Source organism: Arachis hypogaea, chromosome 6 (assembly GCF_003086295.3).
Source record: "Arachis hypogaea cultivar Tifrunner chromosome 6, arahy.Tifrunner.gnm2.J5K5, whole genome shotgun sequence".
Lineage (NCBI taxonomy): Eukaryota > Viridiplantae > Streptophyta > Magnoliopsida > Fabales > Fabaceae > Arachis > Arachis hypogaea.
The window spans coordinates 111,531,535-111,602,563 of NC_092041.1; the positions used below are offsets into that span (position 1 = coordinate 111,531,535).

The 71,029-nt window shown below is 32.8% G+C and overlaps 8 protein-coding genes across 10 annotated transcripts in view; 6 read left to right on the forward strand and 2 right to left on the reverse strand.

Moving 5' to 3' along the window:
- Positions 1-13,705: 13,705 nt before the first annotated feature.
- LOC112755712 (pentatricopeptide repeat-containing protein At5g16860-like) lies at positions 13,706-16,575 on the forward strand. The gene has a single exon (XM_025803976.3). It carries the CDS (start codon positions 13,929-13,931, stop codon positions 16,455-16,457), a length of 2,529 nt encoding a protein of 842 aa, XP_025659761.1. The 5' UTR covers positions 13,706-13,928; the 3' UTR covers positions 16,458-16,575.
- Positions 16,576-22,236: 5,661 nt separating this feature from the next.
- Positions 22,237-26,760, forward strand: LOC112755713 (uncharacterized). Its single transcript, XM_025803977.3, has 4 exons — positions 22,237-22,829; positions 23,498-23,665; positions 24,467-24,826; positions 25,784-26,760. The coding sequence occupies exons 1-4, from the start codon at positions 22,452-22,454 to the stop codon at positions 26,591-26,593; spliced, it is 1,716 nt and encodes a 571-aa protein (XP_025659762.1). The 5' UTR covers positions 22,237-22,451; the 3' UTR covers positions 26,594-26,760.
- A 4,158-nt stretch (positions 26,761-30,918) lies between these two features.
- On the forward strand, positions 30,919-36,795 carry LOC112755714 (UDP-N-acetylglucosamine transporter UGNT1). Its single transcript, XM_025803978.3, has 10 exons — positions 30,919-31,449; positions 32,701-32,777; positions 33,393-33,551; positions 33,665-33,798; positions 34,153-34,283; positions 34,382-34,426; positions 34,520-34,617; positions 35,592-35,699; positions 36,020-36,076; positions 36,393-36,795. The coding sequence occupies exons 1-10, from the start codon at positions 31,296-31,298 to the stop codon at positions 36,465-36,467; spliced, it is 1,038 nt and encodes a 345-aa protein (XP_025659763.1). The 5' UTR covers positions 30,919-31,295; the 3' UTR covers positions 36,468-36,795.
- An 874-nt stretch (positions 36,796-37,669) lies between these two features.
- Positions 37,670-41,124, forward strand: LOC112755715 (uncharacterized). The gene is made up of 5 exons (XM_025803979.3): positions 37,670-38,121; positions 38,752-38,851; positions 39,210-39,309; positions 39,729-39,820; positions 40,582-41,124. Exons 1-5 carry the CDS (start codon positions 37,932-37,934, stop codon positions 40,916-40,918), a joined length of 819 nt encoding a protein of 272 aa, XP_025659764.1. The 5' UTR covers positions 37,670-37,931; the 3' UTR covers positions 40,919-41,124.
- A 5,788-nt stretch (positions 41,125-46,912) lies between these two features.
- LOC112755718 (protein KINASE OF THE OUTER CHLOROPLAST MEMBRANE 1) lies at positions 46,913-51,616 on the forward strand. 3 transcript variants are annotated; one of them, XM_025803981.2, is made up of 5 exons: positions 46,913-47,052; positions 48,388-48,752; positions 48,858-48,949; positions 49,424-49,897; positions 50,272-51,616. In XM_025803981.2, exons 2-5 carry the CDS (start codon positions 48,396-48,398, stop codon positions 51,251-51,253), a joined length of 1,905 nt encoding a protein of 634 aa, XP_025659766.1. In that variant the 5' UTR covers positions 46,913-47,052; positions 48,388-48,395; the 3' UTR covers positions 51,254-51,616. The 3 variants fall into 3 exon arrangements, with proteins under 3 accessions (XP_025659766.1, XP_025659767.1, XP_072054499.1); XM_025803982.3 differs by having other exon boundaries at positions 46,946-47,134; XM_072198398.1 differs by lacking the exon at positions 46,913-47,052 and having other exon boundaries at positions 48,367-48,752.
- A 958-nt stretch (positions 51,617-52,574) lies between these two features.
- On the reverse strand, positions 52,575-55,969 carry LOC112755716 (uncharacterized). The gene is made up of 2 exons (XM_025803980.2): positions 55,505-55,969; positions 52,575-54,986 (listed from the first exon to the last, which is right to left on the reverse strand). The coding sequence occupies exons 1-2, from the start codon at positions 55,556-55,558 to the stop codon at positions 52,746-52,748; spliced, it is 2,295 nt and encodes a 764-aa protein (XP_025659765.1). The 5' UTR covers positions 55,559-55,969; the 3' UTR covers positions 52,575-52,745.
- Positions 55,970-62,861: 6,892 nt separating this feature from the next.
- On the reverse strand, positions 62,862-65,120 carry LOC112754184 (mitochondrial metalloendopeptidase OMA1-like). The gene is made up of 3 exons (XM_072197650.1): positions 64,753-65,120; positions 63,643-63,822; positions 62,862-63,301 (listed from the first exon to the last, which is right to left on the reverse strand). The coding sequence occupies exons 1-3, from the start codon at positions 65,111-65,113 to the stop codon at positions 63,264-63,266; spliced, it is 579 nt and encodes a 192-aa protein (XP_072053751.1). The 5' UTR covers positions 65,114-65,120; the 3' UTR covers positions 62,862-63,263.
- A 1,406-nt stretch (positions 65,121-66,526) lies between these two features.
- Positions 66,527-71,029, forward strand: part of LOC112757816 (uncharacterized) — a 4,839-nt gene continuing 336 nt past the window's right edge. Inside the window, exons 1-2 of the mRNA XM_025806370.3 lie at positions 66,527-66,978; positions 68,470-71,029. The exon at positions 68,470-71,029 is cut by the window's right edge and continues 336 nt beyond it. Coding sequence (XP_025662155.1) covers positions 68,732-70,342 — 1,611 coding nt within the window. The 5' untranslated portion in view covers positions 66,527-66,978; positions 68,470-68,731 and the 3' untranslated portion in view covers positions 70,343-71,029. The remainder of the gene's footprint in view (positions 66,979-68,469) is intronic.

The window sequence follows — 71,029 nt, forward strand, 5'->3', positions numbered from 1 at the left end:
GTCCTGTCTTTCAACTACCTTGGTTTGGCCAGGATGTCCTTCTCTGCAATCTGCTGGTAGACTTCTACTATGGGAACGGACAATGGAATGTAATTGGTGAACTTGTCCACCTGGGAAACCGGTTTGTATGGCTTCCCGGATTCCCTTCTCTCGACACTTCTCTTGGCTTTTCGGTGTTGCCGGTCTGGCGAGTCGGCGGGTTAGCTAGCTACTGTTTGTTGGCAGCTACCACTTGGCTGACCTCCTTGTCCTTAATGTACTCTCTTGCCACATTTTGAATCTCCTGCATCGTCAAGACTGGTCTGGTGGTCAGGTGCTTTTTGAAATCCTCATTTACCAGACCGTTAGTGAGGCACAAACTATCCACCCAGCCCGTGAGACCGTCAATTTCCAAGCATTCATCATTAAATTGGTCAAGATATTTTCTCGTCGGTTCGCCGACCCGTTGACTCACTCCTAGCAAGTTAATAGGTGTTTCGCTTTGGCGATTTAGGTGGTGAACTATGCTAGGAACTTCTGTGCGATATCTGCAAAGGTCGTGATGGACCCTTGGAGAAGGGAATTGAACCAACGAATCGCTAATCCCATCAAGGTCACGGGGAACGCACGGCATCTAACGGCATCGCACACACCTTCCAGGTTCATTCTAACCTCAAAGGCCGTTAAATGTTCTTGTGGATTCTTGGTTCCATTATACCTCATGTCCGTTGACTTGTTGAAGTTCTTCGGCAGCTGGACCTTAAAGATGGATGGATGGAAAGGAGTCGCTCCCATTATGATGGGATCTCGACGTTTCCTCTTTCGATTTCCCCTTTGTTCTCCATGGGCTTTCGATCTGCCATGGGTATAGGTGAGGGAGTGAGCGTCAGTTTGATCGCGCCCATCGTCCCTCTTGGTGCTTTGTTGGTGATCTTCCAATTTCCTTGAGGGAGTTCGAGTGCGCGAAAGGCTCAGATGAGCCTCTGAACGTAAGTGAAAGTCCCAGTTATGTTCGGGATGGTAGCGATCTCTCGCCGCCAACTCCCGCTCCAAGTTTTGGACTCTGTACCTGAGTTCCTGCATGATTTGAGAGTTGTCATGATGGTTTTCCAGAAATCGAGCATGGGTGTCGCCTTGGTGAGAGGAGGTCCCTCGACGTTCCTGGGAGGTTCCCGAGCTCACTCTACTCCTAAGGCGGCCCCCTGAATGCCCGGATAGCTCCTCCCGCCTCTCGTACTTCCTCCATACGAGGGATAAGCTCCATGCTCGCGTCAAGTTCCTACAGACGGCGTCAATGTTCGGTGGTTAGCTGGAATGAATGGTCGGTTGGGCAGTTAGGTGTGAGCAACGGTGGGATGTAAGGAATCTGGACCTGTGTGTGAGCTTGGCGAGGGGGAGTGCGGTCACGAGCGTCGGTAGGTCGGTAGGTAGGGCCACCTGAAAGGACACTCCAATGCTGAAGTAAGTGTCTGTATGATAAGGTGGCTAATTAGGGTAAAAGAATGACGTACTTGGGAGAGGGGTAGGTCCCCTTCCCTTTATTTGTACTTGTCGAGTGGACCCTTTTGTTTGGGCTCCTGCGTTTGGAAGCATTCACCAACTGTCCAGGCTACCAGCTGTCCAGACCCTCTCCGGAGGATGGCTCCGCAAAAGGTGAGTTGGCTCGGGCAGGTCTGGGTTGGTTTCGGAAGTAGGTCGGGTGGACCTCCAGCCCTTATTGGACTGGGCCAAAACACCAACATTCTCTAAAATAAAACAAATATTATCCAAAATACATAATTAAACATTGTTCAAGTCTCTAATCAATCAAACATAGTCTAAATTATAACTTAAAGTATAATGAACAAACATTTCAAATACAAGAAAAAAAAATGTTACAAATTCAATTATCATCTTAAAGCTAAAAATCTACTACACAAGCCCGCCTCGCCAACCGAAACTCACTAAAAATCGTGGATTAGGCGGTATGGGTTAGATGGACTTTTTTATTATAGCAGACTCAAATTTTTAACCCATCCGATTTTTTTTTTGGCGAGTTACGTAAGTTGGCTCGACGGATTTTGGCTCGTTCCCCCTACTCTCAGGTCAATCTACTTACTCTATTTTCATTTTTTCATTAGAGGAATTTGTTGTATACTTTATAGATCGATTTTAAAATCAAAATCAATTCTATTCGAAATATATATAATTTATTATGATTTTTGAATCCAACAATGTGCAGTTTTATTTGAACTGATAAATTTTAACATTCTTACAAATCACAAAATAAGGATGATAGTTGATGTGGTCATTAAAAGATCTCAAGATTCATCATCCACAACCATTTAACTTGTTTTGCGACAAGTGAAAAACCAATCGACATCACATATAGTTGCTAACTCGGTTTTCTGAAAAAAGACAAAACATATCAAAGTAAATTGTGATGTTGTAAGAGAGAAAGTTAAGTTTTTTCACTTTTTTCTTTCGCTTAGCAGCTCAATCCAATTAAATTTTGGATGATTGGATCAGATGATTTTTTCTAATAAAACATAATGAAATCAAACCCAAACATCTCTAAGAGTTAAGTCACTAATTAACTCTGTGTTGTACAAAAAAACTTATTATAACAAATTAATTTAGGTTTGATTAGTGGTTAGTTTATTTATTTATTTAAGTAAAGTAAATGTTAGATATTTGAATCCTACTTATGCATGCAACACTTCATTAGACGATGATATTCCAATCCGTGACAAAATAATTTTTGACATCGGATTGAAAAATCCCGTTAAAAAAAAAGCTTGTAAAATTACATTTAAAACTCATTTAATTATCATAAAAAATATTGGGTTAACTGCTGATGTATTTGAATAATTCATTTAAATAACATTTGTTCTGAAAAGTGACAATGACATCAAATAAATGAAAGGAAATATCTTTTAGACATTAATGAAAAGTTCGTAATAACTTCCACGAATTTCCAATACATTTGAGTTGCTAGCCATCAAAGTTTCAAAGTCAAAGTTAATATGCATAATTGAATTCATTCATGAACCAACATAGACTAGTGTCTTCGATGGAAATGTGAGGCTAGGACCACTATATAAATGGAATGTTAAAGTGATGTGTCCATATAATTATTTTTTTCACGCGGGATTACTTCAGTTTAATAGTTTAAAATTAATTTGTTGTGAATCTGAACCTTATTTAAAGGTTTATTATTGGCTAATGAGTCGTTATATGTATTAAATAATATTCAAATATTCAACACTTACATCAACACACGAGTGAACTAACTAATTGACCAATTCAAGTTAGTTATGTGTTTATATAATTTGAATCTCTCTCTCTCTATATATATATATATTGTTAATTAAACAATGTGAAAAATAAAAAAATAAAGAAATTGTGACATTTATGGAAAACTCTACTCTCCAAGTAACTCCAAGAACTTTGGAGCAAACATGTAATAAGGGCAACGAATATCTCATTGTTAAAACCAAAGCCACCGTGTCTAAGTTCACTTGACGTGTACCTAACCCAACATCAACTTTCATGTTTCTTGTGTGAGTTGTGTGATTGCCACTATTTATTTATTTATTTCTCTCAAAATCCAATTTTCTATAAATGATTATTTTTTTTGACTAAATAGAAAAGAAAGAAAAAAAAAAGAGACAAAATCAAATTAATTAGCTAGATTCATATCTAAATCTATTAGATGTTGAAGCTCACTCCATGGTTGGCTCCAATTCGAGTGAATGTCCGCGCCAGAAGTAGCTGCTTTAGCCATACAATCTGCAACACTATGTGCATTCCTCTGAATTAAAAGAATAGAGACTCTCCAATTCCAATTCATAACCTCCTGTATATGCTTTGCCAAATCCCATTCCAGAATATCCTTACCAAGCATTCTTTGGTTTACCAAGAAAAGAGCTTTTAAACAGTCTGTTTCACAAATAACCTCACGAAATCTATTCTCCCAAGCAAAAAGTAAACCTCTCCAAATTGCATACAATTCAGCAAAAAGAACACTGCACACTTCGACTTTTCCAGTGCAACCTTTCAACCAACATCCATCAGGATTGCGAATAATACAACCAAAACCAGCATAGCCAAAAGGAGCAAAACAACTAGTATCACAATTCAATTTAACAGAATGAACTGGAGGTGAAACCCAGTGCAAACAAAGCGAAGGAGAAGACAAAGATTGATGCATAACAAAAATAGTGTGAAACTCCCTTACTGAACTACGAATCAAACTCACCACTTTACTAGCACTCTAAGAATCATCCTATAAATGATTATCTAAACACAAATAAACAATATCATGACCTCTTAAAAATTATTTGTTTGACAAAATGCATTTTTTTAATAAATGATAAATAACTTGCATGGTGCATTTGATTCTTTTTTAAAATATTTGAATAATTATATATAAATTATATACAAAAATAAGGAGAAATTTTGATTTTTATGACTTTTTCTAATTTCGGTCATTAGCATAAATAAAATAAACAAAAATCTCAGAAAAAAATACTTAGTATAAAATTATCAAATTTTTAAAAATAAAAAATCTCTAGAGTCTTTTTTAAAAATATATAACGGCGTATTTAGTACATTTTGAGAAATAGAAATAATCTTTAAGAAATCATGATGTTTTATTTAATTTTGAAAGTCATTGTTTCATTTTTTTTTTGAATCATTATGGTAGACAATAAATACCTAAAAATAAACCTAAAACTAACTTATCTTCTGTCTATTTAATGATGGATAATAAATTAGTTAGTTTAATGTTATACTTAGAAAATAAAGTATAACAAATATTTTTGTACTCTATGGTCACATGAACCCAATAATTCTTAGTGCAAGTGCAACAATTTGGCCAAATAACATGATTCATACTTGTCCCTCTCTCTTTCATTCAACTACTTATAAATAGCACCATGCACTCATGCTTCAATCTATCTTCAGCATATATCACAAGAACAAATACACATTAACTACTACTTTCCTTATATTCTTCTTCTTCATTATTATCTGTGTGTTCCACATGGCTCGCATAAACTCTGTTTTGTTCATCACTCTTATTATTGTTATTGTGTGCTGTTCCTCATTCTTGGATGCAAGAAAGATTAGTGTCAAAATGGGAACAAAAGATGTGTCTCTTTTGCAGGGTACCCTACCTTCTTCAAGTGAGAGTTATTCAAGCTTTATTAGTAATGGTCATGGCAATGGAGATAGAGTTCTTGTTGAATCTATACCAAGCCCTGGTGCAGGGCACGTGACACCTTGATTTCTTATGAATAATACTTTTTTTTATATATATATTTATATTAATATTTTAGAATTATTTGTATATTAAAATTAGCCATTAATATCAGTCATTATATATTTATATATAAAATATACGTATTGTTTAACTAATTTTTAATATGTATTTTATATTTTACCGTATATTTTATATTAGTGACTGATTTTGGTAACTGATTTTAATATATAAGTAATATGGTTGTTTTAGAAGGTAGTGGCACATGTATAAGAAATGTTAGTGTTTTTATTTTTTGCTTTTTAAAATTTTATAAAAAGTTACGCCGTAAATTGTAAAGATATGATTTTTCTATTTTTATTTCTTTTATTTTTGTCACAAAATTATAAAAATATAAAATGCTGTAAATAAAAACAAAAATAAAAATAAAAACCAATCAAGTCCATAATATTTACTTTATATATATAGAATAATATCATATATAATTTGGCATATCTATGTGGAAAATTAGTTTAACTCATCTTATAATTTACCAAAAAATGGACCCAAAATCCACGTGTCAAATGAAATAATGAATGACCATGAAAATAGCTTGATTTTCCTAGTTAATATGTACCAAATTGAAGAAGGGCAGAGAAATTGAGCACAATACATCATGTGAAGAAAGAAAATCTTGAGTGGAACTGTTAGTACAGAAAATGTGTGATGGCACGGATAGCGACGGTCAAAAATGTTTTGTATTTTTTTTTTTTTATATTTTTTATGGTATCTTTTAATTTAACAAGTTAATAATTAATTTATTATGAATTTAAGTTTTATTTAAAAATTTATCATTGACTAATTAATAAATTATTACATATATAAGATGAAATTAAAATTTTTTATATTTATTTAAACAGACTAATGAAGTAATCACTAGACCGATCTAAATTAACTAAGAATGTTTTGTATTATGAATTTATGATGGATGCATCTTTGGGGTATATTCTTGCACTAGCTAGTATAATGTCTTGGACTTTTGAAATTGTCCATTTGGAATGCTCTTTTATGTCTTGGCCTCTCGGGCACCTTTTGTACTTACAAACAAAAAAATCAAAACAATTATTATTTTTTTTAAATAATAACTAATCTCTGGTATTAATACAAGGCTTAAATATTTTAACACAGAAGAATTAATGTGTATATTAAAAGTCTTAATTGAATGACAGAAGTACATATCAAAGTAAGCAATTTATTAGAGATGAAAATTTTTTTTAGTAGAGAAATTTTTTTGTTAGTAGTAGGGGTGTTTACAGTACAATTTGGAATGATTTTGAATCAAAAATTCATTCAATTTGAACACTAATTTTATTTGCGGTGCGATTTTAGATTGGATGATTTTTTTAAAAAAATCTGATCCAATCCGATCCAATTTCAAGCGGTTTGGATTGGATTAGATTTCCAGTTTTGTAAATTAAAAAAATTAAATACATATAATAAGTCTTAACATCAAATTTTAAATAATTAACAATGACATAACAAGTCTCAGCAATATTTTAAAAAAATAACAATAACATAACAATAGACTTCATGGGCTGGAGATACTCGCTATTAGAAATTTGAAGTTTATGGGCGTTCTACCAACCGTGTGGTTGACTTGGAAAACGGACTGTGCACCTGCCAATTTTAGAGGTTGGCAGATTATATTTTTTAATCCAGTTCATCAAGTATTTCATGAATTGTTGCTTATTAATGTTGTCTTATACAATCTTATATTTTTTAATGTCTTAAAATGATAATTTGTAAGGATTCTATGTTTCATGTTTGTGCTACACTTGCCAGAGTGAACAAGCACTCGAAAGATTTTTTCACAAATTGATCAACACGGAGTCTTATAAAAAAATATATAAGTACCACATTAATCCTCTATCTGGTCAATCTTTCTGCTAACAAAGTCAGTATAACAGGTCATTGGGACCACCAATCAAGAGAAAGCCAGAAAATCTTTAAACAAAGAGGAAGAAGGATGCCGATGACGGCACTAGTTCTACCAAAAAATCTAAGCCAAGTTCAACCATGAAAAGACAGCTAAGACAATTCACCTGTAAGTACTGTCTGTAAAAGGATTATACCAAGAGAAGATGTGAAAAGAAGAGAGCTTTTGATGCTGCTCAAGCTGCAGTTGATGTTGCTGTAGCTGCAAAAGCTGCCAAAGTTGCTAAAGATCCTAAAAGTATCTCTAACAGGAGTAAAAATTGAAGCTCAATTGCTGTTATGTCAGAAGGAAAGAAGGCTTATGCGTTGGAGTGGAAAGGAAAGGAGTTCCCACACAAATTCCAAGGAGGGGGAGTCCCTCTGAACAAGGACTCCTGTGAAACAATCAACACTTGCCATTTGGCAAGTTAGTTAGAAAATAAATAATTATATATAATGTTAATTAACTAAATAGGTATATTAAATAATTCAATAATAATTATAATAATTAATTATATTAAATAATTATATTTTTATTTAATTAATAATTTATATTAATTATTTAAATAATAATTAATTAAGTAATTAAATTATAATTAATTTATTAATAATTATAATAATTAATTAGATTAAATAATTAAATTTTTATTTAATTAATGATTTATATCATAATTAATATTAAATATTATTTATAGTATCATATTAAATTATAATTAATTAAATTTACTTACATCAAAAGATAAATTTAATTTTTATATTTTTCCAAAAAAATATCCAATTTCAAAATAGACAGCAGCATAGACAATTGAAAGAGAACTTGATTGAATACATATGGCAATTTCATAATGTTTGTCGTCAACTTTAGAGCTTAATTATGTTTTTCTTTGTATTAATTAATTTTACAAATTAGTGTAATCCCGAATTATATATTGTGTATTATTGTTATATATGAATTTATTTAAGGGTCGATCTACTGTACAGAGGTAACTTTGTACAGATTTACAGATATGTCGTTTCCTTATATCTCCAGCTGACACGTATTGTTTTCTTTGTGCGGCTGGAGCAGGCTGTTAGCGTCTCAGCTAAGTGTGGGCGCTGATGGGTGGGTCGAGTGAGCCGAGGGAATTGCGTGAGATGGAACGGAGTTTGTCCGTGCCGGTTCCGTTGGTGAGAGGTTCCGTTTTGGGCCTTAGTGAGCGCTCCAAAAACAAAATTGAGGAAAATACGATAGGCAAGTTGAGTCTTTACGTCATGCCTATCCTCTCAGCAAAGCATATCCTAGCGTCGTCTACGAGGATCGCCGCCGTTGGTCTGCTTGCTGTCGCTGCTGGTGGCTCGGGAGCTGTGTGTGCTCGTCGCGGACCGTCGTGGCGAAGCTCGCTTCGCAGTTCGCAAATCGCCAGTTGCATCGTCGTAGCGAGGGAGTGGTTGTGCCTCCGGCCCTCTTCCAGGTCGGTGGCACTCTTGCCTCGGGTTAGTGTACGAAGCGGATGGCTGTTAGTTCTGAATTGGTTTTGTGTTGCAATGCATTTAAAAAAAAAAGATTGGTTCCAATCTGCCCACTCGTTTGTGTCCCATAATGATACTAGGGTGGGTTTTATGTCATTTCTTTCTCATTATGTGGGGCAACATAACTTCTTCTGAGACTTTGATGCGTACTATGAATCATATGGGTTGTGTGAAAAAATATTTTGAGTTGTGTTCAGCTTGGTTGGGTTGTCCTCCTTTGAATTCACAGAAAATCCAAATTAAAAAAATACTTAAATTAAGGATATGTTCAATGCAGGTAAATACAAAAGAATTTCCTTCATTAGTTATTAATAGATAATCATTTTCCTATATTTCATCAAGTCTTTATTATATATATAGTTAAGTTATTTGGTTTAATTGGAAATATGATCAAATCAAGCATTCTAACTATAGGAACTTCGATTATAGACAATAAATCTAAAACTCAATGAAGATTATAAATCCTGATGTGAGTATACAAAAAATAAAAAATAAAAAACATGTGATACAATATAATTAAATTATACATGATTAACAACATAAGTTTTGTAATAGGCCAAAAAATGTTATTATATAAAAAGATGTAACAGTGAGAATTTTAACTTGTATATATTCATTATGTTTAAGTACTCGTATTCAATAAACTATTTACTTTTTAATTATATATATACGTTTTTATAATTTTATTCATTTATTTATTTTCTACAAATATAATGATGAAAATCTAATAAATTGGTGTATTTTTCTAACAAAAAGACTAATATTTTAAAAGGAGAGAATATAATTTTAATAGTATCAACTCCATTATTTGATAGTTTTATAACTTTAGTAATTTATAAAAAAAAAAGTGAAATACAATCTTCGAAAATTCACAAAGTTATTTAATAAAATTTTTTATCTTAATTATTTATAACGAAATTTCTAAAAATGACTTAAAATTTTTTAACAATACCCAGAAAGAGGTTTAGAATGTTTTATACAATTTATTTAAAAAAAAACTGTTATACATCTATTATTAATTTTATTGTGCCTAATCACATATTTAAAATCGCTTAAATCACACATTCTATATTAACTATTTTTTCTAGCCTCATATATATATATATATATATATATATATATATATATATATATATAAAAATGGTGTCATATATCTATTATTAATTTTACTGTGCCTAATCACATATTTAAGATCACTTAAATCACACATCCTATATTAACTTAGAAATATTTTTCCTAGCCTCATATATATATATATATATATATATATATATATATATATATATATATATATATATTGTTTATTTGGGTCATACTAAGGTTGGAAGTGAGCCGAACTAAATCGAACTAGACCAAATTTAAATTTGGCTCACGAAAATTGAGTTTGGCTTACGGTTCGACTCATTAACCATTAAGCCTATTTCTTAAGCTCAAGCTCAACTCACCGAAAGCTCACAAGCTGGTTCAAACTCACGAGCTGGCTCAAATAATAGGATCATAATCTATAAATCTATATCAATAAATTATATCTTATATATTTTAAAAAATATTTAAAAGATCAATTTTATATATTGTCTATCTACCAATAAATTATATATTTTTTATTTATGTTCTACATCAAAATTATATATAAAAAAATATAAAATTTTAAATAATTAAGATCGTTAATATATATATATATATATATATATATATATAATATTAATGAGGTAAGTTTATTCAAACTCAAGTTCGGTTCATTTAATTTACAAACTCAATTCCAAGCTTAAGTTCGACTCCCAAATTTAACTTATTAAATTATTAACGAGTCAAACTTAAGTTAATTCATAAGCTAACTTGACTCACTTCTAATTCTAGGTCGTACACTCTCTTATTTTTTGTTCAGGGGTCATATACTCTTCAATGCTATATTCCTCCTACATTATGGTTTTTCCTATCCATAATACCACTTACATCAACCAAAGCCTTATTGCAACGTTTTTGGTCCCTGACCCAATCATTGCAACAGCATGCTTAGCTCCAACTATTTATTTTGAGATTCCAACAGAAAAAAAAAAAAAAACACAAACGGAGCCAATCACCGTTCCAGCTTCAGCGGCTCCGCACCGTTCCACAAAGACTTACAAGCTGCTTCCAGCCGCAACGCTCATAGACACTTGTCACTTCTGCCTTCTTCCTATCCAAATATCTGTAACTCACAATCTGTACACTATAATTATCCTTTATTTAATATTAATATCTTTTAACTGTGAATTATTTTTAATTTATAAATTTAAATTATATTATTGAAAAAATTAATTACATTTATTTTAAGTATTTTAATTAATTAATTAAGTGGGACCACAACAGGGATTAAAGTTAGTTCCTCCTAATGGAGAAGAGAGAGATGCTTTGAGTTCCTATTTACTGTTTATGACGCAAAAGCTGATGTGGAGTTACTTTTTATGACAGGTAAGCCATAAACAAGAACTGGGATGAGTTCCCTACTGGAGATGGTCTAAGAATCCTACTGCTCAGGTCACTGCAACTGCTATTACTGTTGCTACTTCAGATGCAACTACTACTACTATTCATCCACTACTATTGCTACTACATCCACATCTACTGCTACTGTTACTGGTACAGTTGCTGCTACTGTTACTGTTACAAATAATGTTCCTGCAACAGATACTGATGTTTTAACTGGTCACGCTTCAGAGATCGATCTGTCACAACTAAGTTGTTCTGAACTAGAAGACTCTCAAAAGGTTTAATAATAATTCTTCATTAAACTTTTTTATTACGTCTTCACTAATAACTCTCAAAAAAGTTTAGAGTCTTTGGTAGTGGCCTATGAGTTTGGGTTTTCCTTCCTTATATGTCTTTTGTGTAGTTAACTAAAGCAAGTGCTAAACCACCTCCAACACCCTCTATAGTAGTGGATCCAATGAAAGGAGCAAATTCAGCCTCTACCTCACGCTTCACAAATTTTCTGAAATTTGTACCCACTCCTAGATTCAAGCACCCACGGAAGAAGTGGAACTTAAGACTAAGATATCAGTTTTGCGACCTAGTACTGTTCATCGTTTGTTTAAAAAACTGTGACTATGCTCACTATAAGCTACTTTAATTTGTTCATGTTGTTAAGTTTGGTCAAGTATGTCATATTACTTGCTTTTGTCAAATACTTATGGTTGCATTGTGTAAAAACTATGAATGTTCTGTGGTATTTTGATTTTGATTAAGTAATACTATGGATGGTTTGAATCAACCTTGCTATTAATTATTAACTGTATTGTCTGTTCATTTTACATGATATTACATTATATAAAAATAACATCAATAATAGAACCATGGAGTTCATAGAGCTACAACCACAATAGTTAAAATAGACCAAAACACTTTCATTCATTATATTACATTATGTTACATTGTCATGTTCTCAACTCTTTAGAAGCATCATTCATACAAAAACAACAAGTACCAAAAACCCAAAACCAAGAGCTTGAATCATGAATTTCAGATTTCTAAAGTCTGCTTCTATTTTGTTCAGCCGCCATGCAAAATTCATTTTCATTTTACCATCATCATCTCCTGGAACAACTTTTTCAGCCAGCTCCTCTTGCACACAATTTGCCCAAACGAATAAGCCACACCTTTTTTTTTACTTGTCTGCAAACAACCCTCTACACTCTACAAATTAATATGACAACCACAAAAAATTTAAATTACAAAGAAGTTACCTTCACTCACATTATAGTTAGGACAATAAAAAATGGCTTGTTAGGATGTGTCTCTGTCGTTGACCACCTAAGCACAAAGCGACAACCACAGCCGCACCACTCCGGAACCCACCTATGCCTGCTTCGTGTTGTGCTTCTTGTCCAGTTTTTCGTCAATGATAACCAGTTTGAGCTTCTTGCAATGTGACTCCCAGTTCCTATCATGGAGGACGACTATTGATGTAGACAAGAGATAAAGAACGAGACGTCGATGGAGAGAATCAGAATGAGAGGAAGCAGAAGAAGCTTTAGGGTTTATAAAGGGGACAGGGACTAAATTAGGGAATTGCAAAACACTATCCACGTTATCTATCCGTTATGTAGATCCTAGGTGGCAGTGACTGTGCCACATCAGCAAGCCAGTTGTCGACTCACGCCGAAATTTGAGTGAAGGGTTAGTATCTAGCTCGAAACGCAATCTTGAGGACCAGAGTAGTGCAATTAGAATTTTAGGGGCTAAATTGGTATACGAAATGAATCTGGGAGACCACTATAAAGATTTAATCTAAAATAAATAAATAACATTTTGAACATAAAATATTTATTAAATAATAATACATTAATAATATAAAAATGTGTAACAAATTGAACATGTTATAAGTATAATTGTAAATAAAATAATAATATTATAGCACATTGTACAGTTTGGATTGAATTGGATCGGTTATGAAAAGTAGATCCAAAATCCGATCCGATACTGCGATTTGCTAAAAATAAAATATAATCAAATCTGAATTAGTGCAGTTTTAATAAGTTTTTTATTTAGATTGGATTAGATGAGCGGTTTAATTTGGATCGATTTAGATTTGAACACCCCTAGCTAGTGGGATGAAAAAAAATCAATAATAACAGAATTAACGAATTTTTATTCCAAGCTAAACTTTTTTTTGCCCAGCGAAATTACTTTTCGCTCCTAACGAATTTTCGATGTCTATATTTTTTTTATAGGTTTAATTACTCTGTTAGTCTCTATAGTTTCGCAAAATTTTTAATTAGGTTCCTATACTTTTTTTCCTTTTAATTGGGTCTCTATACCAATTTTTTTTTCAATTAAGTTCCTCTTAACAGTAATTGATTTAATTATATAGGAACCCAATTAAAAAAAATTAGTGTAGGAACTTAAATAAAAGAAAAAAAAATATAGGACCCAATTAAAAATAAAATTTGATGCAAGGACCCAATTAAAAAAAATATAAAAACTTAATTAAAAATTTTGCAAAACTATAAGAATCCACATCATAATTAAACCTTTTTTATATTATGCCATCTCAATACACTTTTTTTGCAAAACACTATTTTTGAATTCCTTTTCTTAATTGTCTGCAAGTACTTGAAGTTGTTTAAATTTAAAAAGGAAAAAAATTTAGACCTATTGGAATTTTGTTGTATTACTGTTCCAAAAACTTCTAAACTATGAGATGATAAAAGGGTTTGAGAATTCTTGTATCCATGCATGGATGCAGTGACCCTTCATATATGATAACATGCAAACCCTGCTTTTAGAACCCATCATTCTCACACCAACAAATCCACCAAAACATTCAACTAACAACCTAACGAAACCACTAACTAACTCATCTCTAAAACCCTCAAACCCCACTCACCACAACACACTTCTCAAAAACCCTCCCACCACCACCACCTACGCCTCCGTTCTCGATTCTTGCGCCTCCCTCACTTTTGGAAAACAGCTCCACGCTCACTCTCTCAAGTCCGGTTTCTGCGGCCATGGCTTCGTACAAACCAAGCTCCTACAAATGTACGCGCGCAACGGCTCTTTGGACGATGCATGCCAACTGTTCGACACAATGCCGCTTAGAAACTCGCACGCTTGGACCGCAATCCTGCGTGTTCACGTTGACCTGGGGCTTCTTCAGGAGGCTTATCAATTGTCAGAGGAGTTGATACGTGAACCGGCATGCACGCCACTCGATTTCTTCGTGTTCCCTGTGGTTCTGAACATTTGTTGTGGTCTTGGAGAATTGGAGCTGGGAATTCAGCTGCATGGCATGCTTGTGAAACAAGGATTTGTCGCGAATGTTTACGTTTGCAATGCGTTGATTGATATGTATGGTAAGTGTGGGAGCTTAGAAGATGCGAAGAAGGTTCTAGAAGGGATGCCCGAGAAGGATTGCGTCTCGTGGAATTCTATGATAAATGCATGTGCTGCCAATGGAATGGTAAATGAGGCATTTGATCTTTTGAAGATCATGTCAAAGAGTGGCTTAACGCCCAATCTTGTTTCTTGGAGTGCAGTAATTGGAGGATTTTCACGAAACGGTTATGATATTGAGGCAATTGAGGTACTGTCCAAGATGCTGGGAAGTGGTATGAAACCGAATGCGCAAACACTGGCTAGTGTTCTTCCGGCTTGTGCGAGGCTACAACGGATTAGATTTGGCAAGGAACTCCATGGATATATCATGAGGCATGAGATCTTCTTGAATAGTTTTGTTGTGAATGGATTAATGGACATGTATAGAAGGTGCTGCCACATGGGAAGTGCATTTAGAGTGTTTTCGAAATTTTCAGGAAAGTGTGCAGCTTCTTACAATACAATGATAGCTGGGTACTCTGAAAATGGTAAAGTCTTGAAGGCTAGGAAGTTGTTTGATCAAATGAGGGAAGAAGGTGTAGAAATGGAAAGAATTTCATGGAATTCTATGATTTCAGGGTATGTTGACAATTTTATGCTTGAAGAAGCCTTTATCTTGTTTCAAGATTCACTGAATGAAGGAATCGAACCCGATTCTTTCACTATTGGAAGTTTGATTAATGGCTGTGCTGATATGGCTTGTATAGAAACAGGGGAAGTGATACATAGCCATGCGATTGTTAGAGGTTTGCACTCCAATAGTTTTGTTGGTGGAGCTTTGGTGGAAATGTACTGTAAATGCAATGAAATTGTGGCTGCGCAAACGGCATTTTCTGAAGTGAGTGAGAGAGATTTAGCAACCTGGAACGCTTTAATCTCCGGCTATGCACGCTGTAATAGAATTAGAGTGATCGGAGAGCTTCTTCTGAGAATGAAAGACGATGGTTTCGAGCCGAATGTGTATACATGGAATGGTATTATAGCAGGTTACGTGGAAAATAAACTTTACAATTTGGCGATAAAATTGTTTATCGAAATGCAGAGTTTGAATTTAAGGCCTGACATATACACAATTGGAATAGTTCTTGCAGCATGCTCTAAATTGTCCACAATGGAAAGGGGAAAACAGGTTCATGCATATTCCATAAGAGCAGGGTATGATACTAATGTTTACATTGGAGCTGCCCTTGTAGACATGTATGCGAAATGTGGCGGATTTAGGTACTGCTATGTTGTTTACAATAGGATATCACTCCCTAATTTGGTGTCTCACAACGCCATGTTAACAGCGTATGCGATGCATGGAGACTGGGAAGAAGGAATCGCTCTGTTTCGCCAGATGTTGGCGAGAAAGGTTAGACCAGACGATGTGACTTTCCTATCAGTTCTTTCCTTATGTGTTCATGTTGGATCGGTCGAAATTGGGCATGAATGCTTTCTATTAATGGATACTTACAATGTGACTCCCACACTGAAGCACTATACTTGTATGGTTGATCTATTGAGCCGTGCTGGCAAGCTCAAGAGAGCGTACGAGCTTGTGAAGAACATGCCAATGGAAGCTGATTCAGTGACATGGAGTGCTCTACTTGGAGGTTGTTATATTCATAGTGAGGTTGAATTAGGAGAAATTGCAGCAAAGAAGCTCATAGAATTGGAGCCTCATAACACTGCAAACTATGTATTGTTAGCAAATTTATATGCTTCTGTTGGTAGGTGGCATGATCTTGCTCAAATTAGACAATTGCTGAAACAGAAGGGAATGCAGAAGAATCCAGGGTGCAGTTGGATAGAAGATGTAGACGGGGTTCATGTGTTTCTTGCTGGTGATAAAAGTCACATAAGATCATCTGAGATATATTATACTTTGGATAATTTGACTAATTTTATTAGAACAAAGCATAATCATCATTTATAACATGGTAAAATAGTTCAAAATTTGTCAGGGTAACTGTATAGAATATTCTTGCATATATATCAGAACTTATTGTTTATTCCTCAATTGATTAAGAGTGCAAAGTTGACTTATCTTTTCTTAGAACTCATTTCTAGTGCTGTGGAAAGACGCACATAGATATTTGAATCCTTTGATTGTATATGCTCTGGTTAGATGGTTTAAGACGACTTTATTAAATATCAAGTGATCATAATAAATAATGTAAAGTGGCTTGTTTGCTAGGCAAATCTTGCTCCAACGACCAACACCTTTGTTTTGTGTATTTTGATTTTCGTTTAGAAGAATAATGGAATATTGATTTTTTTTTTAAATTTATATACGTAAAAAATCCTTCAATTAATGTGCACACATGATATAAAAAGAATAAGGATTTAACTAACTTGTGTCTAAGGGTACCATTTTAAAGTATAATAATAAAAACTTTTTAATATTTTTAATGTATTCAATATTTTAAAAACGTAAAAATATTAAATAATTTTACAATAATTTTTACAAAATATTTTCTTTTATAATATACTTAATTTGGGTTCTTAAGACACAAGTTAGCAAAATTTAAATATTAATAATAAAAAAAATAAAAAATTCACCAATGGTTCCTTCTCTCTTCATTTTCTAAATCAAAAGACTCAGGCTCTTTTAATTTTTTTAAACTACAACTTATATTATTCTTTTGTTTTTATCTATATTGACATTGAATTTTCAGATTTTGAAAGATTTCAAAGGAAGAGAATGAATTAAAGTTTCACGTCGAGTAGGGGTGAATGCGAACTGGATTAGATATGATCAAAATCTTAATCTGATCTGCATTAAAATTATTGATCGAATCTAATATCCATAATTTTTTAGTTTGGATCCGATCCAATCCGATCGTACATTGCGTATCGGATCGGATCGGATATATCCGCAAAATATATAAATACTTTAAAAAGCTTATTTTTATTTAAAAAAATCAATAAAATACTATTTTTCTACTTTTTTAAATATATTTACTCTTAAAATATTATTAAACATATTTTTTTTAAATAATAAAAATAAAATAATACAACATATATGATAATTATTAGTTGAAATAAAATATAAAAAAATATTTACTTATTTATTTATTTATTTTTGCGGATCCGCGGATGCGAATACCTGCATGAAATCTGCAATTCGATCCGATAATCTTGCGGATCCGATTCGATCCAATAACCTTGCGGATCGGATCGATATCTGCATTTTTTTATCAGATTCGGATAAATACCGCAGATATACGAATCGAATTCGATCCATGAACACTCCTAAACGCGAGTATAAATAACTTCAATAGATAATATTAGGTAACTAATTTTCTTAATTGATAGTAGTCAAATTTTTTAAAATGATTTTATTTATCTTAAATTTTAAATTATAAATCGTTAATCTTGTATCTTAAATTATAAATCTTAAATTTTAAAGTTGGTTAGTTGATTCTCCATAATTCTATTTCATAATTTATAAGTCATAAGTCATAACCCCATGATTAATATGTATTTGAGTAAAACGTGCACGTTAATTAAGTGTTGAAACCTATCTATATTTGGTCACGCCAAACCATTTCAATATATATTTTAAAGTGTTGAAACCTATATATTTGGTCACGCCAAACCATGATTAATATATATTTTTTCACTCATGCTAAACCATTTCAATTTTGAAAACATGTAGTATAAGGGATTTGAGAGAGTTTCAAAAGCCAATAATCACCTTTATACACGCTTTCAATTTTGGATGATTGAATTGCCTTTTTGTACCTTAGATTATTATACATAGAATGTGATTAGGTAAAATTGCCGGCTTATGAGATGTAACAAAATAAAAAATAGAAAAAATAGAACATTAAATATGAAAAGTGGAGGACTCAAATTCAATTGCTTGCTTTTATTGGTTCCTCTGAACAGGGACCAAATAGTAACCAATCTAATGTTGACATGTCTAGTTTATTAATTTTCTTACTTAAAAATGAATAGTGAATGTGTTATATAAGTTATATAAATAGATTGATATATTTGTCATTAGTCTAATAAGAGCATTAGTCGATTAACAATTCAGCATATTTCAAGATATATTTATTTATAGTTATATATTGCAAGAGCATTAATTGATTAATGGGTGAAAAATTAAAAGTCATATGCATATTTTAAGTTATGGTATTTTTAAGTGCAAAAATCTATTAAAAGTATTACATTACTTAAAATTGTAATGGGAATCATTTTTACAAGTTTGGACCCTTTTCACTGTTTTTTGACGAGTTAATTTTTTAGAACTAAATTAAATTCACACAATGTTACAAATTAATTTATATCTATTTGGCCAATGAGTTATAACTCAAATGGCATAGAAATCGCAAATTCGAATCTCTCTATAATAGTATCGAAACAAATTGCATCGAAATGCTGGTGGCAAATTTATGACGAATAAAGAAAAATAAAATAGATAAGTAAAGAAAAATTTTAGATAAATAAGAGTAAAACTTAAGTTTCAAGAAGAATATAATAACATCGAAAAAGTGAAAAAATGAAAGAAAATGGATTAAACAGAGAAAAAGAAAACAAAGAAAAATAAAATAAAAATAGACTCCTGATATTCACATGCACTTACACTAATACTCTATGTTCTTCATTTGCGTCACTGAAACTGAAAATTTTTATAAATTTATGTGAGGATCTAGTGTTGTTAATTGAAATCTTTTAACTCTTCTGAGTTTTTCCTATTTATAGGTCATGAGGATAAATTTATTCCTGAAAAATCTTAACCACAATTTAATTCCTCCTGTTTCTCAAGTTACGACCTTACTTTGACCCTAAAAAATCTTTTTAGTGGTATCCTCACTTTCTGTCTTGCCTTGTCTTCCAAACTTCACGTTCTTGCATCGTGTACTCATTTTATCCACGTGGTGTATCTAGTTTTGATCCTAGTGATCGACTCACCTCAAACCAGCAATCTCTCGACCTTGACTATCCTTCATTTGATCATTTCTGTCGAAGTCGAAAGAAGTTCTCCCTAATCGGCCAAGTAGCCGAGTCATTTAAGTGTATTTCGATTTTCTATGCGTCAAATTTTTTTATGGGTCGAATATTTATCCCAATAATATGTGTTTAAAAAAATAATTTCTCTCAATTTTTTTTAAAAGTGTAATTTTTTATTATTTAATAATTTTTTACATATTTCTTTTTAATTTTATTTAAAGATTACACGATAAGAGATCACATTTTATAGGAAAATTAAAAACAATAAAAAAATTCATTTCCTAAGTCTACTATTTAATATTGAACACATATAAAAGAAAATAGTAAATAATAAAAGATCATATTATTTAAAAAAAAAAATTGAAAAGACTCATTTCCTTAAACATGTACCCCGAAATTCGGATACTATCTATAAGCCGTGGATTTAGATATAAATAATGATGATATCGAAGAGCATAAGATATACAGCTAGATTCCAAGGAGCAGACAGCAAAAAAGGTTGCCTAATAATTGAATGAAATTGGTTTGTGTACAGCTCATAATCCAAAGTAATCCCAACCACAGAGTTCTATGGAGTTCGTTTCGTGAATTTTAGTGAATCACACAAAATGGCCGAACTGATATATAATAAGATAAGAAACAGTCACTTATTAGCAAATATTATCCTTCAATGATACGACCAAATAATTCAACAGCGGATGCATGACTCAAGTAAAGATTATATTCAGCATAATTTAATAATCATGGAAAATTTTTATATTACTTACTCGTTTCATAATACCTAATAACCATCATCTTAAAAGATTTTATGCATTTTTTTATTTATTCAAAATATAAACTGAATCAAAATGGGTCATTTTTTTTAAATGATGAATATTATAAAACTGAAAAAAAAAGTAGCATTGTAGGGCCTAGATAAAAAGATTTAAATAATAATAAAAATTTTGTAAATCAAATAATAATTTTTAGAAAAAAAAAATTTATAAAATTATCTAATGAAGCTTTTAAAAGTACTTATAAAAAAGAGAAATATTAGAGAGTTAATAAAATTTATTTTTTTTGTCAGTATTTAGTTATGAATATTTAAAATTATAAATAAAAATATTTTATTAAATTATTAGATTAAAAAATTAGGTTAATGACTATAAATATTAGCAAAAAATAATAAATTATGTTAGTTCTTAAATTTTTTTCATAAAAAATATAGAATCAAATTTATAATAATTTTTTTGAAAATTAATTTAGGAATTTACTCTATGCTTATATATAATCTTTATCTCATTATCAAAATTATTTAAATAACTTAAATAACGCTGCCTATTTAGCAAAAATCCTTAATATTATATCTGATGTACTTTGTTTGTTTGATCAAATGAATAAAATAGTCATTAAAGAGAGAAAAGACAACCCCCAAAATTAAAATAAAAAAATGTACTCGCAATATAATAAGAGCCAAAATTATAGGAAGCTTAATTAGGTGGTGCAAAATGAATTCCACGTGTTTCCGTGTATTATCATGTGTCACATTTGACGTATCCACTAATCACTAATAATCATTGTTTAATGTTTATTCATATATTCTCAGCCATAATTTCTTTTACAAGCTAAGGACAATAATAAGCATATATTTTGTTTTGTAAAGTAACTGAATATGGCTCAAATATTTTAGGTAAATATATGGTGCAAATATTACATCATCTAGGGAAAAAAAAAAGGAACTTATACGAACATAAATTCTACAAATATTTTTAATATACTTACAAAATCTTTTGATAAACCTTACTTGTAAGTTAGTGAGACGCAGGTATGCATGAAAAATTATTTTTTATATGATAAAAATTTATGTGCAGTCAACTTCATGTGAAGTTGATCATAGATAAGAGATAATAAATAATTTAATTAATTTGATTAAATTTTTATTTAACAATTTTTAATTATTAATTTCACATAAAGTTGACTACACTTGAATTTTTATCTTTTTACGTATAATTAAATTTATAATTTAATAATTAGTTAACTAGTCATATTTGTCTTTTTTTTCTAAAAAAAAAAAGAGAAAATCTCTCATACTTAAGAGTCGTGCATGCATGGCTAATAATAATCGTCCCCATATCATTATCTTTCTTTATTAGATTTTAGATATAGATTTTGGATTTGAATTTTTCGTCCTCTCCCACTTGTTTGTCTTTCTTTAAGAATGACCCGCATATCATTAGCATATACTATCCACAAATTAAACCTAATTCTTTACTCCAATTAAGAGCTTTTCTTCTACATACACAAGTTTTATGTCAACTTTCAACCGATTTGTGTCGTTAAAAATCTGTAATTTTGATTGAAAAAAAAATTGTATATCTAACATTTTTTTAATAAAGTAACCGATTTTATGAATAGAACAAAATAACCAACAATATATATATCATATCACGTTTAAAATTTAAAACTTACTATGTATCCAAAATTTATATCAATAATTAATTATTGATTATTAAAAGTTTTACAATTCTATTATATATACATAAAAAGAATTAGTCACTAGATTAACTATCAGTTAAACATTAAAATATAAAATATATATTAAAAAAATTTAAAATAATATATATTTTTATACATAAACGTAATATAATTAATTTATTATTTTGTATTTTCTTAAATTTATCATTAATCAACACGTGGTCTTAATCGATCGGAGAACACTTTTGCCTCTTTGAATCCACATCTAACACATCATATGCAAGAAAAAGGAGGAAAACACCAAAACATACAATGTCTATCTATCTAAAAACACGCACGTGACTAAATTCATGCACACACGATATGTCATAAATCAAAATCAAACTTATATATAAGTAGTTGAAAACTCAATCGCCATACATATTATTAGCCATGAGCTGCCAAATTAAATTAAGTAGATTCATTAATCATTATTCCCATCCATGAAATCTTAATTAATTTGGTCAAATAATATATGAAGAAGATGAAGATGAAGTGGCAGAAGAAAGACAAGTATGTGGTTAAGTTGAATCAATTGAAGTTGGAATTGGGAACTTTTGGAACCGACAACAACGTTAATAACATGTTCGTTATTCAGGTTATGGGAACAGCTACCCAGAAAGTAAAAGCTTCTTCTTCTTCTTCTTCAATTTGGAGAAGCACTCTTTTTCCCTTTCTTCATGGTATTACGAAACCTGCTTATACACACAACACAACCATCAAGACATTTCTGAGTTCTGAAGAACCCACAACTGTCACGTGGTACGCACGTGATCTATCCGGTTTTCAACTTGCACTCAAAGATAACCGGTCCTCAATTGGGGCATGCCACGTGGAATTTCATATCTTACATGTAAGAACTAACATCATGTTATTCATTATTCATAATGGTAAAAACCCAAGTGCAGTCGACGTGAAGTTGATAATTGAGAGCTGTTACATGATTTGATCGATTTGACTAAATTTTCATCTAATGGCACTCAACTATCAATTTCACGTGAAATGCAACTGAATTTTCACCATTAATTATTAGTGAAATATTTGATAAAAAATAGTCAAAATTTACTCTATTTAATATTTAATAATTATTGTTAGAACTATTATTAGTACTGACTTTATTTTTTAATTTTTTGGAGTTATTAATGAGTTTAATTATTATTTGAGTTTAATTAATATATATCCACGTGTTAAGATTATTACCTAAAACTTCTTAATTATAAAAATATACGAAATTTAAATTTTTAATATATTTTTTATTTTTTTATTAGAAAAAAAGTATTTATTAAAAAAATTTAAGATAATAGATAGTTGAGTCAATTATTTTTGTTGACTTAATAATATATGATTAGATATCTTTATAGTGCAAAATAATTTTATCCCAAATTCCCAATCTAATATGGAGAATTTTATATACAATCAAAGTTTTAGTAGTTTGATTCATGTATATAAATATAATTCATGAGTTTGATGTTTGTGTTTGTGTTTTGTTTTAAATAAAGTGTGTCTGAAAATGAAATGCAGGGGGAGGATGATGCAGGAGAATGTAAGGCTAATAATATGGTGGTAGCTGGAGAAGTTTCCATGGATGTTACAATGGAAGAGATAACTAAATCTAATTCTCAATTGCTTCATAAAACGCTTCCAATTCAATTGAATCTTCATGGTTTGCACATCAAGTCCACACTTTCGGTATATTCCTAGTCCATTTTCCTTATTTTCATTTTAATTTGTCAAATTATTAAAACATAGAAAAAAGAGTTATTTTGTTGTATAATCATTTATATTAATTTAACAGAAAAAAATAAATACGTCCTTAATATTTTAATTCAAAAATACATGACTCCCTGATTAATTATTGAAAATATAAATACGTTCCTAACTTTCTAAAATACAAAATATTTAAGTTTCTCTATTTAAAATATAAAAGATACATTGGTCTCGCGTTTGGTAGAGAGACAGAGACGGAAAGACTGAGACTGAAAGGCAGAGATTGAAATAAATCTCAATATTCTGTTTGGTATAAAGTGGAAGACAGAAATTGAAACAAGAATAAAACTTTAATTTAATTTGTACAAAGGGTAAAATTAGAATTAATTAATTGAAATAAAGGTATTTTAGGTATAAAATGTTATTAAAATTTCAGTCTCTATGTCTAAAAATTTTAGTCTCTTGTGTCTCTACTCTTTAGAAGTATTGAAATACTGAAATTTTGGGGATAGAGACAGAAATTTTAATATCAGTCTTTGAACTAACAAATATGATACTGAGTCTCAATCTCTTAGTCTCTATCTGAATACTTCAAAACAAACGCTACCTTATGAGACTTAGATGTCTCGCACTTTAAAACGTGAGGGATGCCTTTATATTTTTAATTAGTCCACCACTTATTTATTTTTGAGATAAAAAGTCAAGGATTTATTTTTTTCCGTTTACTTTTAATCTAATTATGCTCTAATGAATTGATAATCACTATGATACATTTGATGACAGGTCTCTTTGAGCATAATGGACTTGAGGAATTTTCATGATTACTTGCCAAGAACATTTGAAAACATGGGTGAAGTAGAGAACAAACAAAGGGTTATTGAGATGGTGGAGTTTGATCAAAGAACTCAACGGAATCCTTATGAATCGGACGGTTCGACCGAGTTTGATTCCGATGAGTCGACAATTGAGTCCACAAGCAGCAGCAGTGATAGCAGTAGTAGCAATGGAAGCTATTATGGAGGATCAAGAGTGAATAGAAATGGATCAATGTTAGCATGGAGTAGAAGCTTTAAGGAATGTTGGAGGTCTATAGCAGCTAAAAGGAAACAAGAGACTTTCACCTCTCATCTAACTTCTTCTATGGTATGTAATAAAAACATCATATAATCTTCTTTTTCTTAATTATATTGTTCTTATTACAAGGGAAATGGCTAATGTTTAGGGAAAGATTTTATTTTCTTGAGAAGATTAGTGAAAAAGGACAGACTTATTTTTTTTTTTTATTGAAAATCTTGATATGATGTTTGTTATTGGATAATTTATAAGATGTTTAATGAACAAAAATATATTTAACTGATTTGACTAAAAAAATATTTGAACATTAAATTTGATTAAAAAAAGTTTTGGAGATCAATTTAAAAAAAGGATGATCTTTTAAGAACGAACATTAACTCATATTTTTATAACAACAGCATAATTGATTTTTGTATATAAATACAAAAAAAAATATTTTTTGTGTTCATGTAGTATATATCTAAATGATTATGTTATTAATTTACTTGAATTACTTGTTTTATTGAATCACATTCATTAGTGAATAGTAATTTAGATTTTTTTAAGCATAAACTATTATTTTTATTTATAAAAATTCTTAATGCTAATAAAATTATTCAAAAATAAAAGAAATTAGCTTTATATTTATGAAAAAAAATCTCCCCCAAAAAATTTCAAATATTAATTTAATTCATAAAAAAATTTATTAATATTCTATACTTTTAAAAGTATACATAATAATATACTTATTTTTCGTGGATACAAAGTTAATTTTATTATTTATTATTACGATGAATTGAATTTTCACATATAAAAAATAGTAACTTACTCTTGAAAGTAATGTATTACCTTCTAATTAGTAATTTCTTAAAAGAAAGGTGATAATTTGAATTACTAGCAAAAAATGTAAAATTACTTCAAGGGCAGTTGCTACAAGAAATCTACTACACAAGCGGCTAGGTTGCATTCAACTAACAATTTCACGTAAATTTAACTACATCTGAATTTTAATTTTCACCTAACAAGTTTTACTCTGAATCCATGCAGGGATGGGAAAATATGGAAGTTAAAAGCAGAGATGGGAATTCCAAGCTGAAAACAAATGTGTTGTTTGCATCATTTGACCAAAGAAGCAAAGAAGCCTCAGGTGATAGTGCATGTTCAGCACTAGCAGTGTTCATAGCACATTGGTTCCTCCATTCTAACAAGGACTTACCAACAAGGTCCCAATTTGATAGGCTCATAACACAAGGTTCCTCTGAATGGAGAAGGCTTTGTAAAATTGGTTCATACTTAAAGCTCTTTCCGGATAAGCATTTTGATTTGGAGACAATCTTGGAAGCTAATTTGAGGCCTTTGATTGTTCTTCCTTCGGAATCTTACACCGGATTCTTCGCCCCGGAGAAGTTCCGGTGCCTACAAGGCGCTATGTCGTTCGACGAGATTTGGGACGAGATAAGTAGGGCTAGTAATGAGTCGAGAGTTTATATTGTGAGTTGGAAGGACCATTTCTTTGTTCTAAAAGTGGAAGAAGATGCTTATTACATAATTGACACTTTAGGGGAAAGATTATTTCAAGGGTGCAAAAGAGCATTCATATTGAAGTTTGATGGTTCAAGTTTGATGCATTCAAAGGTGGAGAAAATGGAGAATGAAAATGGGAATGAGCCTTCAAAGAAAATTGTTTGTAAAGGGAAAGAATGTTGTAAAGAGTTCATCAAACTTTTCCTTGCTGCAATGCCACTTAGGCAATTAGAAGAGGAAGAGAGTAAAGGGAATGTTTCTACTACTAATTCTTATCTTCATAGGTTCTTGCAAATTGATGTCCATTTTTGCTCTTCATCATCATTATATTAGATGGATTTTGTAATTGTTTCATGCAAGAAGAGGAACACTATGGATTGCATTCATTTTTTGTGCTTGTTAACCATAAAGATTTCTTGAGGATTGAACAAAGATACTCATAACTTTGCTTTGTAAATCACTATTGATTAATATATCAATACATCAATTGTATTTTATTATTTTTCATCCTTCAAAAACCCTTGTTAATAATTTTTCATTTTCCCTACACTATGATTTTGAGAAGGGGGTCGTAGAAGTAATGATAAAGAGAGGCCCAAAAATGTCAATTCAATTGAGCTTATAGAACTAGTTAGCAATACTGTTACTGATTCTGTTACTTAGTCATTGGTGTTAGTTATTAGTAAAGAGAAATATTAGAGGGTAATAAGAATTTACTGTTTTTTTTTTCGTTATTTTTAGTTATTATTCTAATTTTTTAAGTCTAGTAATTTAATAAAATATTTTAATTTATATTTTTTAATATTGATGACTAATTGATAACTACAAATAATAAATTGTAATGAACTTCTAGTACTTTTTATGGAAAAATGTACAACATCATTGTTAGAGAATCATTAGAATCAATTTAGATCAATTAGTATCATTTATATTTATATAGTATATCTATATATTAATTGTAAGATTGTATGCTTTTATTACTTTGATTCTTCTAGCACCTATATATACCCCTTGTACATTGTACTTTGACATAGACTCAATAATACACTCTTCACATTACTCTCGTGTTTCTAGCATGGTATCAAGAGTTTAGATTTTTTTTTCTCCATGAATGTTCGTTCATAGTTCTTGTTTCTTTTCCTTCTCCCAGCAGTCTTTTCTTCCTTATTTTTGCTTGCTTTCTCGATCTTTTTCTTTGTCATAGACCATATCATTGTCTTCATCTCATCATCACAAGTACACAGAGTTCCTCTCCGTTGTCTGACTCCGCCGGACACGCCTCCATGCACTGCCGCAACCTTACTGCTCGCCTCCATTGTTCTCCTCTCCAGACGCTTCAGCATCCGTTGGATCTTGGTGACGATCGCACGGTCTAAGAGCATTCATGTGTCGCGCCGCCAAGCTTCCCAGCAACCCGCACACGATCCGGTCCGATTCGCTGGTTGACCCGTGTTCTAGTTCACTCGCCAGCATGTCTTCTTCCCCATTCAGATGACGCCACGTGTCATCCTTCTGCTGACGTGGCTATTGATGTGGCATTGACGTGGCAGACAAGTGGGACCCTCTCTAAGATTTTTTGGTGAGCTCTTTCTGATTCTGCCTTCCGTTTTCTCGTTCTCTGCCCCGAATTTGCAGTTTCTTCTCTTTGGTGAGCTCTATGATTATTCACATTTTACTTGGGTTTATTTGAAGACTAATCGTCATGAGCTGCCTCAGATTTATATTAACTTTGCCACTATAATTCGAACTCAGTTTTCAAAGGTCATTAATATCTTCAGACGTGATAATGCTATGGAATATCGTGACTCCAAACCTTTAAATTTTCTCACTGAATAGGGTACTTTGTCTGAGTTTTCTTGTCCTGGTACCTTTCAACAAAATGGCAGAGCTGAGCATAAACACCGTCATATTATTGACTCTGTTCGTGCAATGCTTATTTTCTCTTCCTGTCTTGAGCGTACTTGGGGTGAAGCTGTTCTCACTACTGTTCATGTTATCAATAGACTCCCTTTTTTTGTCCTTGGTAACACTATTCCCTTTGAGCGTCTTTATAATACTTCTCCCGATTACAGTTCTCTTTGTGTTTTTTGTTGTGTTTGTTTTGTCCTTCTTCAGCCTCATGAATACAATAAGTTTGAACCTCGGGCTCGTATGTGTTGTTTTCTTGGTTATGACTCTAAACACAAGGGTTATCATTGTTGGGATCCTATCTCTCGACGTATTTGTATATCTCGTCATGTTGTCTTTGGGAGTATCGCATGTTCTCTAGTTTTTTCTCTTTTGAGTCCATTCCTTCTACTCTGTCACCGTTTTTTACTAACCCTAATGTTGATCTCTTTTCTAGTGATGATACTATAGGTTCTATCTCAAGTCCATCCCTCGAGCCTCCTCCTCTTTCATCTTTTCCATCTCCTGATGATTCCAGACCGGACGATGCTCCTGTTGTCATGCCTCATTCCTCTACTCGTTCTTCTAGAGTAAGAAATTCACCTCCTCATCTTCTTGATTATCATTATTTTTCTACTATTCTACATCATCATGAACCTCAGTCATTCCGAGAAGCCTCTACCAATCCAAATTGGCAACAAGTAATGCAGGAAGAAATTCAGGCACTTGAAAAAGTACACACTTGGGAATTAGTTGATCCTCCTTTTGATCAAGAAGTTATGGGTAGTAGATGGGTATATAAGATCAAGACTCGCTCTGATGGTTCTATTGATCATTATAAGGCACGATTGGTTGCTCAAGGTTGTACGCAAGAGTATGGTATTGATTATGAAGAGACTTTTGCTCCTGTCGCTCGCCTTACATCTGTTCGAGCTTTTCTTGCCATTGCTGCGGTCAAAAAGTAGTTTCTCAATCAGATAGATGTGAATAATGCATTTCTTAATGGGGATTTGAAAACGAAGGTCTATATGAAACCACCTCTAGGATATCCTTGTTCTTCTAAAAAAATCTGTCTCCTTCGCAAGGCACTTTATGGCCTTAAGCAAGCTCCTCGTGAATGGTTTGGCAAGTTTAACAATACCATATGCAATCTTGGTTTCACTTGCAGCTCTCATGAAAATGCTCTTTTCATTCGTAAAAGTGAACGTGGACTTGTTCTTCTACTATTGTATGTTGATGACATGATCATCACTGGAGATGATGTTAATGGTATCTCTGATCTCAAGGCGTCCCTTCACTGTACTTTTGAGATGAAAGATCTTGGCTCTCTCAACTATTTCTTTAGTCTAGAAGTCATATCCACCAATGATGGGATCTATCTCTCTCAAGTTAAATATGTTTCAGATCTTCTTGTTCGAGCTGACATTACAGATAGTCGTATTGAGTCTACTCCTCTTGAGCCTAATGTTCGTTTTACTCCTATGGATGCCACTATTTTGTATAATCCTACTCTTTATCGATAGTTAGTTGGAGAACTCATCTACTTAACTGTCACCCGACCAGACATTGCCTATCCGGTTCATATTCTTAGCCAGTTCTTGCCAGCTCCTTGTACTACTCACTATGCGGCAGTTCTTCGCGTTCTTGGCTGCATCAAGGCACCCTATTTCATGGCCTTTATTTTTCTGCCGATTCATCGTTATCCCTTTAGGCGTACTCAGATGCTGATTAGGCTGATGATCCCACTTATCGTCGCTCTACTACTGGTTATTGTTTGTTTCTTAGCGACTCTCTCATTTTCTAACGAGCTAAGAAGCAAACATTCACTGCTCGATCAAGCACAGAAGCTGAATACCGTGCTCTTGCTGACACCACTGCTGAGGTTGTCTCGATTCGTTGGTTTCTCGAAGACTTGGGTGCACCGCAGTCGTTCCCAACTGATGTTTTTTGTGACAACCGCAGTGTTATTCAGATTGCCCATAATGATGTGTTTCATGAACGCACCAAACACATTGAGATTGATTGTTACTTTGTTCGGCAACGTATCCTTATTGATGTTGTTTGTCTCTTCGCTGTTATAACACTGGATCAGAATTCTGATATCTTCACGAAGGCTCATCATCCAACTTGTTTTTGGACTCTGGTATCTAAACTCAAGATGGTATCCTTAGCTTCCACTTGAGTTTGAAAAGGGATATTAGAGAATCATTAAAATCAATTTAGATCAATTAGTATCATTTATATTTATATAGCATATCTGTATATTAATTGTAAGATTGTAAGATTGTATACTTTTATTACTTTAATTTTTCTAGCACCTATATATATTTCTTATACATTGTACTTTGACATAAACTCAATAATATACTTTTCAAATCACTCTCGTGTTTCTAACAATCACAATGTATGATATTTTTACACTCATAATCAATAACATCGACACTCATTTTCTTTATAAGTTCTTTCTGTTTCTTCATTAGCATAATTTTTTAATAAAGAGTTTAATTTTAATATATCGATATAATTATTTAAAAAAATATTAAAAAATTATTAAAATTTATTATTTTTAGTTATTAGTTAGTTATTAATATTTAAAAATATAAAATAAAATATATTATTAAATTAACCGACTAAAAGAATTAAATTCTATTATTTTTTTTGGTGATTTTTTTTGGTGACTAATTAGACTCTATTATGATTAATATAAATTAACTATATAACTTTTTATATATTTTCAGTAAATATATATTATTTTAAAAATAATATCCCTCAAATTGAAAATAAGATCATCAATTTTAAAGTGGCAAGCATCCTTGGTTTCTATGAAATACAGCAATTTTGATGTTGAAGAATCTAAAAACTAAAGAAATTCATATAACAACCGGCTATAGTGAAATAACATAGTTTTTCTTTATTTATTTAGAGATCGCAAATTCGAATATCTTTCTTAATTTTAGAAGAAAAAAAAAAAGAGAGAGAGATTCATATGCAGGGAAGGTTGTGTGAGTGTAGCGAGAGTGGTGGGAGCCGTCGTGTTGTTGAGAGTTGACAAAGTCAAAAGTCAAGTTCGGAGTTCTCAACTCCTCCAAATCAAAACTCCATCCTTGTGCCTGAACCAATTCAATTCATTGCTTTTCCGCAATAAAAGATGTCTCTCAAAGTATCCAATTCGTCGGAGAATAACCCCATGCTTCCGGTGTCGGATCCTGGCAGGACCCACGACGATGGGGACAAGCTCTTCAAAGGTTCCGCCATGACCAAACGCGGTGCTTACGCCGCTGTCTCTTATATGTCTTGTGCCGGTTTGTTCTCTAATCTCCAAATATCTTTCTTTTCTTTTTTATTTTAATAATTTCAATTTTAGAATGATGATGATGATGATCAGATTCTCTGATTTTACGAGTGTTTCTATTCATTTGATCGCCGGAAATATTATATATAATTTAAGTTTCAGTCAATTTGCAGGATTGTATGTTAATTTGTGTTTTAAATATTTTTAAAATAAAAGTTATGGCATCTAAGTCCAGAAAAATCAAAATTCAGCATCTTGCAGAAGACAATTTTAGGTAGTTTTATTTTGAATTGTAGTTACATATTTAGAAAATTTTTAATTGTAAAAGAAGAAAAAAATATATTGCAGTGCAATTTATGGAATAAAACTGTTGGGTACCAAATTGGGAGAGCCCTATAATATTTGTATGGATATAGATATATGTTAGCTATAATTTTCTAGAATTTTATTTTTGGGGTTGACAGTAGGAGGGAAAGAAGAAAGTAGATGTGTTGTCCATTGACTCTTGTATGCAAATAATGCAATTCCCATGGTACAGTGTTTAAGTTTCATTTGAAACTTTGATGTCTTAAGATGTTATCATAGTTACTGGATAGTAGATGCCTGAGTGGTGTGTACTGGTACTGCTTCCAAGATTGTGGCTAGAGCTAGAACTTTATGTTAGAAAAATTATGTGGTATTGATTCTAAGATGAACAAGAGGACCTGTGATTTCATTTCATTTCGTTTCATCCTTCAATTGCTAGGGTTTCTATCAAATTATCTTGCACCTTTTCTCATACGTGATATGAGGTTTAGAAAATTTGGTCTGCTATATGCAATGCTATTGAGAGTACCAGTTAATTATACTTTATTGTTTATAGAAATGAATAAAGGATAACCTTACATGATAACCTGTCATTTTATTCTTTCATTTTAAAACTTAAAAGAACTCTTGAATAGTATATTAACATGAATTGAAACACTCACAAGCACTACTCTTTACTTTCAAATGTATGGGAATTTTTGTGCATCTTTCATTTAGTTTGTTAATATCTGTTGTGTACTTGGATATGGAAGAAATGTAATATAGATTATTGGAGATATGTTTTTGGGAGCTCTTGTTCAAAGAAATATTAATGATCAATGACATGATGTTTAGAGAATTTGTTTGCAACTTTTACACAAAAACTCATGTAGGTTGTAGATGCTGCTTCAAATCTTGATTCTTAACTGCTAAATGCACCATTACTAAGAAATACCTTTTTTTCCCCTTTTTGTAGTTCTCTTGGTGATGTTCAATAAGGCAGCTCTTTCATCATATAACTTCCCATCTGCAAATGTCATCACACTTCTTCAGGTTGATACTTAAAAAGGGTTCTGTTTCCTTCTTTATTACATGTGAGCCAAGACATGACAGACCATTAATTTGGCATTAGTATTTAGAAGTTTCAGTAATCTTTTGGAGAAAACTGTGAACAGAAAGACATTGTAATCCACCTTATTTACATGAGAGCATGAACATCGTTCTCCTTAAGTCTTATATATTCATACTTGGTTGATTGATAACTCTTCACAGCACTTAATTTATCAGTTACTGTGGGTGGAAACCAATTTTTTAGTGCTGCTCTAATTCCATTTTTATATTCTGGATTCATGTTGTTCATTCGTGTGGTTTTCCTGTACACTATAATGGTAGTTACTTTAAGCTCATTCACTATGTTTTAAGAGTTGAAGTTCCTGAAACTAAGTTGTAGGAGATTATTCAAATAACCTATAGCACTAATTTGAAACAGAAAGAGTTATAGCTGTGTTCATATAAGAGGTAAAACGATTTATTTTGAATCTATTATGTTTGGACGCTATGATGTGTCTTCACTTCTGTTGATCACTATTGCGTTACAAGTTACAACTACCAATATTTTTTTGAGATCCGTTTGATCCATTTCACATTGTATGCTTCTTTCTGCTGCAGATGGTATGTTCATGTTGTTTTCTTTATATACTGAAGCGCTGGAGGATAATTTCTTTCTCAGCAGGTGAATCTTTAATATCAGATAACTCAACAAAATTTGTACCATTGAATACTTTGAAGCACACTCTTCCTCTATCAGGAGCATATTTACTCTACATGGTAGTTCCTTATTTCTTATCGTTTTCTCTTCTTTTATGAAATGACAAACTCTGTTTTCATTTTTTTCTTTTCTTTACTAACTATTTTGTATATACTCCTGTTGCTTCTCTTAGCTAGTCACCATGGAGTCTGTCCGTGGAGTAAATGTTCCAATGTACACCACTCTTAGGCGAACAACTGTGGTATTTACAATGATTGTAGAGTTTCTTCTCGTGCAACAGAGGTATTCATCCTCTGTTATTTTCAGGTAACTTGCTTTCTCTCGATTGCATGATATTATCTACTGTTTGTAAGAACAATGTAACTGGTTTACTGTCCTTTTGGTTATTTCTTCCTTTTCGTTTATACTCAATGATGTGAAAGTTCAAGTTTTATTGGGATGATTGTGTGCTTCATTCCTTTCATTTAGTGGAAATTGATAATGCTGTTATCAGTGTTGGCTTGATATGCATTTGCAATAAGGATAACATGATTGGTTCACTGTCCTTTTTATTATTACCCCCTTTTCCTTTATAACTCAATAAAGTTGAAGTTCAAATTTTTTTGAGAAAGCATGTGCCTGATTCCTTCATTTAACTGAAATCTATAAGGCTGTTATCAGTGTTGGCTTGATTGTCTTTGGTGCGCTGATTGCGGGAGTTCGGGACTTCTCTTTTGATGCTTATGGCTATAGTGTTGTTTTCTTGGCAAACTTTACCACAGCAATATATCTGGCAACCATTTCCCGCATAGGTTGTGTTCCTACTTTCTCATATTCTCATGTGGAAACTTTATACTGTGTTTCCCGGTCAGTTTGAACTTAATCATTTTGTATCATGTGCTTTTCTCAGGAAAAACTAGTGGTCTTAATAGCTTTGGACTTATGTGGTGCAATGGTAAGTTTAGAGGTTCTATGATGGTCAAACTTTCTTGCTACACTTTTATGTAATGGAGTTTCTGACTCTGAATACTTTTATATTGTATTATAGGCGTTGTATGTGGGCCATTTTTGCTCGTTTGGACATTTATTCGTGGTGACTTGAAGATGACACTTAACTTTCCTTATCTTTTCTCACCTGGTTTTATTGTAAGTTCTGCTCGAGCCTTTCTTACTTGAGTTAGTAGTAGTCATCATTGGAGCTTCTTTGGTTAATTGTAAAAGGATTAATAATAATATTTTTGTGAAGTTAACGAGGATTATGACAATGTCTATTTGGAATAAAATAATATGGAGGCTTAAAGAATATACTCTCTCCCCACAATTATACTTTGTAACTCTATGTCCACCCACTTTTTGAAGGAAAGGGGGATTATACTTAACAAAATAAACAAAATGGGGGAAAGATGCAAATGACCCATATAGGGTATCATCCTTTTTACTGTAAAATGATGGAAAAATTAGGAAGAAAACACTGAGCATAGAAGCAACTCAGAGTTGCCTTGACCAAAACTGGGGTTTGACATCAAAATCCGTTGAAAATATCACTGTGAAAACACCAACACATCTATGGTCAATGGTGTTACTTTCAATAAAGTAAATGGAAGTTTAGGTGGGCCAAAACTCCAATCCAATGCTATGTTGTTGCTCTTTTGTGGCACGTTACTGCATTCCTATGTTCAATATCTATGTGGATCTTCATTTCAATTTATTTGCTTCAAAGAGTAGAGAGTTGAGTACAATTTTTCCTGCAATCAAAAGTTTGTCTCTGCCAGTGAGCTATAAGCTCATGTGGCATCTCTCTTGGTTCTTGTGCTTTGGGTTGCCAGCATTGAATCAGGGTTCAATCCCACATGTCCATAATTTCCTCCATTTCTGTAGCTGTACTCGAAGTCTTGAAGCTCCTTTAAAAATTAAAACCAAAAGGAATAAGGTCCATCTCCATGTAAAATTGCCTTAATGTTGCTGTAAAAGGTCTGCCAATATTTTTGTTCATTCAGCATCAACATCAAGCTTTGAACCCAGTTTCCTAATTTCATTTTAGGATAACATATGTTTTTTATATGTTCTTTTTTTGTTTCTTTTTTTTTTAAAGGGTCATTCTTTTTTTGTTTCTTGAACAGGTTGTTTTGCTCTTTTCCTGCATACTGGCGTTCTTCTTGAACTACTGCATTTTCTTGAACACGACTCTAAATTCAGCTGTGACACAGACGATTTGTGGTAATCTGAAGGTTCGTTTTGCTGCTACTTGTTTCTCCTTGCATGAATAATTCCCCTATAATTTACAGGTTGGCATTAGAGGTGTGTAAGGCCTTGTTTTTTCTTTTTCATGATGTTAGTATAGCTTTTCTTTCTAGAACTGATTGTGTGGAGTAGAGTCTGCACGAGGCTTGGTTGTTGTTGTCATAACTACTACGTAATGCCAGAGTCTGAATGCACTCATTTAAACAGAGAATCTCTAATATATGACCTTTTTTACTTCATATCAATGTCATGATTGGTGTGTTCAGTTTTTATGTACCAAATTCTAATTATTTATGTTGATGTGCAGGATCTATTTACCATTGGACTTGGCTGGGTAATTTTTGGTGGGCTACCATTTGATTTTGTGAGTGCTCTTGTCCAGACAGCTATTTCCTATTGAGTATACATACGCTTCCACACACACACACACATACACATACACAGACACATTTTCATACAATAGAAAGAACAGTGCTAGAGAGCCCTAGCTTATTGCCGGAACCAGTGTTGCCAGAACCAATTGTTACATAATTCTGGCAAGTACATGCTGGCAAAATTTCTGGCCATGAAGCAATTTCCAATGAGAAAATGTAGCTCCGTGGCTTGTTTCCACTATGGGGCATCCTTTTTTACTTTATTGTATATTATTTTGATAGAATATTGTTTTGTTTTGGTTTCAGTGGAACATAATTGGGCAGCTACTCGGTTTCACTGGCTCTGGCTTATATGCTTACTATAAGCTCATGGGCAAATAATAACTCAACACTTTTAGTGCAAACCTCTTTTTGCAATTAGGGAAAGCCATTCACTTGAGTTGAGTCATGTAGTGATCATCACTACAAACCTCTTAAAAGGGAGAAGAATCTTAGTCATACCGTGGTCTGTGGAACATTTGATCAACTAATCCACATTTTTAGGAAATTTTTGCTGACTGAGAAGTTGGTGTATTGTATCAACAATTTTCAGGGCATAGCAGCAGTCATGGCTTCAGTGTATATTTATACATCTTATTTATTTGATGTATGTACAAAGAAAAACATCTATTTGATCTAATGTTATGTTAACATAGTTGTATTTTGGCTATTTGCTTTGCTGAATCCTATGTATTCCTCTCTTTGTGTTATTCTTCTCAATCACCTTCAAATAATGATTGAATTGAGAACATGACTCAAGTGATTATGAAGACCAAGTAATTGAGGAACAGAAGACTGATTTTTTACTTCAGCCTGTTTTGAATTACTGATTTTACATATGAAAAGTATTGACAAATCTCTGAAAAAGTACACATAATGAAGAAAAAAATCTTCCAAACAGATTTTTTACAAGGGAGAAATTTATGTGAGTTGTCTTCATATAAAATTTTTTGTTGAGGACTGTTAGATGATAATTTAGTCAAGATAAAAATTCACATGTAGTTGTCTTTATGTGAAATTGATAACTAAGAGTCATTATATGACAATTTAATTAAACTTATTAAATCATCTAAACTTTTAACTATCAACTTCACATAAAGACAACTATACGTGAATTTTCACCTTTAGTCAAATATATCAAATCATCTAATGGTTTTTAGCGAAGGGACATAAGACTTAAAACATATGCCATCGTCCAACTAACGGAATTTTTTTTTTTTTGGTTTTTCACAACATCCCCTAGTCTGGTGAGGGAAGGACTAATATGCTGCGGTACTGAACTCCATTTAAGGGTTTATTGCTGTTCCGAGATTCAAACTCTCGACACTTGCGTAAGCTAACTAATGAACTAACTACTAGACCTACACAACTTGGTTTAACTAAGGGTTTTTAGTGAAGGGACACGAGACACATACCCTGGTCCATTTGTCCAACCTTCGGAAAAATAAAGAGAGGGCCTAGCACAGGCCCAGACCTAGGCCCAAGAGCAAATCCAGTCAGAGCCTGTAATTTGAGGGCACGTGTTGTTTCATGTTTGACAGTTTGAGTGAGTCGTTAACGGTCATCCTCCCGTTCTCCAAAAATGCCTCGCTTTTTGCTTCAAACACAAACCACTCACTCAACAGTTTGTATGGAAGAAGAATCACCCCCGACACAAGCCAAAGAACAATAACATTGCGTATTCTATTCGTTCTTCTCTAAGAATCTCTTCTCTTCTTTTTCTTCTCGTTCCCCATTTATGCACCACTCTCTTCTCCACGCAATGTCCTTACTCACGCGCTTCTTCTCACTCACTCACTCACCGCCATGGCACACACTAGCTTAATAATGCCGAACCCTAACCACGCCTCCTCTCCTTCTCGATCACCGTTGTCGATTCAATTCTCTTCGATCCCAGCCATGGACCGCATTTTCTCCAGTAAGAGTTTCCTTTATAATAGGCTTCGATCTCAGCCTCTCAGCCTTACTGTTCTCAAATTGGATGGATCTACCTTCGGTATGTATTCGCTCCCGGCACCAATTTTAATTTGCCGTTGCGGTTACGGTTATGGTTGTTACATTTCTGAAAAGATTATGAGAGAAACGAATGAGTTAGTCATTTATTCGGTTCTGGAAAATGCAAAAACTGCAATGCAGTTGTATCTGTGGACTTGAATTTACAACGATTCAACTCGTAGCCTTTGTTTGTTGAGCAGGTGCAAGTATTATCCCGAACCATAACATGAAATGCATGCTTTCACTGAATTATATTTAAAAAAAAACAAGGAAATCTGTTATTTGAAATAACTTAATTGGAGCGTATGCATACTAAATTGCATTGAACTGTTTGTTGTTACCGAACTTTCATTCATATTAAGATGAAATTTTGAAAATTTTGCAAAAATAACCTGTGAAATTGGTAGAAGAGTTTCTGTGCTGAAATTGTGGAGAGGTTGTTTAGTATGCAACTGTGATTGTAGTTGCCGACATGTTGCAGTGTGGCAACAATTCCAGTTGTGAAATTGTGAACCATAATCGAAATATTTTTTAATAGCATTGTTCTATACATCTTTTTCTCCCCCACCTGAAAACAATATTTGGTGTTGTTTTTGGAACATTGATACCAGAGACCATTGGTACTTTGCAGATATTCAAGTTGAGAAGACAGCAACTATTGCTGAGCTTAAGGAGGCGGTGAAGGTGGTGTTCAGTCACATGCCTCAGAAGGGGCCAGGGAAGATTTCATGGTGTGTGTTATGTATGTTACTGTGTTGGTTACTTGGTTTTCAGTGTGGCAATGTATGATTTTTTTTACTTATTTGATTGTTGAAGAATTTCTTGGCTGTGTACTTTAATAATTTTTAGTCTGTTGCAACCAATGGACTATAACTAGTTCTGGAGTATTGAAAATTGTTGTTAACCTAGGCAAAAGGAAACTTTTTGCTTTGTTGTTCAACCTTGGATTAGAAATGAGATGTTATTATTTTTTCATTGTAGTTCAGACAATTACTAGGTCAACTTAATCTGTTTTCCCTTTTTCTGTACAAATTAATATGTAATATGTTCTCTGATTATATAATCACATATTTTACTTTCATTGTGAAGGCCACATGTTTGGCGGCAGTTTTGCTTATGCTATGATGGACAGAAGCTTGTTAAAGATGACGATTACCTGAGAAATTATGGCATCAAGGACGGTGATCAGGTTTGTAGATCCAAGTCTTTCATATTTCATCTAAATATTCACGTGTTAATGATATGCACTGAATCACCCTTAAACTGTTCTTTCCTATGCTCTTCTGAACCTTCTCCCATTGTACTAATTTGGTGTCTGTAGGATTTGTTTCAGTCGTCAGGAATGTTGATTTGTAACTTAATTTTCTTCCTAAGCCTTAATTTGTTTCAGTCGTCAGGAATGTTGTATTGTAACTTAATTTTGGTGTCTATAGTATTCGAGGAATGGAATATATCTCATAAGTGGCATTGGCAAATACCATGTGTGAATAAATAGTTTAAGAACTACCTCATTCTTAAACTACTTGTTTAGCATAATATCTATACTATGTTCTTGTTAGAAGGTTTTTATTGATCATAATAGTTATTGTTTTATTTTGCTATGCAAAGCTTCGTTTCATCCGCCATGTCTCAAACTATTATGGTGCTCGAAGAAGAAAGCGATCAAAGAAGCGAGTTTTCCATTTTAAACAGCACAGCAGGTACTAAATTTCGTACAGTCCCATAGGTTAGCTATAAAAACAAATATTCAGCAGTTGGCTGGATGATTTAGGATCAATATGCTGTTTGCCAGGTTGCAGTTAGTTTAGTTGAATCTTGCAATATGTTTAACGAAGTCCTGTGTCTAAACCATCCAACTATATTAACATAAGCAGCTCTGTTTGGGTTACTAAAAATTTTTGTTTGTTTTGTGCTTGAATCTTCACATATGTTAGATTGTACGGGACATTGGTTTTAACTTTTAACCATTTTGTCACTACTCTGTCAAAATATTTGTGAAATCATGTTGGACTACACAAGGACTTGCTTTCTTGGCTATTTGTTTTTTCTTGCCATTTAGCTTGATCTCATCACATTTTGCAAAAGTACAGCTTTCCATCTGCTACAACTAAATAATGTGCATTGCATTTATCATTCCATATCAAAATTTCTCTCATGCATTTCTTTCTATCTCTAATTTCCTTTGATGGAGGCAGTTAAGTACTGCATATTTCTAAATAGAGGGACACCTCTACCTAGCTAATGACTTTTACATTGTATATAAATGTTTCAATTCCGCATATTGAAATCTGCTAAAAATACTACATTGTCTCTGTATTTCGTTTCTATTCTTTGTGTACCTTTTCTATCAGTTACTGGCAACACTTTTTTTTCCCCTTCCATTTTTTGGAGTTTGCTAGACCCACATTTGAATAAGTAGAGATGGTGAAACAAATGTGAGTGACATAAATGGAAAGTGCAGGTCATCCTCGCAAGTGAATAGCTATCAACCTAAAGAACATAGTGATGATGATGAAGAAGAAATTTGTTCTGATGAGGTAGCCACTGAGGATAGGAAGATCGAGCTGTACAATAAAGTACGAGTTCATGTTGGAAAGAACAAGTTAACCAGCTTTGTTGCAGAGTTATTCTCATACAACAGGCTGCCTATTGTGCCGAAAACGAGAACTCAAAGTAGGATATTCTTCCCCTCAGTGGTTGCCAAATGTTTACTAGGAAGTTTTAGAAAGATGAGAAGAGTCATAAGCTTTCGCAGGAGGGGACACTACCCTTGGAGGGATATCAGAAGACAGTATTGATTTGTTGAATAAATGTGTTTCTTTACTTCCTAGACATACTGCAAATGAAGGCCAAGATTGTTGGAAAATTTTTTGTTCATAATTATGCACTTTTGTTTCTTTTTAGTAGTGGTGGCAATAGTGTCATCAACTCATCATAGAACAATATAAATATCTATTTTGTGTCTGTACATATGATAATAAGATATTACATTCTGATTCTGATATGTGTATTTTGATATTTATATAGCTTTTGTCCTTCTCTTCTTCTTGTCAATAAATATTTCTATCGCTTTTCATTTGGCGTAAAGCAGGATATTAATCAGATAAAATCTTCTTTTCGTTTGCTCTGTCCATAAGAAATTATTAAGAGCCTGTCAATAAATAAGAATATTGAAAATTGTAATAAATATGAAATGTTAATAAAGCTATCCTCTATCTCAATTTCTCTCTTGTTATCAAATTAGCAATATTTATTCATATGACAAACCCTTAACACAATCACACAAACACAAGCAAAATCCCAATGATGTACCCAAGTCTCTGAGACTCTGATCTAAATAAACTCTAGAAAGTTTTCACAACCCTCTTTCTTTATCTAGTTAAATACTTTTCCAAGAGCTATGTATATAGCATGCTGGATGAGATCCTGATGCCATAATCACTTGATTATCTATTTCTCAATCAATAGTCATTGGTCAGGTAAAATAGTCTCATAAGCTAAGGCACACATTTTCATTTTGTGTATCTGAGTGACGTATTGGAATTTTTTCTGTTTGTTTGTAAGACAGGCTTAAGTAAACGTGGCAAACAACGACCTCTTCTTTCGCTTATAAGTTGTTATGGTTGTTCATCAATCAGAGACCACACTGCTAATAAGAAAGGATTTGCTGAAGAATATTGGAGGAAAAAAACATCATGGATGTGTTTGGATGTTGGAACTCAAAACATTGGAATTGATAAAAATTTAAAACTCTTAATTTCAAAATCTTATCTATTTAGAATTAACTAAAATGAATCTCTTTATTTTTTAAAGAATGTCGTGAGAATTAAAATAATTTAGTGTGCTAAAATACAAAAAGATACTTTTACACACTATTTTAAATTCATATCATTTTTATCACGCGCTCTCTCTTTTTCTCCATAAATTATTTGTACAGGACAAAAAATTGTAATTTATTTATAATTCTTCCTAGCAAATTATTAGTAAAGTCGTATTTGAGAATCAAATATAATATACCTATTAATCAAATCATAAAAAAATAAATAAATATTGGTAAATCAACCCCGCTTCATTACTTCCTAAAAATCACAATATGTTAGCTTTTTTTTCTTGGCTTCATCAATTGAAAGTTTACCAAGTTAAGAACATGATGCTTCTTTCTAATTAACCAATTAGTGTTAACCTCCACTTGGTTTTGAGATTGGTGAATTATACTGATTTAGTTCTTGAGATCTTAATTGTTATAATTTAATCCCCAATTTTAAAAATGTGCACCACGTTAGTTTCTCGGATATTTTTCGTCAGCAAATTTCATTGTTGTTATTAACGTGGCCTAATTCTTACCATGCTGGACATAGACGATGTCGTATGTATTTTGACGCTAAATAAAGTTTACAACTATATCTTTGAAACCTTTTTCATATTAAAACGTTATATCCCTCCCTTTTGATTATTTCATCTTCTCTTTTTTCACTTAGCTTCACAAAAAAAAAAAATTATGGGTAAAACACAGTAAAAATTGCCTCATTAATATTTACTTTGATTATGATAAGATTAAAGAATGTTGATGGCATATTCTCGAGAGAAATTTAGATGTTGATTTAAGGAAATTCTGATAATAAATTAAAGGAGATATACTTTATGAATAAGAAAAATGATGACTTTATTGATATTTATCTTGAGCATGTTGTGTCATTACCGGAAGTAGTAGAGGGTTTTGATACTCTCAAAATCCTCTTTGACTTGGAGTCTTGGTGGTTGAGTGCATGAAATTTTGACTACCACCTAAAATCATAATCCTAAACCTGCAACGATACACAATAGAAAAGAAGAACAACGAAAAGAAGAAGTAGAAGAAGATGATGAAGAAGAAGATTGGAAATAAAATTTTGTGGTTTAGGTTATAAAAGGAAAAAAAAGACCAAATCAATGCAATTATATTTTTAATACAGTTCAGCATGCTGTTAATATATCAAACTTAGCAAGAGTTAGGCCATGTTACTAATAGTGTTGAGTTTCCGTAACAAAAAATACATAAGAGATTAACATAGTATACTTTTTTAAATTTAAGAAACCAAATTATAATAATTGAGATTTCAAAAATTAAATTAGTGTAACTTACTAATTTTAGAGACCACAGTAAACTTAACTCTAACCAACTATATTAATGTATATCATCTTGTCCAATCAACATTATTTATTCTAGTGAGCATGATTGCATGAAGCCAAAATAAAAAGGATGGTTGATGTTCTAAATATGAAAGATCAAGTTGTACTATCCAAATGCATCTAACTTCATTTAAATTATTTGACCTCAATATTTATGACTTATCTAACAGAGATCTGACATGTTTTATTTATTTATTTATTTATTTTTGGTATGAATTTGTGTTAGACTTTGAATACAAGTTCATCTCATAGTGCATGCCTATTTATTTCCTTAACACAAGGCTATTTTCCTTTTCCTCATAATTATATGTCCAATAGTTTATAAATTATAATGAATACATAAGAATTTACAGTATCATTTAATAAATTAAAATTCGAACTCAACAAAGTATATACCTTAATGATTGGTATACAATATATATTAAAATATAAATATATACAAATCAATTATTTTCATCCCACCAACCAATTAATTGATTGAGAATTATAGATCAAATAATCGATGACGATGGATGCTCTTGCAAATTATAGATCTAATGAAGATTAAGAATGGCGCCAAAATATTAACAAGACCTGAGACTTGTAGTTTACGAAGATCGTTGAAGTGAAGATGAGAAAGTAGCAAATAGAGCAATGGCGTTAGAATCGGAGAGTCATAGAAGGAAGCGTGTAGCTTTGTAATTTGTAACGGACTAATTGAACACTCCACCGCATTTCTGCGTCAACGTCTATGTGGGTCCCGCAACCATAATTACCACTTTATCCTCCTTTTTTTCCTCAACCAAAAATCTTCTCTTGCTTTTCTTCAATTTTTTTAGTGAAAAAGGAAAGTAATATTTATATTACAAAAATCTTTGTATAATAAGTAAAATTTTTCATCTACCACATTTTTTTACAAGATTAATTTTGATACATTTATAATATTTTTAAAAATAAAATATAAAATATTTTAGAATGGTTATTTTGGTAAGAATAAATGGAAATAAAAATGCAATGCTTTTGTAATTTAGAATTAATATAATAATAAATATATTTATATTAAAATATTCAAAAATTAAATTTTTATTATCATTATTATTATTATTTTGTAAAAATATGAATGAAAACAAATTATTTTTAATATTGTATATACATTTTTCCACTGAAAATAATGTTTTTGCTCTTTGTATTTTTTTGAGTAAACTCTAAAATTATCATTGACAAAATTTTGGTCGGCAATTTTTTATAAAATAAAAAAAAAAATATATATATATATAACTCTCTAAAATTTTAGAACATAATATGTAATAAAATAAAGAGTATATACCCATTTTGGTTCTCAAATAATTTTAAATCAGACGTTTTAGTTTCCAACTAAAATTAATTACTCAATTGGTCCCTAACAATTAATTCCGTCATTCACTTAGGTCCTTGGTTCCGTCAACTCTAACAGAATACAAAATGGTTCCTGAAAACTCTAACATGGGACAAAATGATCCCTGACAATTCTAACAAGGAACAAAATGATCTCTGACCTCTTTATTCGAAAACGATATCGTTCTTCCCCAATTTTATCATATCTCGCATAACACTAACATTCATACTCTCTTTCTTCACCTTCACATTTTTCTTTTCTATCTTTTCCTTCCTCCTCTTTAACTCCAAGATTAAGCCATTGTGTAATTGTCACACGTATCGCACCTAGCTCAACATGTCATGAACCACACACTTCCTAAATCATTGTGACTAGTACATCCACCTCCTCTGTATTTCACCTACCAAAAGTATTCACTTCCACGTCTTTGATAACATCACCTCCAACCCCGACAACATCCATGACATCCTCAAGACCAAGTTCCACAACTACTTCAAGGGCATGCCTTTCTCCACTCTCCGGCAAGCAATATAGATTGTAGGACATTAGGACATCACGAGAAGATTCTCCTTCGACATCATATGCAAATTCTCATTTGAAATAGATACCGAGTGCTTCATTCCTTATTTTTCGGAGTCTTAACAAATGACTTGCTGTCTGGATTCATGGGATCCATCGAAGACGACAACTAGTTGAGAGACATAGGCATTAGTTTTCTGAGTATGAATTGGTTGAGAATAAGTTGAAGATTTTTTTTCTTTTTTTTAGATAATTACATTTTCACCCAATTTCAAACAAAGTGGGCATAGTTCCAAAAAACAGCAACAAAAACAGAGCAATAACTACAAAGAAAATATAAAAACTAGCATAAAACAACAAACTAGGAGCAAAAGAATATAATAATTTTAGCTCCTCCAAAGACACTTCAAGATGAACCCGATCAGTTATACAACATCAAATCATGATCATTCTCCTTTCAACTTTTACTCTGCAGAATTATTGGCCTTTTTCATAGATCAGTAAATCATGCATCATAGATCAACTTCATATGTCTTCTTATTCACCTTAAACTTGATATTTGCACTCATAAGTACATCAATTACTCCTATATTGTTAATCTTGACACCATGGATTTGTGTATTCTACGACTTTCTCCTTTAACTTCTCTAATACCAACACTCCATTATTAAAGACAATGTTATTTTTACATTTCCATGTGCACCATACTACAGAAAAAAATAACACCATCCACACTTCCTTCATATCTTTCCTTATCTTTCTATCCATCCACACCTCAAAGCATTCTTTGGTGGTTCCTGGCCAAACCCAAATCACACTCCAATCCACCAAGATTGATCCCCACAAGTTACATATACGATCACATGAAAAAACAAGTGATGTACCGTTTCCAATCTATCCTTACATAAGACACAAAAGGATTCCGCTTCTGGTACAATCTTAAATTTACATAATCTATCTCTAGTATTCAATCTTTCTAAAATTACAAACCACATCAGCAACTCAATCGTGGAGGATTTTTTTTCTTGTGAACATTAAATTTATAGAGTGTGCATTGTGTAGTTTGAAGTTATAGTGTTAGACTGTTAGTGTTATGCGAGATATGATGGAAATTGGGAGAGAACAGTGTCGTTTCCGAATAGAGGAGATCAGGGACCATTTTGTCCCCTGTTAGAATTGTCAGGGACTATTTTGTCCTCCGTTAGAATTAACGAAGTAAAGAACCTAAGTGACTGACGGAATTAATTGTTAGGGACCAATCGAGTAATTAATTTTAGTTAGAAATTAAAGTGTCTAGTCTAAAATTCTTTGAGGACCAAAATGGATATATACTCTAAAATAAAATACAAAAAAAACTATTAGTGTATCAAATACTTCTAATATTAGTATAGAAATAAGATGATTTTATTAGTTAATTATGTTTTTAGATTACTTTTCAATTAACAATATAAAAAAAATCTTATAGTTGTTATTAAAATATTAATAATAAAATTGTGTTTGATAGTGTAATAGGATGGAATAAAATATAAATTCTTCTGATCTTCTCAAATATATTTTGATAAAAAAAAGGTGATTTATTCATAAAAAAGAAAAGAAAAGAAAAGTTAAGAATAGCTTGATTGATAGATTTATTTGTCTTAAATTAAAAAATTAGATATTAATGTATCTTTTATTAAAAAAGAATTTCTCTAATATTTAAAAAATATATATATTTTTTTGTTAAAAATTAATTTACCCAAAGAAATTGACCATTTTAGGTATTTAATTCCTACTTTTCACTTTCATCTCAGTTCAGTTCATGTTTCTCTCTTTGAAACTGCATTCCTCCATTTCCTCGTTTCAGTTCTGGTATAATTTTCTGAGAGATTCATACGCCGAGAAATAAATAAGGTCCTTTTGTTTCTTCCACAATAAAAGCAACTCTTTTTGTTAATCTCTGTTGAAATTTCAATTCTCTTCGCTGTAGCTTTTGGTTTGTTACTCCTTTTCTCACTCACACTTACTGCTTCGGCTTACACTCCTATTTTCTTTCCCAATTTTCTTCTTTTCTCTTTCGTTTTCTGCTTCGGTTTGGTATGCTTCTGGTTTTGCTGTGTTGCTGTGCAATTTTGTTATTTATTTGTTTTGAACTTCGGTTTGGTTCTTCAATTTGTCAAACCGGTTGAAACTAAAATCAAATTACGAAGAAGTGGATAAAGTTACATGTTTTTGTTTTCAGTTTTTTATTCTTCTTTTTGGTTCTAAGAAGATAAAGAAGAGTTTGCATGAGCTGATGTTGGTTACTTACTTGTGTGCATGCGTGTGTTGACTTGTTTATCACTGTAATTTGTGGGATTCTTTATTATTTTCAGTTCATTATATCCCTATGTTTGTTGATCAGAAATTTGTGCAATTGAGTGAATTATGGTAGATATTAGTATTATCATAATGTTTCTAAAGTGTGTCTGCGGTTTAGTAGAATCAATTCTAGCAAAATTGATTTAGTTTAGAATTGATTTTGATGTAACATTATTTATATCTAATACAAAGGAAAAGTTTTCTTTTATCTGGAGGTGGATCTGGGAAAAAAAAAAGACTGGAATTGATTCTGATATGGGCTTGACTTTAAACCATACAAAATGCAGAACATTCAAAATCAAAAGTTAATTGAATGTTCATGGGAGGAGGAGGAACAAAAAGAGGGGGGGGGGGGTTATGTTTTGTTCGTCAAATATTATATTTTCTTAAACCTGGAGTATTATTTATGGATCACGAAATATTTGGTTGTTGTTTATGCAATAACACAGTAAAAGGTTCATTTGTGGTGCCATTTTTAAGAGTTGTGTTAGAATTGAAGTTATGGGATTCCAGTGTTGGGTTTACTTTTGGGTGTGGTTTTCACAAGGTATGAGCCAAATATTTACAGATGTTCAACAAATCTGTGTTTGTTGACTCTGTCTAATGAACGAACCTTCGACACCATATGCAGTGGGTAGATTGTTATTCCTTGAAAACCATTACATCATTAATAGTAATTTAAATTCGTCGACATGCCTACTTGTTTGGTTTATTGTTGAGAGGAGAAAGTTATCATCATTATGGCATTCTTGGTTTTTTTTTCCTTTTAATTATTGTGTTTTTACAGTGTTGACCAACAACCAATTGTCATATATGCGTGCACATTTGAATAATTGTAGTTGGATTTGTACATTTTGCTAAGTTAATTTATGAATGTTGCAACTTCAGATTCAGGAATGGCTAGAGAAGTCATTTCCACTCCACCTGGTGCTTCATTTGACTATGATCTCTTGGAAGGTGATTCTGACATTCCGGGAACTGTTTCCAGGGGCACAAGTCCCTGGATAGAACCTGAAAGATTGAAACTCAGACACAGGATTGGTCGGGGACCCTTTGGGGATCTATGGCTAGCAACTCATCATCATTCCACTGAAGATTATGATGAGTACCATGAAGTTGCTGCTAAGATGTTATATCCAATCAGAGAGGATAATACAAAGATTATATTAGAGAAGTTCAATGAATTATATTCTATGTGCCAAGGAGTTGCTAGTGTTTGCTGGCTACATGGAATTTCAATCATAAATGGAAGGGTTAGAGTTGGACTGTGGCACTGTGCAATTTAGTTCAACAACATAGCTGAGTTTTAACTTTCTGTTTGATCTCTATCTAGTTTACATGTTTGTTTATGTTCGCAGATATGCATCATTATGAATTTGTATGAGGGTTCAGTTGGTGACAAGATGGCTAGACTTAGAGAAGGACGGGTTTCGTTGAAAGATGTTTTAAGGTAATATTGGTTTATTTAGTGAATTATCATTGCTTTATCTTTCACGTTACTAGTGACTCAATATACCTATTTTTAGTGTGAAGATTAAAGAGTTTAATTAACACACGAATGGTGTAAACTTTACATTGTCTCATTTGATCAAACTCTTGTATTTGTAAACTTTTCGAAATAATAAGTAATTGAGTGATGCTTAGAGCGATAAGATGATATGTAAATAGAATAAAAAATGTGAAAACATTTTAGAGAATATGGGTTAACAAAGATGTATATGCTTACACACAATGGGTAGTTTGCTCTCATTATATGTTTAACCCAATTATATTTGTCGAGTAGATTTATAAAGGTTAAAATGGGAAACAAAAGCAGACACAAACCCAAAACAGTCCCATCTTTATGTGTGTGTGTGTGTGTGTATATATATATGGCAACAGGGGTGGGGACTGGTCGAAACTAAGACCATTTTACTGTTTGCAGGTATGGGATCAATCTGGCTCAAGGTGTTTTGGAACTTCACTCTAAAGGGATCCTTATTCTCAACCTTAAACCATTTAATGTTCTTCTTGATGACAATGATCAAGCGATTTTGGGAGATGTTGGCATTCCCAACCTCTTGCTTGGCTCCTCGTGTCTAAGCTCAGATATGGCTCAGAGGCTTGGAACTGCAAATTACATGGCTCCAGAGCAATGGGAACCAGAGATCAGAGGCCCTATATCCTTTGAAACAGACTCGTGGGGATTCGGCTGCACCATTGTTGAAATGTTGACTGGTAATCAACCTTGGTATGGATGTCCTGTTAGTGTAGTTTACAACTCAGTTGTCGAAAAGCATGAAAAACCCCTTGTTCCAAGTGGCCTTCCTTCTTCAATTGAGAATCTCCTCAATGGATGCTTTGAGTATGATTTGAGGAATCGCCCACTGATGAAAGATATTCAGCGTGTCTTCAAAAGGTTTGTATCCTTTAATTTCTTTTTCAATGTGTTTTTTTAAAAAAATCATAGTTCTGACCATGCAGCGGTGCAGCTTTTTGTTAGCTTTCACAAAAGTTACCGTTTTGTTGGATTTAGCTAACTATTAAGTATAAATCAAGGTAACTGAACATTTAACACGGGTAGCTAATTAATTGAGAAACAGTGTAAGTGCTCTGCACTTTGCTTCCACTCATCCATGATCACTTCTGAACCTGGAAAAATTGAACAAATAATCTTTGAGAAAATCATGAAATTGTGTGTGACTAAGCATTTAATTTTCTAATTATCTTGAAGAAAAGAAGTATATGATATTCAAAATCATTCAGTCCTTAACTTTACTGCATGCTTTGCAGCGCACTTGATGAACTGGCAAATGATGGAGGATGGAGATATCTTGGAAATGTGAAAGCTACTGCAAAATCAAGTAGCACTGGCTACACAGAGTGGTTTCTCTCAAAGGATCCTCTTCAAGTGCATGATATGGTGCGATCCAGGAAGTCTTCCAATTCATGCACATCTCAAAATATGGATGTCCCGGGTGGAACTGTTGTTGGCCTAGAACGTAATCCAGATAATGGATTTGTTCTTGTGAGGGTCCATGGAATTCATGACCCAATAAGAGTTCATGCGTCAACTCTTGAACGTGTCACATTTGGCCTTGCGGCTGGCGATTGGGTTCGATTGAAGGATGAAAGCGAGAAACACTCACCAGTTGGCATCTTACATCACATTGACCGTGAAGGTAGAATGACTGTGGGATTTATTGGTTTGCAGACCCTTTGGAAGGGAAATTCTTCGCAGCTCGAAATGGCTAAATCATACTGTGTTGGCCAGTTTGTTAGGCTGAAAGAGAATGTCTTGAGTCCTCGATTTGAATGGCGTAAACGGAGAGGGACCTGGGCTACTGGCAAAATTTCATGGATCCTACCAAACGGGTGTTTGGTCGTCAAGTTCCCAGGGCTGCTGCCTCTTGGTAACGAATCAAGAACCTTCTTGGCTGATCCTTCTGAGGTTGAAATTGTTGATTTCAAGACTTGTCCCGGAATGATAGAGAAGTATCAACATGTAGAGGATCATCATTGGGCAATTAGGCCTGTTCTAATTGCGTTCGGCATATTCACAGCTTTGAAATTTGGCATGTTTGTTGGAAAGAAGGTTGGGAGGAGCATGAAGAAAGTCAATGCAATAGAAAGTGAAGTTGATGGTCAAAATGCTAACAATTCTACAAGGAGATCTTCCACTGCTATTATGAATCCTGGCAACCCAACTTGGGTTCCTTCGGTTGCCAACATTCTCTTCAAAGAAGGTGGCGGTTCCACTCCCACAGCTCGGTAGTTTACCATGCAATCTCAATACGGTTGGATTACTAACGACTATATTTCAGAATGAATCAATGAATTCCATCAGCTTTTATTCCATCCTATGAAAAAAAAAATGAAGATTGTAATTATGCAAAAATAGCAATTAGGTTAAATATGAAAGTAGAAAATGTACATATCCTTCACTTGGATTACCTAGACATTGTACATATGTTTCCATGCAGATGCTTTTGGATGATGCATGCTATCAAAAAGAAAACTGAATATGTGCTTGTTTTAGGTTAGAAAAGTTTGTAAGGGTGGCAATGGCACATTTCTTATGATTGTTGCTTGATATCAATTTCTATTGATTTATGATAATGCAAAGTGTTGGAAAATATGTCGTGGTCTGAATTGAGTATTATGAGATCTGCATCCGGGACAAGCTTTAGTTCAAAGGTGAGGGAGCTGCAGGAATATGTTGATTATGGCATCAAAAAATTTGTGACGGCTAAAAAATGTCATAAATTTTGTGGTTCTGAAGCTGCAAATACGGATTTACTAGTGAATTATGGTATATGAATACGGATAAATGATCCTCATCAGCTCCTTGACCTAGTTCTGATTATTGTAAACTATTCTACGTTCTACATTAAGCTAGGATAAGGAAGTAAGGAACCCAGAAAATGGCTTTTGTTTCTTTTTTTATTTATTTGGGTACTTTTGTACTTTCCCTATTGAATTTTTAATTGTATGCGTCGTGTGGTGTAAAATTGCTCCATCGAAGGAAAATTGAATTGGAGCTTTTAAAATAATGAACCGACCCCAGGTGTGCTCTTCAATCTATACATTGATAATGCTTTCCTTGAAACAAAAATTTTTGGGACCAATTACAATAGTATTTTCTGAAATGCAGTGAGATTTAATCGTGATATTTATGTAACAATACATCTAATATTTTTGTATTTATAAACGACATCGTAATAATAACCCTTGCATTTCTTAAAATGAAACATGTTACCTCTTATCATTCTCAAACGTGCATTTAAATCTTAACAATGGCCAATGATTGCAAGCATGTCATGTACTCTTGGCTATAAAATACGTTGCTTTATAAATTTAGTGTTGATAATGTATTTTAGAACGGAGCGGGAATTAAATATTTGGTATTCAGCCTATATACTCTACTGAAAGTGAGACTGCAATTTATGAGTGATAATATTCGATTCAGAACAGAAGATGGAGGAAAGCAGCAACAAAAAACCTCTCCATCCCATTTATGTTTGGCTAAAAACAAGTTTAACAGATAAGTCTGAATGCAAACTCGAACAACAAAAATAAGCTTCCACCTCCACAACTGAACAACAAACATATTTGATATCTGTACATATTATGGGCAAAACAAGAGAATACAGTATGATCCACCAAAGAGAAAAAAGTAAACCTTGGCATGGCTTTTTGGGCCACAAAGGCAAAACAATATACAAAAGTACTCCTTAACCTCCTTCATGTTCTTTCATTACCTCTTTTTATTTTGCAGAAACAATACCTACCTCCCTCACAAGTTGATCAGTCATAGCTGAGAGTGTAGCAATTCCTTCTTTTACCTCAGCAAAACAGGTGTTGTTCATGTCGGTCATCGAATCAGGCTTTTGGTAAATACTGATAGCCTTAGTCAATAGTTGTCGTCTCATTTCTGTGAGTTCATGTATAGCGCTAGTGGCAGCTTCAACTTCCGACTGAGCTGCTTCCAGCTGAAGTCTCTCAACTGCCAAATCTTCCATGCTTTTCTCACCAATTTTCTCCTGCGTCAAGGCGTACCGCCTTTTGAGATCATTTGTGTCTTCGGTTAACTCTTCCCTTACTTTCTTTAACTCTTCCTCCTTTGCATCCAACCTTGCAAGTGTCATTTTAAGCTCCTCATCTTTTATTGTTAGAGCCCTGTGTGCGGCCAGAACCTCCATCTCCTTTGCTTTTAAGTTGTCTTTGGTTAACTGAAGCTCACTCTCAAGCCGTTTTTGCTGCCACCTCACTTCATTATCCGGTTCCTTGATTAGTTGCTCAAGTAGTTCACTGCCCTCTTCATGTAGTGCTCTTGATGAGTTAATATCTTCATCCTTTATGGAAGCAACCAGTTTGTTTGTAACATCTAAGATTTGTTCTACTACAGTTTCAGCCTGGGAAGCTTTCAGGCTTGTGTCGTATAATATGTTCTCGATCGTTTTAACACGCTCATCTTTCTCCTTCAGTGAACAGGTTGCTTCAATAAGTTGTTCTTCTTTGTCCCTCAAGTGCAGCTTGAGATCAGAGATTTCATTGTTTACTTCTGCCAACGTCTTCCTAGCATTGGAAAGTTCCAAGTCTTTCTCCTCCAAGATAGCCTGAAGAGAAGCCTTTTCAGATTTGAAATGCTGGATTTCCATCTTAGCATCAACGAGCTCCGTTTCTTTAGCATGAAGAATGGCAGTTGTTTCATTAAACTCAGTACTTTTTTTCTCTAATTCTTGTTTAAGGAAAGAAACTTCTCTAACTGCCTGCTCCAAAGTTGTTCCCTCTTTCTTCAGCTCCTCTTGTAACTTCTCCACAAGCTCCTTTTCCATAGTTAAATCCCGTTCGAGTTCTCTGTTCCGGGCCTCTGCAATCCTAAGTTTCCCTCGCTCATTTTCCACTTCTACTTGAGCATCGTACAAACTTGCCATGTATGACATGACATTTTCCCTTTGTTCAGCAAGTTCAGACAGCTGCTGCTCCAACAACCGCTCTTGTTCCTCCATTTTGCCTCTAGAAGATGCGAGTGATTGCTGAGAAGAAACCAATTCAGACCTCACATCAGTGAGAAGCTTCTTCACCCTTCTGAAATCTTCCAGAGTCTCATTACTCTCCTGCGCGTGTCTAGAAGCATCCTCTCCCAACCGCTTAAGTTCCTCCTGTGCCAACAACCATTCCATTGTCTGCTGCTCCAAGGTAGCCTCGGCAGACTTCAGTTTTTCTTCTTCGGACTTCCTCTGAGTCAGCGAAACCTGAAGTTCCTGATCTTTTACATGGACAGCCTTCTGGAGTTCTTGAAGCTCAATTTTTTGTTTGTTCATAACCTCATTTGTTTCAATCAAAAGTTGAGCTTTCTGTTTAAGCTCAGCATCAAAAGTTGCTGCTTCTTCACTCTTCTTCACCAAGTCAATCTTCATTTGCTCCACTTCTGCCTCCTTCAAGGACAGTGCCCTCTTCATGGTAGCAACCTCTTGATCACGCTCCCTGAGAAGGAGCTTCAGTACCTCCATCTGACCTGCTTGAGAAACCAAGTTAGTCTTAGCTTCCTTCATCTCCTCTTCCAGCTTCTCATACTTGGTGCGAGCAGCCGCAATTTCCCTCTCCTGTTGCTCCAACTCTTCCTTTGTGTGTTTCAACTCAGTGCTCTCCAAAATAACCATCCTCTCTATCTCCAGCAGATGCTCTTCCTTCTTTATCAATTCCCTGAGTGCAGCCTGAAGATCCGACTCAAGCATGCTAAGATTGTAAGCTAGCTGAGCATCTTCACCACCGTAAGACTCGCCTGTGACCCCAGTTGCCATCTGATGTTCCAGCTTCTGTGCTTGCTCAAACAGCTTTTCAAGGAGCAGCCTTGCAGATTTAGCAGCTCCATAGTCGTTGATGCTTGGTCTATTATCATTCAGTATTGACCTAATACAACATTTTCTCTTTTTGGTTGTCACCAAATCTATTCGGCTATGAACATTGTGAAGCTTGCTGTATTTGAACCTAACAGAGCAAAACTGCACACGGAAACAGAACCATTGCAACATCATAATTCATGATTTTGTGAAATAACAAGTCTAATCAGCAAAAATAATCATAATATCCTTGAACCAAAAAGAAAAGCAAATCAAATGAAATCAGAAAACTAAACAAGAAATTACGATATAATCATGAATTTTTCAATGCTTTTGTAACAAATGCAAGAACAGCATTTTAAACTAAATAATCATATATCCCTATAAAGATTCATAGTTTTTCATTAGTCCATTGATTTTCACATGATATATAATATAGCCACCATTAAAGAATCCAAAAACACTATCTATCTATATCATACATAACATCAATATGCAGATTTATTATCAATTTCTCAAAAGAAGAAAGAATATCCGAAAGCGAAACTCTCAGCTAGGTTCATAACTAAAGATCAATAATACAAATAGCTGCAAATAAACAAAAATAACTAAAAATGTAATAAAATAAAAACAGAGAGAGAGAGAGAGAGAGAGAGAGAGGGAGAGAAAGCGAGGTTTACGTGTGAGTAATATTGAGAAGAGGAAGGAAGACGAAGCGAAGAGTTGAAAGCCATTGGAGTTGGAACGAGTGAGAGTGAGAGGACTAATCGCCGATCGAAGAAGGAACCATAACCAAACGAATCGAAACGTTGCAGCTCCACGCTCTTGAAACAACAACCATCCCTTTCTTTATTTTCTTTGTAATTGAAAGAGAGAGAGAGTGAGAAACTGAAATAAAAGCTTGAGAATGGAGAAATGTATTGGACTCAATTCAGTGCAAGAAAGAAAAGAAGATGCTCAACAAACAAAAATGGAATATAACTTGTGCCGCTTAAATCTTGTGGTAATAAATATATGGTCCTAATAAACGCCTAATTCTAAAAATATTATTTTTAATATATATTCATTATGATTATTGATTAATAAGTTTTGGATTTAGATTTGGATTTGGATCAACAGATAAAGAATCGAGTAAATAAAGTGACGTGTCCCTCTTAAGTCTTGATCCCTTTATCAAAACCCTCAAAAAAGATTCCTTCACCATTTTTTTTTAATTATTTATTTATGAGTTTTATTAACAAGAAGTAGAACACTTTTTTTAAAAATATTAAATTGAAAGAAATTTTATATATTATTTTAAATTTATTTGTTTTTCTTCTCTTAATTAATACTTTTTAACTAAATTATTTGTGCGGAAAATATGAGTCCGAGTTCAAATTAGATACAAAGGAATTGCCAAAAAGAATAATGAACATATGTACTTGATTATAGATTTGTTGCATTTTTTAAGCACTTATTATGACCATTTAGTAACATTCTTTTTCTGCTAATCTTACAAAGAAAGACTACTAGATTTAGGGTTTTTTTGCAAGGAGTATTAATTGAAGTTACTATAACCAATTTAATAATAGATTGAATATTGAATAAATTTTATTTATAATTTATAAGTTTGGGAGTTGAAAACATAATTTAATTCGAGTTAAATTATTCATACATTATTAATTTGACATAAAATCATTAATAAGAATTTAATTTTGATACATTATTAATGTAAAATAATTTTATACGTATATTTAATTACGTAACGTCAATAAATATAACTATTTTTTGCATTAATTGTGTAAATGATCATCCAAAAGAATGGAGGTGATTCCAATAAAATGTTTTATAGTGTTATTGTATCCAAATTAAATAACCATAAATCATGTCATTTATATTTAATTTATTTAACTTATTTAAAAAGTTTATTTTTTAATTTATTTTTCCTAAATTAAATATTGAAAATATGAATACAAATATAAATGATAAAAAAAAAACTAGTGGGTCGAATAATTTCCGAGGAAAAAGAACCAACCTATGGACGAGATGTAGCAACTAGCAACGAGTGTGAATGAGAGGACCTAGTTTTGATGTTGAAATGGATGGAAACTCATGGGCCAATATGGGCTTAACACGTGTACATGCTTCTACCATTACATTTTTCATTGATAATTTTTTTATTCACTTTTTCTATTAATGTTTGTGGATAATCAACTTATCAGCATTTAACATCAATTGGGCTTGCACTACTCTTTCAGTGAAATAATGGATATGGATTAAGACTCATTGTGATTGTAATTTGTTAATTTGTTTTTATACTGAAGATGGGATTTATAAAAGCTCGTCACATATAATACCAAAAAAAAGTTCGTCGTATAAAACAATTAAAAAGAAAAAAAAAAAAGAGGTTCTCTCTCGTGGGGTCATTACATGTTAACATTACCGTCATCACGTTCCGTGACTTTCGTCCAATACATTTGGGAGGTGTGGGTATTTTAATAACGGAAAGGATTAATCTCTACGTATAAGTGATTATGCTATATAAATTTTAAAAGTTCTCTAATTGATATTACACTTAAACGCACCTCTAACAAATTTTTAATTTTTGAAAGGATTCTGTTTTCTTTTTCGAATTTTTTGTCTTTTCTTACTCCTTCTTCATTTGCGTGTTTTTCTCTCTATTCTCTTTCTTCGTTATTCTCAATTTCCATTGTGTTTTTTTACATTAAGCTCTGAAATCGTTTTTGAAGTATTTCATCTTTATCGTCGTGTTTCTCCTCATTCTTCTTTTGATTTTGTAACATTGTGTATTTTTTTCTTCTTAGTTTGATTTTTTCCTCCCAAAAAGAATTATGAGAATATGAAATAAGAAAATGAAGAAGAAGAAACAGCAGAAGATGAGGAGGAGAAAACTGAAGAGTTCTGAATTATGCATAAAGTGTACTTCAACGAATTTTTGGTGTATTTCTTAAATCCTTTGGATGTATTTCTTAAACCCATTGGGTGTATTTCTGTAATCCGTTTGGTGTATTTTTGTAATCGTTTGGATGTATTTCTGTAACCGTTTGGATGTATTTCTGTAATCGTTTGAGTGTATTTCTGAAGTTCCATTATCTTCAAAACGATTTCAAAGCTTGATTTCAGAAACCATGAAAATCGAAAAAAAAAAAATAAAACGAAACAAGAATACCAGTGATAAATGCAAGTAAAACAACGAATGAAAAGGCGAAGAGAGAATACACAAAGGAGATCGAACAAATTTGGCAAGAAACTCGTTTTCATGGAGGAAGAAGAAGAATCGTTCATAATGCATGGTGAGTAACGCGCTTTGAAAACAGAAAGTGGTTGAAGAGTGTAATGCGCATGTGTTTTATTGGGTTTGTGCCAACTTATAAGACTTGTAAGACAAAAAGACTTGTATGTATAGCAGACCTCTTTAATAATAAATCATTATTATAACTAAATACTCTTTGGGCTAAGTTTTTTTTTTATTATGGCGTTGATTGGAGAGAATGATGGATATATTGGTTGGAAAGTAAGTTCTACAAAAAAAATAAAATATTCTACAAAAATTTTGGATGAAGTATTTAATTTTTTTTTTTGGTTTGCACTAAGATATCTATAAGTCAAAAGTCCAATGACTAATCTCTTGGATACTGCAGAGGTAAAGTGGCCAAATGGGCCACCCTCTCAAGTAAGCAATCTCCATTTTTATCCTTCAGTGAATATCGAACCCAGAAAAAGATGGTTAAGAGACATCATCTATCTGTGCCAACTTGCATTGGTGATGAAGTATTTAATTTGTATGTTCTAAAATTTTAAAATTCTTTGGATTGGAATCGGTTGGTTTGATTTAAACATTAAAAAATTTTTAAATTTAATTTATACAAATTGGTTTTTTTTTTAAATCTTATTATTTATTTTTTGACGCTAAGTCAGACGGTATAATTTTTACTTGTAAATTATCTCACATTTAAGTATAACATTTTAGATGAATACTATGGTGTCTACTTACTAAAAAAGTTAAAAATTAATATTTAATTTAAAAGATATAAAAATAAATAATTTTTAAAAAATCAAAATTTATTATAAAAGATAAGTTAGGCAAAATTTAGACACTATAAAATTGGCCAACATTTTAATAGTCCATAAAAGTGAAAATATTAATTTTAACCTAATAAAAAATAATTTTAATTTTTTTTTGTATGCTGCATCATAAAATATTAATATATAAAATAATAGGACAAGCAGAATTTGAAAAAAATATTTTAATCTTTTAAAATTAAATTCAAATTTTTATTTTCTAACTCATTTAAACCACGTTATTCTAAAAGAATATTTTAATATTTTTATAATTAATCTTATAAGTAATATTTATTTTTCTTAAATCAATCAAGACAATAATTTAGATTTTTTAAAATTGAATCCAAATGTTTAATGTTTAATATTTTTTAAAATTAACTAAAAAGTATTTTAATATTTTAAAAATTAAATTTAAATTTCAAAAATTTAATAAAAATCAAACAATTTCAATTCTAAAAGAATATTTTAACTTTTTATAATTATTCTTTACAAGGTATTTTTATCTTTCTAAACTAATAACATCGTTTTAATCTTATTGTAATAAAATTATTATTTTAGTAAAACTAAACAACTTTCACTTTTATAAATAATTAATTCTTAGTTGTAATCTTAATGTTTATTTATTAGTTTCCAAGCATGGAAAAGAATTCATTTCACAGGGAAATACAAATTATTTTTATTAGTTTCTAATTTTTGGCCTTCAAATACAATTTTAGACTTAATTGTATAAATTTATCGTATTAATAATAAATTAAGATGACTAAATATATGTTGTAGTCATTGTAGAGTTATTTAATATATTATATTAACAAATTTTGATATTATTAATCTATTAGTATTAATATAATTAATTAAAAATTAAAAAAAATAAATTTAACTAAAATAAATTTCAAAAATAAATTTAAAGAATAAACGATTTTTCAGAATTTAACTTGACCATTTATTCCTCCACCATTTTACCCCACCCTTGGGGCTTCAAGGCTCTACGTTCAGCTCTGTCTCCGGTCAATAGACGAATTTTTTTCTCCATAAATTGACTAGTTTTTTATTTTGATATGGAAGAGTGAATAGAATTTTATGTTAATGTTACAAAAAATAGATTTTTATAGAATTTGCTGTTCTGTGTAAGCACAATACGCAAACTGTGTATTGTAATTTAATATTAAAATAATATAATACGCAATCTGCATATTGTAATTTAATATTAAAATAATATAATACGCAATTTGTGTATTATTTTTATAAATTAAAAAAATTTTGATATGATAATTCGCACTCTACGAATTTTATAACCCCCAAAATTTTGTAAAATACTATAACTTTTAATATTAAAGAATTACACCAATTCTTATCCATCCAAAAAAATTAACCACTAGTTTCTTATGAAAAATGTTATCTACCATATGACATAATATTAGATAGGTCAATTATAGTGTACAAATGTTCTTTGTACAGATTTTTTTTAGTTGAATACCAGGATGACACGCGTCATAGTGCTGGTCCTGAGGGAGCAGCTTGCAGAATTTACTGAACAAATTGCAGAACTTGGTGCAGGATGCGACTTGGTGCAGGATGCGTAACAGCAGAAGCCGAGTCGCATGAGTAGCTTAAAACGTTGTTAGGGGTATTAGTGTTGGGCTTTGATTTTTTTTCGTGATCCTAAAATTTGGAGTTCATGGGCTATATGATTGATTCATAAAATATAATTTTTGTGGGCCTGTAAACAGAACTTTAAAAATATATGTGAATTTTGGTATCTTTTAATTTTTATAATTGCTAAATACCCTTATCACTGTAAAGGGAGTGAAGTTGTTGCTCCATCTAGGGGAAGGAGAGACCCAAACTCATCGCCGACCAGAAGAAGTGGGTGACTAAGAGGCTCCACAACGGGCAACAAGAAGAATTGCCGTCACCCATCACCGGCGACACCATCATCGGCAGTCCACAATCGGAAACTTCGTGCTACCGCCGTAGTCATACCTGTGAAGAACGCAGCGTCTCCACCCCTTTTTCGATAAGATTTCCTTTTCGCTTCCCATAACGGAGGTCTCCCCACCATACCGTGGTCGCTGATGCATACGAGTTCGCCGACAGCCGCCCCACGCCTATGAGTGCATTTTCCTAATTTGCCTAATTTGGATGGCTATTTAAGACAATGGGGAACTCATCCTATCACTCAAAACAGAACAATTTACACTTGGATTAATGAAAAAGGTGCATCGATAGGCCAGAGGACTTATGCAGAACATCTTAATGCATCTTGCATTGCTTATAAGCTCTTAACAAGCCAAAAGCCAGTTATCAAGTCTTGGGACAAGGTTCTTGTTGTTTATGTGCCTGGTCTAGACTTCATCGACGCCTTCTTTGAATGCCTAAGAGCTAGAGCCATACCAGTTCCAGTTCTTCCTCCGGATCCAATGCAAAGAAGTGGACAAGCACTAACAAAAATGGAAAACATTGCCAAGTCATGCAGTATTATGGCAGTTTTGTCAACAGTTGCTTATCACTCGGCTGTCCGGGCAGGTTTATTGAAAAAATTTTTCTTATTTATAGGGAAAAGTGGGAAGTCCGAGATGAATCCGTGACTTCGATCAGAATCGGTTTCCAGACGTCAACCTCCGCCACAGTACCACGATGGCGGCTGTATCTGTCTCCCTGCAACCTAAGATTTCATTTTTAGGGAGAAGATCTTCATTTCTATTTAGTATCCATGGCTACTACACCTGATTTCTCTTTTTTTCCTCCTATTAACAAATTAAAAAAAAAAGCTTTGGGTCCAATTCAGTTTTTAGATACTCAATTCACTGCCAAAGCCAACTTCAGCAAGTCTATCAGCTTATATTTGAATCACACTATTTTCGCTAGTTGGCTCAGCCACAGTCCACAGCTAACATAAGGCAGCAGACAAGCTCTGAAACACAGCACCACGTGTTAATCTCATATTCAAAGAGAGGGAATATCTGTATATCTGTATCAACTTGTATCTGTACCGTAGAGCGACCCTATTAGATATTGTAGACGACAAACTAATAGGTCAATATATATTTTATCGGTTCTACTACAAAAATCAACAGAAGTTAAGCCAACTCAAATGAATTAGTTAAAAAATAGGTTCGTTATAAAAAATTTTTTATTATTTTAATTTTTTGAATTTTAAAATCGGTATAAAAAAATTAGAGAAAAATTTTAAACAGCTCTTGATAATTATCTCGAAAGACAATGAAGCCCTTAACAAAATAAATATCTTTTTCGACTCCTAATTTTTATTTTTATGAGACTAATTAGCTCCTGTACAAAAAAAAAATCAATGTTTTATTTTGTTGGCACAGGGACTAATCAGTCCCATATAAATAAAAATTAGGGGTCGAAAAGGATTAATTTTTTTGTTAAGGACCTCGTTGTCCTTTCGAGATAATTATCACGGACCGGATTGAATATTCACTAAAAAAACTAATTTAAAAGATATACAATGTAACTAATTTTAATGGCTGATTTTAGTATGGAAATAGTCTTTTTGAGAATTATAGTCTACTATTTTAAAAAATTCTTAAAAAGATTAAAGGATATTTTATATTTTGAAATAACTTCTAATTTTACACTTTTGTCCATTTTTTTTATGGTCAAAATTAGTTTAGTTCCAAAATTACCCCGCATAATCCCACCATCATCCTCTTCACATTATTTTTCTGTTTCTCATCCACCTCCTTTGTCAACATCAATACCATCATCTCCACCTATTGAGGCTGAACCCATAAGCATCCTTCCTCCTTTCTTTTAACCGGTTGTGAAAGTCTATTCTCCTAATTCTTTATCCTCCCCCCAGTTTCATATAATCCTTTGTAAGCATGATAATATCAACCTTGCATGTATACACTTGATTTGGTTGTTGCAATAAGCCACTAACATGTATTGAACACATGAAAAAATAGTCCCTTCTACCTTAGAAACACCTTTGAGATGTTAGAACAGATGATCTAATCAATAATTTTCTTTGAAGCGCTGTGCAATTAACACTTTACGTAACAAACATCTATCTATGAAACTAAATTGTTGACAAAATTCATCATACAGAAAATTGTCTAGCTTTTCTTTTGGCTAAAACAGAATTCTTTTAAGTTTCATCTACAGGTTCTTTGTTGATTCTGGTGTGGCAATATAAGTTCTGCTAAAGAAATCCTTCAATACATCTTCCAGACCTAGCATTCTTATATATAGTGGATGCTTCTTCCATTATTTTGGCCTGGGAGAGCAACCCTGCTCTCTTTCTTCCAGATGGATGAGTGGAGAAATAATCCATAAGTGCCGAGTCACCGTTGACTTCTCCCAGTTTCTGATACACTGCGGGCGCCACCCGTGGATCATATCCGGCAGAAGCAATTAAGAGCAGGCCAATGTAATCAGCTTCCATTTCCATCCTGAAAACAGGATTTAGTTATGAAAAATTGAAAGAAGAAAAAGTTTCCACAATATCTACCAAGAGAAACAAGTACAAGCAGCATGTAGATGATGATTATTTAAGTATAATCAGAAATTCAAAACAACATTGACATGCTGATAGATGGCACACAATAATGTCTCAAGGGTACTACAATTGAGGATGTCTTGAGAAAAAACATGTCAAAATTTGATTACTGTATCACAAGACCAGTTTCAAATGAATTATTAAATCCCATCTCGCTCAGAAATTTTATTCAGAAAAGATATCAACTATCACTTTTAAAATGCTCTAACAATCCGTTGTATACAACAATCTTACCACCAGGTAGCAAAATGGCATTGACAACCGAATCATTGACAACAAGCACCTCCCAATTCAATCCATCGAGATGCGAGGTAGCTGGCCCTTTCTTTCTACTTTGCTGAACCCAACTGTCATCAAGGATTTCATCTTCCTTGTGCCAACCACTTTCTGCCTTACCATCAGCCAGTGACGGACCTAGAAAATTATAATAGTGGGGGCAAAAATAATATCAATATATTTAGATATTTAAATTTTGGAGTATATTAGTTAATCAAAATTTTAATGAATATAATTAACACATTAAAAAACATATTAATTTATATATTTTTTTCTCATTTCAATATTTTGGCACATTATTGCGTGATACATTTATTATTAATACCAATGCTATTTCATATTTGTCAAATTATATTTTTATTGATTATTTTTTATGTAAAACAAAAGATATTATAGTTCAATAATTAAAGAATCTATGAGAAATATAATTCGAATTAACTAATTTTAAATTTTTATCAAAATTGTGTGAGAGATAAAAAAATGAGAGAAAAATAAAAATTTAAATCAAACAATTATAATTCTCTTTGTATATAAGTATAGATAAGATAATATCTCTTTTTATATTATGCAAATATTCAAATAATTTGTTAGTATTTAATTACAAAATTGACATTTTTTAATATTTATGGTAAAAAGTTTTCGACAAAAATAATTATTATATGTAAGAGTAAGACCAAAATTAAATTAAATTAAATTAAATAATAAAAATAAATAAGTAACTAATATATATAAACTACTAAATACTAATAATCTCATTTATATTTAAAAAGTTATATTTGACTTTAGATAATTAGCTAATTAAATTATTATTATTTTTGTTATTATTTGTTTTAAATATATATGATATAATAATTTTTATCATTGTATTAATATTTAATAACAATTTTTTCTTACACAATTTTTTTTAAAGTATAGGAGACAAATGAATTATAACAATAAAGGCAATTATCTATATACATATATATTTACTATAACAATGAGGGCAATTTTTTTCTATAAACTTAATGGGGGCAACTGACCCCACACAAACAAACGTGGGTCCGTTCCTGCCATCAGCACTAGAATTACTCAACGATTTCAAAGTCTCCTCAGTATGCCCTTCAAACCCTGTGACATGTGCTGATGCATAACCAACATCATTCCAAACTTGTTCCTTGCTCAACCCTCTCTGCAAGGTATCAATGATTTCCATTGATATCATCCTTATCGTCATACTCTCAGGGTGTATGGCAGGCAAGATCTTTCCCTTGAAACTCGCCTTCAGTTTCTCGAATTCAGCCTCCCCAAGTTGCCTCACCATGGCTTTAGATAACAAAATCCAGTGGCTTCTCTTGGTATATGGAACTGTCTCTAAATTCCCAAAATACATAGTTATGAATATAGCTGACCCAACCAACACAACAGTGAATACATGTCTAGCATTCATCATACATAGGAAGTGCAAGATAGTTTTACATGTGCATTCAAATTAAACTCTAAGTGTAAATGAATTATAGTTTAAATGACATAATCTTTTCATACTCACAGTAGATTCTAGTCTTTTTATTTTTAGTAAAAAAATAAACTTTAAGTAATAAATGTATGAAAAAATTTCATTTTTTTTCTTTTTAGAAATGTTAAAATGACATTCTTATCCTTTTTATTTGTAAAATATACATCTCCTTCTTTTATAATTTTTAAAAAATTTCATCTTTAATTCATTTTAAATTTTTTGTATTAACCAATGTTAACTTTATTTATTTTTAAAAAAAAAGTTATTTTTTTATAAAAATATCTTTTTAGTAAAAATTTTATTTTTTTGTCATTAAATTTTGTTTATCAAAATAATTTTTTATTAACTATAATTGTTAACGAAAATATTGGTAAAATTATAATTTAATAATTAAAAAATTATTGAACGGTATTTTAGAAAAAAAATAATTTAATTATTAAATTTTTAAAAATATTTTGATAAAAATATAATTTAATTAATAAAAAATAATTTATTAAAGAATTGGACTGGAAGTGAGTCAAGTTAGCTCAAGCTTGACTCGTTAATAGTTCAATAAGCTGAGCTCATGAGTTGATTAATCGAGTTTGATCTTGAAATTGAGTTCATAAATTAAATGAGTTGAGTTTGAACTTAGATAAGCCTAACTCATTGGCTCGAGCTGACTCGATTATATATATACATATAAAATAGTAATATATAATTTTATATATATCAATATTTTTATTTAAAATTGTATAATTGTTTTTTATATGATTTTGATGTAAGACATAAATAAAAAAATTATAATTAATAAATACACAATATATAAAATTATAAATTATGTCCCTATTATTTAAGCCAGCTAATGAGCTCGAGTTGGCTCACGAGTTTTCAGTAAGTCAAAATTGAGTTTAAGAAATAGGCTCGATTATTAATGAGTTAAACTGTGAACCAAGCTTAATTTTTGTGAGTCTAGCTTGAGTTTAGTCTAGTTCAGCTCACTTCCAGTCTTACTTAAAGGGTATATGTTAAGATAATAAATTAAAATTAAAAAATAAAGAATTTCAGTTTTTAATGAATTTATTTTTTAAATAAAAATATTTAAAATATTCTATCAATAGCATGATTATGAAAATTGGACTGAACAGCCGTTAGACCGGTCCAATCATGAACCGGAAACATTAAAAATCCGGTCAGGCATGTAAAACTGGTAATAAAAAAATCGTTGAAGAACCGCTAAACCGGAATCCGGTCAGGCATGTAAAACTGGTGATCAGAAAATCGTTGAAGAACCGATAAACCGGAATCCGGTCGGACCAAATCGAGACCCGGCCAGTTTACACAAAAGGGAAGCTACTCCTTCGTTTCTTTCCCCCTTTCTCCCTTTCCTTCTTTCATAATCACAAAAATCACAAAAACTAAGCCTACAGCACCGCCGCAAGGAGTGGCATATTGCCGCCGTCCATTAAGTTCGCCGTCCGTCCGTCTATCTAGCTTCCGTCGTGCTCCAAGCCTTCAACCCCTGTTCGCTGTCACCGATTGCAGCTGCTTCCTTGAGCTCGGCGTCCGTCGTCTTTGTCTGCTCAGCCGCGCTTCCGCCACCGTTTCTTCGCCGTTCACGTTCGCCTCTTCGTTCAGCCGCCGTATTCCTTCGCGTTCTTCGCCGTTCACGTTCGCTCGGCGTTCACCGTTCGCGTTCACTCGCCGTTCACCGTTCGAGTTCGCATTCGCGTTCGTCTGGAAGCCACGTTGCTCTGCTTCAAACTCTGCGTCCAACCCGCGCGCTCCACCTAGCCGTCGAACTGCTCTCTTTTGTCGCCGCCGTGAGTTCCCTAAACCCGCCACCAATACTCTGCTTCAAACTCTGCAACTTCTGATTTCTATTACAATAAGTAACTATTTGATTTGGTAGTGGTTTGGATTTTTTTCATAGATTATACAATTGTTATGTTCTCTTCTCTATCACATTGATATTAAGCTTTGAGTTCTCTTATTTCGTTTTAATTTTACCGCACTTAACATGTTTGATGAAATGCTTTAACCATATTTCTGGATGGTTTTATAATTTCTAGCTTTTAGAAACTTAGTAAGTTGATTGCATGTGAAATTAAGAATAATTGGATCTTAGTAATTAGGAAATTTTAGCTGCACAAATAGGGTCTTTGCAGAAAACATATTAGCATGATGATTCCACTTGCATTAGTGTTCTTCTGGTAAATTTTAACTGTTATTGTAAAGTTGTTAATTTGCTAATTGTTCTTGTGTTGTTGTTATGTTATCTTTATTTTTTTTTTCTTTTTGTTGTAATTTTCTGTTCTTGGTTTAAGCTGTGATTGAAGGTTCTTTGGTTTGGGTATTCTTCAGTTTCCTAGAAGCTTAGCTTTTATTCTTTTGAGCATACACGTATCAAATTATTGTTTTCAGCAATGGTGATTTTTAGATTTTTTTTTGGTTGTTTTGTTTTAAATGTTCCTATTGGTGTTGTTGTGTTGTTGCTGTGATTTAAATGAAAGATTCTTCTTTTTTTGAATGCCCAGTTAGTGCTTGGTTGATTGGTTTTGCTCACTGACTGTATTTAATGATAAATTTTAAATTGATAACTCTACTACTGCTTTACTGTCTGTTTCTATAGTTAAATTTTATTAAAGTTTCTTGAATTTGCGCTGCCTATGTTACTGATTCTGTTCCTTCATTGGTTTTTTTTTTTTGTTGTTAATCATTGTGATGAGCTTTGTTAAAATTGGGTTGAAAACTGTTAATCTTCTTCATTTTTCACTGTTCTAACTTCTGTTCTTATTAAAAAATTTGCAATTTGTGATCTTTTGATTTATTATATGCTTCATGTTTTCATTGTTCTGTTCTTATGAAGAAAAAATTTGCAATTAGTGATTGTATGATTCATGTTTTGATTGTTCTTATATAAAAAAATTCTGTTTTCATTGTTTTGTTCATTGTTTGGTTGCACTGTCCCTGCTCTCGATCTCCGCCAACTCGCTGCCCCTCCTCCGTGTTGGATTCTTTTTGTTTCAGGTTCTGTTGTGTGTTTGTTGTGCAGCACTATCATTTTTTGTTTTACTTTTTGACTCAGCTACATTAAGACAATGTTCTCTATTTTTAACTTGTGCATTGTAATTCAATCCAGCTATTTTTAATGGAAGTATAATTATGTTAATTGTTAACAAATTTGCAGCAAGTTTTTGCATATTTTGATGATTAATTACATTTAGTTGGTGATATTTTATATAGGGTTTTAAATTTGAAAGATATTTTAGGATGATTATTTATAATTTATTTATTATTTTATTATGGAACAGTTTTTTCGGTTAAACTACGGTTAGACTGATTGGACTAGTGAACCAGTAACTAAAGCGGTTTGATGACTGATCCGGTTTTCATTGGTCTCCACCAAACCCAACCTTCTCTCACGGCAACAACTTCACCTGTGGAGCTGGACAGCGTTCATGCTTTAACTACTACCTCTCTCTCGCCGCCTCTGCTGTTGAAAATAACTTAGAATGAGCCATAAATTGTAGGTTATGAATACGTAACTAGGAAAAGGAGTTGCCAATTGCAGGCATGTTCCGTTCCACACACATCCTCCATCACTCCCACCCCTTCACCTCTGCCGCAACCTCTGCCGCCATCACTGCTGCCGCCTCTCCTGCACCCACCACCCTTGCGTCCTTCACCGTCACGCCCCCAGTGCACCCCTGGCCCCGCCGTCTCACTCCTAAAACCCTTGCCTCCCTTATTTCCCGCCAACACGACCCAAATCTCTCCCTCCAAATCTTCCACTATGCCCTAACCCACCACCCCAATAGCAACAACAACCGCCTCGCCCACCACCCTATTCCCTTCAATGCCATAATTCTCAAGCTCTCCCGTGCCCGCCACTTCCCCCAAATCGATGCCATCCTCTGTGATTCCCGTATCACCGACGAACAACCGCTTATAACGGTTATTCGCGGGTACGGCCTTGCTGGTCGCCCAAAATTGGCACTCAGGACCTTCATGAGGATCGAATCTTTTGGGATTCAACCCTCCACGAAGGCCCTGAACGCCACGCTTAATGCCCTGGTTCAGTGCAAGCGCTATGATTTAGCACATTTTGTTTTTAAGAATTGTATGGCCAAATTTAGGGTTGTGCCCAATGTGGTTAGTTGCAATATTTTGCTGAAGGCTCTTTGTAAAGGGAACAATGTAGATGCAGCGGTTAGGGTTTTGGATGAGATGCCTGCAATAGGTGTGGTGCCCAATGTGGTGAGTTACACTACTGTTTTAGGTGGGTATGCTTTGAGGGGTGACATGAGGGGTGCAAAGAGGGTTTTTATGGAGATTTTGGGGAAAGGGTGGATACCTGATGCAACTACTTACACTGTCTTGGTGAGTGGGTTTTGTAGGCAAGGGATGTTTGTTGATGCAATTAAGGTGATGGATGAGATGGAGGAGAATGGGCTTGAGCCTAATGAGGTTACTTATAGTGTTATGATTGAGGCGTATTGTAAGGGGAAGAAGTCCGGGGAGGCACTTAATGTGCTCGACGATATGCTTGGGAAGAATCATGTGCCGAGTTCGGCGCTGTGTTGTAGGGTTGTTGATATGTTGTGCGAGGAAGGGAATGTTGAGAAGGCTTGTGAGGTTTGGAGGAAGCTCTTGAGGATGAATTGCAGCCGCGATGATGCTGTCACAGGTACTCTTGTTCATTGGCTGTGTAAGAAGGGGAAGGTGATTGAGGCAAGGAAGGCGCTTGATGAATTTGGAGGTGGTGCAGTTCCAAGTCTATTGACATATAACACATTGATTGCCGGAATGTGCGAGAGAGGGGAGCTCTGTGAGGCTGCTAGGTTGTGGGATGATATGGTGGAGAAGGGTCGCGTACCTAATGCGTTTGCTTATAATATGTTGATTAAAGGATTTTGTAAGGTTGGTAACGTGAAGGAGGGAATAAGGATTCTAGAGGAGATGTTTGAAAGTGGATGTTTGCCTGACAAATCAACATACACGATATTGATTGATGGACTTTCTTGTGCAAGAGGGATGGTGGAAGAAATTAACAAGGTTGTTGCATTGGCCGTATCCGCTGGAGTTGATGATGACATGTGGGATATCTTCCTGAAATCTGTTGCAAATAATTTAAATTTGAATGCAGCTGAATTTGATAGGATACTGTTAGAGAGTGTCCCATGAGGTGCAGTGAACAGCATGTTAAAGAAATAGCTGTTTAACCATGTTAGTGTAAACACATCAAGGTGCACTTTTCCCTCGGATCTTTCAACTGGAAACAGTTTATCCATTGTGAAGGTATGCTTCTACCTTGTATACTATCCAGTTAGTGAACTTGGAAATTTTAACCAATTGACAGGGGACCATTTCTTGGTGTATTTTGTCTATAATCGGATTTGGTTCCGTCATAGCAGCAGATTCATCTTGTTCTGCAAATTTATAGAAGGTTGGTTATCAAAATATGGTGAAGTTAGTGAGCAAGTAGCCAACATGATTTGGTATCATAGTTTAAGTAGCTGCTTCTCAGTGTTTCTAAATATGGCATGAGCATCTTCATTAAATTGTTGGCCTTATATAAGGGGTTTCTTTTTGAGTGTCGAAGACTGGGAGTTCCTGGAACAAAAGAAAATGATTCTTAATACACTTGGATGGCATGGACAAGGTATTCTTTCAGTTCTTCCACTTGCTGCTAGAATGTGTTAGCTATATTTTGCTGTGAGGTTTGGAGAAATTTGTTAGGATCATTTGTAAGAATTGGGATGTCCTTCTAGATCCCTATGTTGATTTCATTCTCGTAATTTATTTGGGAGATTTTAGGAGATGAAAGGAGCATAAGGTGCTATGAAGCTATGCCTCTTTGCCATAATGAAG

Coding starts and splice junctions, on each gene's coding strand:
- LOC112755714 (XM_025803978.3), top strand. CDS start 31,296: ATGTCTCTCAAAGTATCCAATTCGTCGGAGAATAACCCCATGCTTCCG. Junction 33,799..34,152: donor TCATCCTCTGTTATTTTCAG/GTAACTTGCTTT, acceptor GGCTGTTATCAG/TGTTGGCTTGATTGTCTTTG. Junction 35,700..36,019: donor CGATTTGTGGTAATCTGAAG/GTTCGTTTTGCT, acceptor GTTGATGTGCAG/GATCTATTTACCATTGGACT.
- LOC112755712 (XM_025803976.3), top strand. CDS start 13,929: ATGCAAACCCTGCTTTTAGAACCCATCATTCTCACACCAACAAATCCA.
- LOC112755716 (XM_025803980.2), bottom strand. CDS start 55,558: ATGGCTTTCAACTCTTCGCTTCGTCTTCCTTCCTCTTCTCAATATTAC. Junction 54,987..55,504: donor CTTCTCAATATTACTCACAC/GTAAACCTCGCT, acceptor TTCCGTGTGCAG/TTTTGCTCTGTTAGGTTCAA.
- LOC112754184 (XM_072197650.1), bottom strand. CDS start 65,113: ATGATGAATGCTAGACATGTATTCACTGTTGTGTTGGTTGGGTCAGCT. Junction 63,823..64,752: donor GGAGACTTTGAAATCGTTGA/GTAATTCTAGTG, acceptor ATAATTTTCTAG/GTCCGTCACTGGCTGATGGT. Junction 63,302..63,642: donor TGCCATTTTGCTACCTGGTG/GTAAGATTGTTG, acceptor TCCTGTTTTCAG/GATGGAAATGGAAGCTGATT.
- LOC112755715 (XM_025803979.3), top strand. CDS start 37,932: ATGGCACACACTAGCTTAATAATGCCGAACCCTAACCACGCCTCCTCT. Junction 38,122..38,751: donor ATTGGATGGATCTACCTTCG/GTATGTATTCGC, acceptor GGTACTTTGCAG/ATATTCAAGTTGAGAAGACA. Junction 39,310..39,728: donor GCATCAAGGACGGTGATCAG/GTTTGTAGATCC, acceptor TGCTATGCAAAG/CTTCGTTTCATCCGCCATGT.
- LOC112755713 (XM_025803977.3), top strand. CDS start 22,452: ATGAAGAAGATGAAGATGAAGTGGCAGAAGAAAGACAAGTATGTGGTT. Junction 22,830..23,497: donor TGGAATTTCATATCTTACAT/GTAAGAACTAAC, acceptor AATGAAATGCAG/GGGGAGGATGATGCAGGAGA. Junction 23,666..24,466: donor ACATCAAGTCCACACTTTCG/GTATATTCCTAG, acceptor ATTTGATGACAG/GTCTCTTTGAGCATAATGGA.
- LOC112755718 (XM_072198398.1), top strand. CDS start 48,369: ATGAATGTTGCAACTTCAGATTCAGGAATGGCTAGAGAAGTCATTTCC. Junction 48,753..48,857: donor TTTCAATCATAAATGGAAGG/GTTAGAGTTGGA, acceptor TTATGTTCGCAG/ATATGCATCATTATGAATTT. Junction 49,898..50,271: donor ATTCAGCGTGTCTTCAAAAG/GTTTGTATCCTT, acceptor CATGCTTTGCAG/CGCACTTGATGAACTGGCAA.